General features: G+C 36.4%; 1 protein-coding gene across 1 annotated transcript; it reads left to right on the top strand.

Moving 5' to 3' along the window:
* The first annotated feature begins 21,533 nt into the window (after positions 1 to 21,533).
* Positions 21,534 to 60,677, top strand: LOC127801743 (COP9 signalosome complex subunit 1). Its single transcript, XM_052337117.1, has 6 exons — positions 21,534 to 22,108; positions 55,493 to 55,813; positions 56,740 to 56,856; positions 56,952 to 57,037; positions 59,818 to 60,052; positions 60,307 to 60,677. The coding sequence occupies exons 1-6, from the start codon at positions 21,716 to 21,718 to the stop codon at positions 60,478 to 60,480; spliced, it is 1,326 nt and encodes a 441-aa protein (XP_052193077.1). The 5' UTR covers positions 21,534 to 21,715; the 3' UTR covers positions 60,481 to 60,677.
* Positions 60,678 to 72,089: the final 11,412 nt, after the last annotated feature.

The raw sequence follows: 72,089 nt of genomic DNA, 5'->3' as shown, positions 1-72,089 counted from the left end.
TCATAATCGAAACCGGTTTAAACCGTTAAAAATGAATATAAAATATATAATACAATGTATAATAATTGATATTTTTAAAAATAATTTTGATTAAAATAAAGGGGTTACAAATTCAAATAATAAGTGAATTACATGAGTTTTAATTTTTTAAATTCTAAATTAATACGTAGGCAACTTGATTCATATAAATTAAATCAAAGCCTCTTTTTTTTTTCTTTTTATAGATGATACAATTTTGATTTATCAGAAAGTAAAATGGGAATTGGAACCGTCAATTTTGAAAACGTGGTTAGGCCTAAGTCTCACGCCAGTTGCCTTATTTGTCATTTCCAAATGCCTATTTCATATGCTAAACACAACTCACATAATTGTTCACCGAGGTTACGAAAGACTATTGCCTGGAGTCTATAATGGCAATGTGTCTCTCCCTCTATATATAACATATATACAACTCAACTTAAAGCATTTAATTTGCATTAATTATATTAAATTAAATCAATTTAAATTTTATTTAAATTATTTTAGTAATTAAATTACATTGAAATTATTTAAATAAGTGTCATTTCATTTTTTATTTTCGTTATTGAAACAAATTTATAGGTTTAAATAAATTAAAAAACTTGCAAGGTTTTTGAAAAATATTACATGAATAAATAAAGGATAAATTAATATCATAAAATAACAAAACTCTAATTGTAATACCCCAAGAGCCTAGAGAATGATAGTATATATTAAAGATAAGTAAGGAATGAAACAATACCACCTGAATATATTTTAGGCTAAATGTAGGTAAAGAACTCCCAGGTTAAGCGTGTTTGAGCTGGGGAAGTTCAAGGATGGGTGACCTCCTGGGAAGTTCACGTAGACCCATTAGGACAAGTTGTTTCCTATCGCTCGATGCGGCATGTTACACTAATGTTATTAGTTAATATTCATATCAGTTTTATTTAGATTAATGCTCTTTATTTTTTTTTTGTTAGTAATTTTTTTATTAAATTATATTAAAGCTATTAGATGATAGAAAGAAATTTTATACGTTTGGACAAATATAAAGAAATTTGAAAAGTTTTTTTATAAATTTTAAAACTATTGAAAAGACTTATAAAATGAGTATAGAAAGTAGGATTTGGAAAATAGATTTTAAAATCATTTGAATGATTTTAAAGTGACATTATTAATTAAAAAAAATTATATTAAAGTCGTGTCGCATTTTTATTGAAGGAAATGCTAGATAGAGGAGAAAATAGTACATGTTGCATCTTCCTTAGCCTCCTCCAATGAACAGACGTTATATGACTGATGATACAGTCATCAATCAGGACTCATAATATTATTTTTTATTAAAACAATCAAAGTTAAATTTAATGATTATTATTATTATTATTGTTTTGATAATTTTATCATTTAATAAAATAGTTCACCATATAGGAGGAATAAACCACCATTACAGTAGGAGAACGTTATCGTTTTAATTCAGCATGTGTTGTCTCACGTGCACATCCCTAACTTCCAAAAGCTGGTGGGGAAATGTAACGACCCGTTAGGGGGTCTAGATGTTTTTGAGTATTTTATTTGGGTTCAAAAATTTTTGTTTTAATTAATTGAGGGTTGAAAATATTTTTCTTTGGAATGAAGAGTAAGTGGAAATGAGAATTTGGTAGCCTATCTGAATGGGATCCAAAAATATGGAGAAAATTCAAATAAATTGGGCCATTGAGATGTGTTCAAAATTTTTAATTATATTATGAATGGACTTGGATGATGAAAATTTATTTGGATTAGTTAGTGAGGCATGGGCTAAGCCCAATTGAGAAATGAAATTTGAAACTTTTAAAAGTAAATCATAATAAATTAAATGGGCCAGCAAATGTCAATAATGCCCTTGGTCTCTCTTTTGACCATTGTAAAGGTGAAAGGCAATCAAGTCATTTCGACCAAGTTGCAGGTGCAGACTGTGCATTTCTCTCTTCATGCTTCATCTGCATCGGTGACCTTTCTCCTGTGCGTACTCTTCTTTCCCATCTAAAACTACTTCTTAATCGGCATTCTTCTTCTTCTTTGTTGTTCATTCACTGCTACTACGTTGCTGTTGTTTTTCTCCTTCTTCACATTACTCTAGCGGAGTAACTTAAATGGAAGAGGCTAGTGGTGTTCTTCTTAGATTTCATCTTCATCAGGCAAGTTCTTCTTGCACTCCCTTTTGATTTTCAATGCAAGTTCCTTCATATATCTCCATATATCCTTGTCCAAGCTAGCCTATATCATTTTTTGCTGATACGATTGTTGTGTTCATTATAGCTCACTATAGCTCACTGTGTTCAACCTACGTTTTTGTATCTCTTTGTGGGTCTTCTTGCGGTCTCAAAATGAGATTTGTTTTCACCCCAAGCTTTCTTCGTGAATGACATTTTATATAGTTAGGTGAGGATGAGAACCCCTGCCCGTTCTCCATCCAAAGAAGCAGTGTTAAATGTGTATATATATATATATGTATATATATTTGCGTGTATATCACATCTGAATGAGCTCGCTGTTCCAAATACCTCTTATAGTTGTATGTGCTATGTTGGAATCTAAAATGCTAAGTCATCTGCCACTTATTCGAATGATTTCATTGAGGTATTCGGAGGTCTCGCATCAAACCGCAAAAGCTCAACTAAGAATATATATTGTTCACCTATATATGAGACCCACTTATAAATACACATATACATACATGCGTAACGAGCTGTTACCCTTCACTGATTTGTAAAGCTTATTTGAGCCATGCCTTACCTAGCCAATCCACCATATACTCATGCTTAAACAATCGTTCGAATGCCTATGTTCTATTCTGTAAACCCAGTTATATATATATACACGTTCAAATTCATTGATGTTCCAGCGAGCTCGTTCCGAGCTCTTTCCGCTTGTCTTTTCTGCGAGCTCATTTCTCAAACTCTTGGTCGTGGGCTCTTATCGCACACCTGACCTCAAGCTCTTGGTGCGAGCTCGTCCAGCGAGCTCTTGCCCAACCCCTTGACCACGAGCTCGTTCAGTGAACTCTTGTTCAGCTCATGACCTCGAGTTCGTTCCGAGCTCTTTCCGCTTGTCCTTTTCACGAGCTCCCTCCGTAAGCCGCGAACTCATGACCTCAAGCTCATTCTGAGCTCTTTCCGCTTGTCATTTTCTCGAGCTCCCTCCGTAAGCCATGAACTCATGACCTTGAGCTGGTTCCGAGCTCTTTCCGCTTGTCCCTTTTGAGAGCTCTCTCCGTAAGCCACGAACTCATGACCTCGAGCTCTTCCCATAAGCCTTTGAATGCGAGCTCTCTATTCACTCCCCATCCATTTTCTTAATTTATATTTTACCTTTCATTTACTTTAATACATAAATGTAAATAAAAAAAAATATCCCCCATTTGGATTCAATAAAAATATCAAAAAAATCAAAATCCATAAAAATAAAAAGATAGAATTTTGGTTTTAGTACAAATTCACGAATTTACAATTTCATCATCCTCGAAATACATAGTTTTCGTTTCTTGAAAAATCATTAAAAATCATTCTTACAACAATGAATACTAGTTATCAAAATACCGGGAGTTAGTTTTTCAAAATGAAGACATTTACAAAAATATGTTCTAGTTGGCCCCATTCGCCTTAGAAAAAGTTCAGATTTATTTTGACCAGAAATTTCAAAGCGAATTTTGAAATTCACTTTAGGAGATTATTTTAAATATTTTTAAACTCCTCATATGTATAAGAATGAAGGTAGTTTGGTTTTCATTTGAACAAAACTACATTTGATATGCGTGAACAGCTATCCAGTATTGTGAGATGGGCATAAAATATATATAAATATGGCAACAACTTGTGAGAGGAAATTCTTTTTGGGTTGCCATTCTTTCTTATGATTGAGATATGAGCATAAATGCAAGTAGTTGTATACTTGAACGAGTTAAATGAATTCAAGGAAATTATAAGAAGGGAAAAATAACAATTAAATCTCTAATACCCCTCAAATGTTGAATCAAGCTTTAACCTTAAATAGCATCTCCCAAAATTGCTTCTAGGTTATAATTTACATCTTAAACATGAAAAATGTTATGAAGTAAGATATGATGAATTATCTGATGATGGTAAAATACCCGATATGGGTAAATGGTGTTGAAAGTATGAATATTGAGAAACAAGAATTTAAATACATGTGGTTGGCAAATGCATACATGTACATGTCACACACACACACACACACACACACACACACACACACACACATATATATATATATATATATATGTTTTGCACACCTATTATTTTGCGCAGAGAGAGAAATGGTACCTTAGAGCACCTGGCGCGAGACGAGCTGGCCATAGCTCGGCAAATTGGCTCCATACTTATTGTGAGATTTTATGGAACTTATGCACTTTTGCATGCATCAATTTATGGCTTGTGAGCCTGGAAAATTGATATTGATAATGAAATGATGCACTCTTGCATGTATTGATTGATGGCTTACGAGCCTGTGAGAATTGATAACGATATTGAAATTTTATGCACATTGCATAGTAATACATGGTGACATGATATATTAAGTTGAATTGATAAATTCATGAATTATGAATCTCGTATATAATTATAGAGTCCTTGATTACTCTTTTTGGTGTCATCATGTTCTTAGATCCTATATATTATTCCTTGTTTCTCGAACTTGCTGAGCCTTATGGCTCACTTGATCTTCTTTATCATTCCAAGTGAAAGAAACAATGTTATTGGGGGCGAGTCTAGTAGGACTGCAGCCTAGGGATAATAGTGTACGGAGACATATCCTAACTTCAAATATCATAGTTAGTGATTTGTTGAGGTTTATAGTGATGAGGATTTGTTATGTTTGTTGGCATTTGAGCCTCTTATTATTTTGTATGGCCATCAAGCCTAGAGTCATGAGATTTTGGAAATGTAATTAAATCTTATTTAAATTTTCGATGCTAGAAATGAATTGAGTTGTTATTTGAGTTCAGTTTTATTCTATATCATCTCTGTAATGACCTTCTTTCGAGTATCCTATGCTCAGCGGGAATATTCGAAAGTGGGCCTTATAAGAAATTTGCAAAAATAGGACTTTCACTACTAAACTTTTGAAAAATATGAGACTTTAAAAATCTTTGCAAAACTAGGACTTTTGAATGTGTATTAGACAAAAATACGTCACTTCTTTCCTGTCTTCTTCTTGGGATTCTCGTTATAGGGTTCTTTATACTTTTTCTCCGTACATTCGCACTCGTCGTAATATCTCTCGTGAGTCTTTCTTGCTCTCCATCCAAGTGTTGTTGCTTCTTCATCAATTGTCTTCTTTAAAGCCAGTGTTGTCTCCATACTAGGTATGTATTTATTTTCTTATCTTTGGAAAACTACGCCAAAAAGAATGTTGGTAGCTTGAGTGATTTTACAGTAGTTTATCATCTGTGCTGCTTTTTTTTTAATGAAAATGTAATAGGCTTGTAAATGAACTTGGCTCTTATTCTTCATTCAAAAGCTCGATTGAGTGCAGAGTATGCATTTAACTAGTTTGAACAAATATCGGTTGATATATCTGATAAGTCATGATATATTTCAATCGATATAGGTTAAAACACATGCCCTGCGAAAAATATTTTGATATCGATTTCTATATCTGTCCCAACTGATATATCAATAGCATATTATCGATTAATATCTTATTTAAATCAATATTCATTAACTGACATATCCTTACACAACCAATATATTTTTATACTTACAGAACTGATATGTTTTAATTTAATTTAGAAATTGATTCAATTTATATTATAGGAATGGCATGTTCTAGACCTATCTTTGTAGCATTGGATGCACAGTATTTTGCAACTGATATTGCCAAAAGAGCCAAAGAAGTTGCCAAACATGGAAAAGTTATTACACCAATAAAAGAGATCAAAGACGAGAAGGTGGGGAAGTTATTATGATAAAGAAATATGGAAAAGTTGTTGCGCCACTAGAGATTCAACAGCAGTAGAGAGTCCTCCATCAGAAGTGCAAAACAAAATGCAAATGACCTTGCATTACTGGAGTTGGACTGGGATTGTTACCGTCTAGATTTCGAGATCCCTGTATAAATTCTAATGTAACAGAAACTTAATATTTCCATAATAATATCGTTTCTATTTCATCGGTTTACGCACTTTGTTTTCCTTAACCAATATTTTGTTTATAAATTGCAATGTAAACAAAAATTTTAAATTATGCAAATGATATCGGTTAAGTTGTATCAATTATCAACCGATATGTTTTATCAGATATCATTTGCATCTATTATTATTGGTTACCATACTTCATTTATATAACCGATATCTTTTGCAAGTTATCCTTAATCTTAAATCGGTTTATGTTTATATAACCGATATCTGTATATAAATTGTCTTGTAAACAAAAACTATTATTTTCCAAAATAATATCAGTTATGTTGTATGGGTTACCAACTGATGGGTTTTGACCGATATCATTGGAATCAGTTTTACTTTGTTTATATCAACTGATATTTGTGTTTAAATTGTGAAGTAAAATTTAAACAGATACTTAATATTTCCATAATAATATCGATGATGTTGTATCAGCTTATAACTGATATGTTTGATCAACATAATTTGCATATGTTATTATCGGTGTACATACTTCGCTTATAGAACCGATATGTCTACACCGATATTGAAATATTAAAAAAATTAATATTTTTCCTTTGCAATTCCCAATGTCTGCACTAATAGGACGTCTACTGTAACACCCCGCTTCTCAGACGCGTTATAACTTGGGACAATTTCGGGATAATAAAATTTTTCTTTTCAAACTTTATTTTAAGTCACATCATACCTCGAATCCGTCCCAGAATTCCCATTTATTAATCTCGAAAGAGAATCATTATACACATCAAATGCGGAAGCAAAGATCGAAACCTAATATCTTAACATTAATCATAAATCAATCCTTACATCTTCATTAACCACAAGGATATACATCAACATTCCTCAAAACATTCAAAATTCAAAGTAACAGAACTTAAATATATGGGCTACATAACATACATTTCACTCTTCATGCACTCTGCTAAGTGTCATTTCATGCCTCATTTATTCTTGTATCTGCTACAATCTTCACCTAGAACGTTTGAATATTCCAGGGGCAAATCCCAAGTTAGATGATGAATCATCTAAGTAAGGGTACATAATGTTATATCATGTGTGTATGCAATGTCTTACCTCGTAGGTGTCAACTACACCCCTCATGTTGCCTACCATTTTTGTGGCCACCTCTTTCAAATGTGGGGTGTATGGGTGCACCCTTGCTAAAGCAGTGATGCCAGTTCGTACTCCCTACGGCCTCAATGTGAGTGATCAATGGTATCAACGTGTATTTATGCATTTCATAGTCATGTCATGTATGCAGTCTACATGACGGATACATATCAGGGCATGTCAATATAATGAAAACATTTTCGAGGAACATAAACCACTTACAAATCAAGCATTTTCTATAAAACTAATTTTAATTGGGAAGTACCACTTACCTTCTCAAACTTATCGGGCTACCTCTATATCTGTGTCTTACCTCGTGCATTGCCTCGATTTGCGTGACATCCTCAAAATTTGCACCAATCACTTCAACTTAAATCTTAAAACATCCTAATCATCACAATTATTTAAATAAATATTAAAACCTATTTTTTCATAATTTCTGGAATTTTCTTTATTTTTCTCTCTATTTCTTCCTAATTTTCCTCAATAAATCCAAACTAAATATTTCTAAAATATTTTCTCAAATATTTCTCTACGACAATTCATAAAATAATATTTCTGAATTTCTAGAATTTTCTAAGAAATTTTACTTACCTTAACTTAGCTTCCTTGGCTTCCTCAATATGTGTGTCATATCCTCGAAACGTGTGCCCGGATCATTTTCTCACCCAAAATCTTTGGAATAACTATAAAACTCTATTTGCTATTTTCCAGAATTTTTTCCACATTTCCTCTATTTTTTTTCTTCCATTTTCTTTTTCTTGCCTTTTTTTTTTCTTTTCTTTTTCTCTTCTTCCCCACTTCATCTTTTTCGCGCCTCTGCTTCTTCTCCAGCAACCATGCCACCATTTTTTCTTTTCTTTCTTCTTTATTTCTTTTTCTTTTCTTTTTTTCTTCTTTTCTTCTTCTCCTTCCTTCCTTCCTTCCTTCTTCTTCTTCTTCTTCTTCTTCTTCTTCTTCCTCTGCAACGCCTGCACGCACACCCAGCACCTGCGACCAGCCCCTCCGCGATGCCCAGCCCCCGCCGCCTGCTGCTCCACCCGTTACCTGCCATCGCGGCCTCGCCGACAGCTGCTCGAGCCTTTATCGACCTCCATCGCGATTGTTGCCGGCTGCGCCTACTTGCTGGAAGCTCGTGGCCATGGTTGCAGTGAGCTGTTGCAGCCAACGATTAGCTGCTAGCTTCTCCTTCTCGATATTCTACTCTCTCTCGGCCGATCTCTCTCTCGCGAGCTCTCTCGCTTACTCTCGGCCTTGGCTCAACCCAAGCTTCCTCTCTCAATCTATCTTCCCTCTACTTCCATCGGCCAAGCATTATTTCTCTCAAACTCCCTGCCTCCCTCACTTCTCCTTGCTGCTATTTATAGCCTCCCCGCTGCTCCCTCACTGCCATGCCCCAACCTACTTGCGTGAAAGACTCTCTTAGCCTACAAAATCTCCCATAAATCATGGCTTGCAGGGCATGGGATGGATTTGCAAAGAATGGGAGAAAGTTGCAGAGGGCATGGCTGTTGCGTGCTGCATATATATATGTGTAATTATATATTATGATATAATAATAAAAATTACACATTTAACCTCAAATTCCATCTCTATTTCACTGGAATAATTCTCTTATTGCAACTATGCTCTTAAACCTCAAATTAATTCACATTTCAATACTGAAAATCCAAAATTAATAACTTTAAAATTACTCGATTTGGACGATTTTGCCCCAATGTCCTTCCCGGGTCATCGATTGATCCCGAAACCACTGAAGGGTTGATCCTTACGAAAAATCGGAGCCCCCCTAGGGTTCCATTAATTTTTCAGGAGCCTCCTGCAACGATTCGGTTTTGCAACTAAATGGCAGCTGCATTTTATCTGTACCATAATCTGTTCCCGATTAAATTTCTTTTGATACCATAAATTCTATCTCAGAACGCTCATCGAGACCATATCATTTTTCTTAAATAATTTTACTCCGAGACGCTCCCTGTAGTCGATTCAGTACTTATAACTGTTGTTAAGCCAATTTTTCGGTATTCTAAACTCATCAAAATTATGTGGCAACTTTATATGAACATGGGGTATTACATCTACTTTTTTACTGGACATAAATGCCCTTCTCGCTAAAAAGGCATATGTTTCTTGCTCTTGCTTTCCAGTTCAGTACATTGTTTGTGACTAATCTTTCTTTCTTCTCATTGACAACAAGTCATCTCATGACTCTCGTCATCTCGCTTCTTTTAAATTTTTGCTTTCTAATGGCTCACTCAAGTCATGTGTCGTTTGAGAGGAACATCATCGAGAACAAGGCGAAGACGACAGCCAAGCAGGCAAAGAAAAAGAGTGAGAAGAAGATGGCAAAGAAAGTTAAAACATGTTTTTTTTCCCCATATTTTTTCCTGTTTTGAAAAAATTGGTAGCGATTGATTTGAAATAAAACCAACAGTGATTTACGGGCATCGAGTCCGCCAGGATTATGTTTACCTAGACTGATACATTGTAACCGACATCAGTCTGGGTTAACATATATCAATTATATCATATCGGACTTAATTGATGCTTTGTAATCGACATGTCTTCTTTGCACCGATATATACTGCTAATTTAAGACATCTTATGTATTATATTGTTTGTTTTCTTAATATTGTTTTCTCCTTTTGCTACAGAGTTTTGATGATGATTTGGAGATAAATAAGTTTTTCCACGCTAGGATCACACGACTTGATCATTTCAAATCGACTATTGAACTGATTTAGAAAGCATTAGAGCCTGTCTTAGAGGAGCAGTTTAAGAATTCAGCTTTTAGCCAACTTGTGTATAAAGTCTAGGGGCTGACATGGAGTATATAGTTAGTTCACAATCTGTTGTTAAGGCTAATGAATATAAGAGAAAATGACGAGGAATGATCCATGTAGTTCAAACTGTGTGGAGAGCAATTCAAGTTTGGGAATGAGAAGTTTGCTTTTATCATCAGATTGAAGTTTGGCAACTACGAAGCTAGCAAGCGAAAAATAAATGCGGTCGGGATGCCTACGCTATTTGCCAAGTTATTTCCCAATGAAAACATAAAGAAATGGGTTTCAGGGGCGAAGTTCTACGAGAAAAATTAGTTTTAGTGACAAAAAAATCCGTCACTAAATTTTTTAGTGACGGGTAAGGAATCCGTCACTAAAATAGGCGTCACTAAATTTTAGTGATGAATTTTTTAGATGAATTTTTGAATCCCGTCACAAATCTGTGACAAGACACTTCCCGTCACAAATCTGTGACGGGAATTCCTCGTCATGGATCCTTTTAAAAAAATAAAAATAAATAAAAATTTAATAAATAACAAGAAACGTTTTTAAAAATTTAAATTATATATAATAAATAAAAATTTAAAATTAATTATAGAAATAATTAAAAATTAACATTAAAAATAAAATATTAAAATTTTGAAATTGAAAACTTTTACTGTTTTACATTAAAAAAATAATATTTATTAATATAATTACATAACAAAATAGGATACATTTATACTATGACTACTAAATAACAATCAATAAATTTTACATTTTAATTTCTAAATGTAACAAATAATATAAACAATTAAACTACACAAAATGACTAAAATTAAACTAACACAAAATAACTAACTTTAAACAATTGAACTAAACTAAACTAATAACACAGAATAACACAAAATAACTAAAATTAAACTAACAAAAAATAACTAACTTTAAACAATTAAACTAAACTAAACTAACAATACAGAATAACACAAAATAACTAATCAATACAGAATAATTAAAATTAAACTAACATAAAATAACTATTAACTGAATAATAAAACTAACCTTAAATTAAATTACCTCTAAAAGATTGAAAAAGCGATAGCCAGTCACTAAATCTGTGACGGGGGCTGACAGCCCCGTCACTAAATTTGTGACGGGGTTGACAGCCCGTCACTAAATCTATGACGAGGCTGATAGCCCTGTCACTAAATAATGAATTTAGTGACGAGGATGTCAACCCCTTGCTAAATTTGTGACGGGGCTAACAGCCCCGTCACTAAATCTTAAATTTTATATAATACTAACCTTAATTTTTTTAGTGACGGGGGTCTGTCACTAAATCCGTCACTAATTTGTGACGGGTATGTTCCCGTCACAAAATCCGTCACTAAATTTAAATTTTCTTGTAGTGAGGGATTTATTTAAGAGGGATATTTTTAGCAGTAGGATAGAATGTTCTAATAAATATATTTTCTCTTTGTCATATCTGATGATTATTAATGAAATAAACTCAAAGTCCTCTACCACAAAGGTAGACATCAGATATTTTTATCTTGCCACTCATTGGGAGGAGATGAACAATTTTTCTTGGGCAAATGACTCCTTCATGTCCATAACAGAAAGTGCTCGGAGAGGCATTTTGAATGGTTTCAAGCAAGTGCGTGACAAGAAGACCTACTCCATTAGAGGTTTCTCAATAACTCTACAGGTAAAATTTTAGATAGTTTTGAAACATATCGATAAAGTATTGATGTCAGGAAATCGGTATGTTTAATTGGAAATGATATTGGTTATGTCATATCAGTATTTAACCGAGTCTTAGTAACCGATATGTATTGTTTGTTTTCTTAATTTTAACTCAAATGCAGGTTTTTATGTTTGAGGTGATGTCACACTTAGTACACCTTAGGGTTGTAGAAAGGTTAGAAAAAGGCCCCCCAATGTCCAAGGATCAAGAAATGGAGATTGTTTGACCCCATGATATCCCAAGAATATATTTTTACAGAGGGTATTCTGGATAAGGCTAAGTGTCAAGGTCATTTGATCCATATTGTGCCAACGAAAGATGAGAGGAGTTTGGATTATTTTATAAAGGCACATGGTGTGGAAGAAGAAGAAAAAGAGAAAGAAGAAGAAGGTAAAAGAAAAGGAAGAGGTAAAAATGACCTTGAGTCCATAAACCAAGTTCTCGCAAGGCAAGTTGAGCCAAAGAAAAAAGATCTATCAAAACTTTCTTGATTGTTTATTTAGTGAACTTGGGGATGTGAAGAAGGAAGTTGGAGATGTTAGAAGGGATGTTGGGGTGCTAACAAAGGACCTCGATGACATTAAGAATTTGTTGAATTTAATTTGTTATAATTTGTTTATAAATTCAACGATCATCGAGGAAAAAATGGAGATGGTTGTGTATGATGAGGAGAAGATGAGGATAGAGAAGATAAAGGATGTAGATGGTGATGATGAGGAGGAGAGAATAGTTGTTAAGGGGGAGGGGGAGAAGCAAAAGATGGAGAAGGAGACCAAGGCTAGGGGTGAGAGGGATGGGGAGGATGAAAAGATAGAGGAGAAAAAGGAATGTGACTTAATAGAAGAAATGAAAGCAATCTCTCGTGTTAAAGAGGCATTCAAAATGAGACGTATGCAAAAGGGGTAGAAAAGAAAACAAGTCATTGAATCAATAATGAAACCCCCTGCTGAAAATAAGGAGGTTGAAGGGGTATCAACATTCACCTCTAGTCTCCTGAAACTAAATCCCCTAGCAATAAGTGCTCCAAACGATCATTTTTTGTAGAAGTACCAAAATTTTATGAAAAAGCCAAGTAGGACAACATCGATTAAAGCTTTGTGTTGCTAAATGAATGAAGAATTTTTTGAGATCATCTCCAAACCAGACAAACGGCTCCAATCTGATGTAAGTAATTCTCTAATTGTATAAGTTTTATTATGTATTGGTTTATGTTTATCTGTTTAATAATTTATTTATATGGTCATTTGTTGTATAGATATGTCGGTTAGAAAAAATATCGATTTCATATATCAGCTAAAGACCGATGTAGGTAACTGACATATTGTTGATTCGTATATCGGTTATTACCTGATATAGATAATCGATTTGTGGTTAATTTTCTTGTATCAATTTCATATATCGGTTCCTAACCAATATATTGTTGCAATAGAATTCACTTGTATCGATTAGGAAAAATATTGGTTCTAAGAATCAATATAGGTAACCACCATATTGTTGATTCGTATATCGATTCTTAACCGATATAGATAACTGATTTGTGGTTGATGTTCCTGTATCAGTTTTGTATATTGGTTACGAGCCGATGTTTTTAACCGATGTATTTTATCTGTTCAATTTGAATTTCATATTGCTTATTGACGTTTTGTTTAAATCCTTGTAGCACATGAACAGTTACGTATACATACTGAATAAAAGAATGAAATAATCAAGGACAACCAATGAGAGATTATCATTGGTTGCAAGCACATTTGTTGTAAGTTCCTTAACAATAAATATGTCTAAATTATTATGTGGAATTTACTTTTTCATATAAAATTAATCATTTATTGTTTTGACTGCACACAACAATCATTGAAATGTTCCTGGGAGCTATCTAAGGTAGGCAAGTGGGAAGAGTTCTCAAAAATCGATATATTTCATGCCAAATTTTTTGGGGAGAGACAAAATTTTTCAACAAATTTTTGAACATGAACACCATGCTCTGCCCTGCAAATCTCGATAATAATCATTAGGTTTTGTCAAGTCTTGATATGAACTCTCAACATGTTTATATTTACACCTCTACCACACTCTTAGATTATGAACATAGGTTTCAATATATGGCAAATATGATTCCAAAGCTTTTAATAAGTTGTGGATACAATGCATTAACACCTAGATTTAATTTGATGGATAAGTGGGACTTCAAGATTGAAGAAGCTCCGCAACAAACTGGGTAAGTATAATTTATTTTATTATTTTTAGTTGGAGTTGTTTTGATTGTGATACCTATTAATTTTTGTCATTTGCTTACAATTGGCAGGCCTGGTAATTGTGAGATTTTTGTTCTAAAATGGATGAAATTTATGACCCACAATATCTCAATTCATGAGATTACCTAGGAAAGAGTTGCACTATTCAGAACTCAGATGGCTATAGAGCTTTATACTTTTGCAACTAAAATTGATAAAAGAGAAGTTGTCAAAAATCCCTAAAAGAAAAAGAAAAAATAAAAAAATAATTATGTAATTCTTTTATTGGACTCATTTTTTTTTATATTTACATAGTTGTAATAAACATTTAAATTTACATTATTGTAATAGACATTTTAATTTACAATCTTTTAATAAGTAATATTCTTGTAATAACAATGGAGCAGGTATCAATATAAATGATGACATATCAGTATTGGATGCACGTGATTTCCTTATAGAATTTTAACAATGGAGCAGGTATCAATATAAACGAAGACATGTCGGTATTGGATGCACATGATCTCTTTATAAAATTTTATTCGAAATCAATATCGGGGCAAACATATCAATCATGTAAATTAAGTATGTAAACCAATGAAAATGGATGCAAAAGATATCGGTCGAACATATTGGTTGATGATTGATGCTACAGAACTGATACTATTATGAAAATATTAATTTTCTATTTACATTGCAATTTATACACTTATATCGGTTATATAAACAAAGTATGTAAAACTAATGAAAATGGATTCAAAATGATATTGGTCGATCATATCAATTGGTGACCAATGCAACAGAACCAATATTGCTTTTGTTGTCAAACTTCGACTTGCCAAGAGGTATTGATGACTATGTTCATAGAATAAGGCGAACAGGCCATGCTGACAAAACAAGTCTAGCCATAACATTTTTCCACAAGAAAAACATGACCCTTGCAACGTTTGGCAGTAGTGCATTGGTAATGTATTTGGATTGGGATTGTTACAAACATGGTGAATGCAAAGTGGAAAAAGCTTTGGGTAGTAGTGAACATTGGTTTACATACTTCGTTTATGTAATCGATAAGCATAACCGATATCCTTCTCATCAATTATCATCGCTTTACAAAATTCGATTATATAACCCAAGAAGAGAAAGAAATAGCAAAAAATAATAATGTAATTATTTTATTCATATTTACATTCTTGTAATAAACATTCATTCATTTTATTTTACAATAAGTATTTATATTCGTGTAATTACAATGAAACATTAATTCATTTGTAATATTAATTGTAATTTTTTGAGAATTAATATCAGTTATATAAATGAGGTATGTCAACCGATGATAACAGATGCAAAGGACATTGGTCAAAACGTATAGTTGATAACCGATATATTATGGAAATGCCCTGATAACTTCTATTTACATTGCATTTCATAAATAGATATCAGTTATACAAACGATGTATGTAATTCGAAAGATATCAATCAAAACCTATCTATCGATTTTTAATTGATGTCATAGAATCGATATAGGAAAGGGAAGTTTATTTTTACATTGCAATTAATACACATATTATATAAATGAAGTGTATAAACCGATGAAAACTTAAACACAATGACATCGGTGAAAACCTATCAACCAGCCGATGTGATAGAATCAATATTATTATGGAAACATTAAGTTTTTGTTTACATTGCAATTTATACACAGATCTCAACATCGACTTAAATTTCTGGAACTTCCCCAACCAATGTTCACTGCTACCCAATTCTTAGAATATGAACTAGTAAAGCAGACATATCAATCATTGTGTGAGAATGAAGCCGGAGGAAAGTGATCTATATTGGTGGCCTTGGACTGGGATTGTTATGATTATTGTGAATGTGGTTTGCCTTTTGTTTTGCACTTCTGTTGGAGGACCCTCATCTGCTGCTACTCTCTAAATATGTTGTTTCTTTCTGAATCTCTTGTGACGCAATAACTTCTCGATCTTTCCCATTTTCAGTCTCTTCTCCTGCATGCATTTCTCTTTTTATGGGAATAATCATTGTCGGTTTTGTAAATCTGCTAAAGATATAGAGAGGAATAATGGCCAAGTGAGAGTAAGAAAGATTTAAATCATATATATATGTAGTCGGAGTAATGGGTTCCCAACAGTCAATACGGTATAAATCATCTAGTGACTTCCCAAGAAAGCATACCAAAGGTCAGGCAACCAAACAAATAGTCTTAAGTAATATAGGTTGTGTTTCATATATTATTAACCGATATGTTTAACCGTGATAGAAATGAAGTGTTAGGGCACACACAAAGAGGGGGGCTGAATTGGTTTTTTAACAATAACTTGACTTTTAAAACTTTAAACAAAGTAAAATATTTTTCAATGAAAAATTTATATGAGAAACTAGTGATGAATTGATAGATGCTCAAAAATAAAATATCACAAGCACACAAGAACACAATGATCTATAATGGTTCAGCTTGACTTAACTCTAATCCACTACCTTAGCTTCCCACTAAAGATTTTAAAATCGATCCACTATGAAAAAAACCTCTTATCTTCAATATAGGCCCTCTAGCAATGAATGCTAGGCAATACAATCCTTCTCCACAAAGGGTAAGTCCTCTAGCTAGGATGCTAGCAAATGCAATGAAATTGAAATGAGAGTTTTTGAGGGTTTTTCCCCCTAAATTACAAATTCTCTCAAAGTAAAAAGAGGCTTTAAACAAGGAGTAAACAATAGGAATACAAAGTCTTTACAATGAATGAGAGAATTTGAAAGTTTGAGCACAGTGAATGAGATTAACAGATGGTAGTTTAGTAATTAATCCTCCTAACCCCTTTAAATGCACCACCAGATTGGTATTTATAATTGATGTTGAGAAAAGACAAAAATTGAGCTGTTGGGATTGGTTGGGTTGCATTAAATACACTAAAAAACTAGTCGTTAGAAATTTTTCCCGAAAGAAACTGTCGACAGGTTACCTGAGACTGTCGATAGTTTGGTTTATGATTTGAAACCAAACATTACAAGCTGTCAACAGGTTGTGAATAGATATTGTCGACAGTTTGATCCAGGGAGCATCATTTTAAACTGTCGACAGATTCACACAAACTGTCGACATATTAGACTTTTAATCAAAAGATACTATCGATAGTTTCTAAAGAAATGTTGACAGTTTCTGTCCTTAAAACACAAAATATTTTTCTTTTTGATATGCTTTCAAAACCTGAGATCATTGATCCGAACATGACATCAACAAGCATTTGATTAATCAATCTTTGTTTGTTTGAACGAATAAGATCACTTGACATGAGAAAATCATTTTAAATTGATGTATAACAATTAAGACAAGGGTATGGTTTGAAAAGAAACAAAGTATGTTTGAAAGTTGATTTTAAATCCAAGATATAGACAAAGATGTTGAGGTTTGTCATTTATCAAAATACCAAAACCATTACTAGAATATCATACCGCTATTCTTTGCATCTTTTATCATCGATTTCTGATGCATCGATTATAGACAGAAGATTAATATTTGCATAACAATATTAGTTCTACTTCATCAGTTGTGAATCGATATGTTTTTATCGATGTCCCTTCAATCAATTTGCATAAGTTTACATACATCGTTTATATAATCGATATCCCAACAGCCGGTATGGTTTAAATCACCTAGTGGTTTCCCAAAAAAGCATACCAATGGTCAGGCAACCAAATAGATGGTCTTAAGTAATATCAATTGTGTTTAATCAATTATTAACTAATATGTTTGACTGTTATCCTTTGCATCTTTTATCATCAATTTTTGATGCATCGATTATAAACAAAAGATTAATATTTGCATAACAATATTGATTCTTCTTCATCGGTTGTGAACCAATATATTTTTATTGATGTCCTTTCAATCAATTTGCATCGGTTTCCATACATCGTTTATATAACTGATTTGTCATAACCAACTTTGATCACTAGAAAATTTATATTCATATTGCAATTTATGTTCCATTTATAATACAATAATTTAATTATTAATTACAACAATGTAAATAAAAAAATAGGTTTAATACAATAAGTTGTGTCATCTTTATTCGAATTATGAGGGTGTCAATTCCTCGTCACCCTTTGTGTCATCCTTATTCGAATTTCGATGTGGTTGCTACCAATTCGTCATCACCTTTTGTGTCATCCTACAGTTGCAAAGTAAAGCAAATATCAAAAGTGAGATTTATCCAAAGGTAAATAAAATTGAGATAATGTGACTAACCACTCTTGCACGTTTCCTATCTTTTTTTTCTTCTAGAGAAATTGGATTTGAGTAAGTTTGGCTATCGTGACCAATTCGACCACAATGACCACATTTGATCCTCCTCTTTTCTTCATCGAATGAAGGAATTCAACAAACCTTGTGTCTTCCACATTTGTGTCTAGTAGCCGACGGTATCAATTGAGCATAAGCAATTTCATCAGGCATGGTCTAATCGGCCTGACTGCCCACCGACATTATAGAATCTGCGTAAGCACACAAGAGAGCTTTCAGTTTGGTAGTATGAGGAGCACAAGGTGTATAGGGCAATGTTGCGTGAACACACAACAGTCAAGGCATGTCCACATGGCAATTGGTCAAACTCAAACATTTGACATGTGCAAGTTCTCGCATTCAAGTCGACTATACCACTAGAATTCCCATCTTTAACATTAAATCTATAAATATCTATGGGTTTCGGATGCCAATATTGGGATAATGCCAATTTTTTCGCTATTTCCCCTTCAGCCCAAGCTGTGATATATAAATCTATTTGACTAGCATCACCCCATTTCTCATAAAACCAATGTTGAAGCATATTCCTTATGTACTCCATCAGACATTGAATCGGTAATTTTCGTGTATCCACCAAGGCTGCATTCAGGCATTCTATAATGTTTGTCGTCATGATATCAAACCACTTGCCATCCGAAATTACGTGTGCCCAACAACTAAAACTGGCCTCTCTAAGATAGGCACCAACGGTTGAAGCATAAAACCCCAGTTCATTAAATTCTAATTCCCTATAAGCCTTTGTTGCCTTGTAAAATAGGGCATGCACATTTTCGTACTTGAATTTAGCCTTAACGTTTTACCTAATGTGATATATACATGCAATGTGTGTGGCATTAAGGAACACTATCATTACCGCCTTCTATATGTTCTTATGTCGGTTAGACACAAATACCAAATTAGGTATCTCATCGCCAATTAGAAAGCGCAATTTTGTGAAGAACCATTCCCATGATGCATCATTTTCTGAATCTCTGACTCTCCACGCTATAGGATATATATTGTTGTTAGCATCTTTGCAGGTGGAAACAAACAAACTACTAAGATATGTACCCTTCAAAAAATAAGCGTTGACAACAATAATGAGTTACATTTGGGAACGGAATTCGGCTAGGCATGCACCAATGGCCATGAAAAGTTATTTGAATTTGTTGTTACCTTTAGTCTCCATTTTTGCAATAGTACCGGGGTTTTTCAACTTCAACATGTACAAATAATATGGAAGTAACCTGAACGATTCCTCCACACCTCCCCGGATCATGTCCAAAGCCTTTTCTAGCGATCGCCATGCCTTCTCATAACTGATGTTGACCCCAAAGTCCTTGTGAAAATTATTGATAATGTCCTTGGGCTTATAAATACGCTTCACATCCTCATATTTGGTTTGACATAAAGAGCCAATTACTCTGCTATTCACCTGAAAATGATCACAGTACATTATTGAAGATGAACATGCATGAATATTGACATATTTCCTTATTGTCCAACCAAAAAAAATGCCAAGCATTATTGTCTTCAAGCACTATTTACACTGTTCACGCTTGCATCTCAGGTACAATACATTATTTGTTAACTTTACAACTTTGTATTCATAATTATTCTTCAAAGCCAACAAACTCATCTTTTGATGCAATTCAAATTTTGACATGAAAACTTGGTTTAACTCAACTTCTAACACATTCGACGATGATCCATGGCTAACCTTTGGTAATTTCAAAGACGAGAGCAAACTAGGATGCTCAGCACGATTGGGTTTTGTAGAATCGTGTTGATCACTTTAAACCCCATGTTCAATATCATCCCAATTAACATATTCTGCACCATGCCCACCATCATTACAATTAACAACTTCGAGCCCATTCCCATTCACGGCATCATGACAATCATCATCTTTGAACCATATTGGACTATCGCTACCCAAACGTACCACCAGAGTATTACTCAATCATATATTCTCTGCAACCTCTTCGTTATTTCTAACATTAATATTATGTTGTGTGTTCAGTTGTATTTTATCCACAAAATCAACACATAACGAGCTTCTGAAATCTACACGAGAACATTCAACTAGAAAACACTCAACGTCTATATCATCATGAATCTCCATTAGAAGTGCGAACATATCTAACTTCTTAAACTTGTATTTTAGCTCAACCGACTTCTCAGCCAGACTAACATTGAACTACGTGTATATGGAACTTACCAATTGTTCAAAAATGCAATCTGGCTCCATGCGTATTACTCGACCACTTTTATGGGTCACATACTTATATTCTTTGACATCAAAATCATATTCCCATTGGCCTTCAAACATCATAGGTACAAAGATAAGTGACATTTTTATAATATAAATTGAATTAAAACATATACGTTGTTTAACGTTATATCAATTTTCCACATATTAATGTGTAAGAATATATCGGTTAACACATATTGGTTCACATAAGATCTAAACCGATAATAAGATATCGATATCAATGTGTAAGAAAATATTAGTTAACACATATTGGTTTACATAAGATCTCAACTATTAACATGCTATCGATATATCATTTCAAAACAGATGTCGGTACATACATATATGTTCGACATCGATATATCAACCGATATAAACATGAGAAATATATAAGTTTAACCTACAAGTTGATATATATTATCGGTTACAAATATTAATCGATATATCAATTGATATAACGAATTGCATACTTTTCGCTGAATCAAACTTTTTGATGAAGAAATAGAGTTAGTTTCATTTACAAACTCATTACTTTTTCATTCAAAAAATCATAGAAAATAGAATAAACTACTCTGAAATCAATCAAGCTTCCAACATACATTGACCATCAGTTTTTTAAAAATAAGAAAATGAATAAATACCTGATATGGAGAAAAGCTACAGAATCTGCAGAGTGAATAACAACAATGGCTTTAACGAAGACGGTAAATGTTGAAGCAGAAATACTTAGATGGAGAGAAAGAAAGAAATACGAGCTAGAGATATTGACGACGAGTGTGAATGTGCGGGAAAGAATAAGACATGATCCTATACCTTATACAAGTAGGCATTTTTCTTCAAAAAAAATTCAAAAGTCCTAATTTTGTAAAAGTTTTCAAAATGTCCTATTTTTGCAAAGATGAGTCCGGAAGTCCTATTTTTGCAAATTTCCAAGCTGATGATAGAATTTTAGTCACAGTAGAAAGAAACAACTAACACTCAGAGGAGGCGAAACTCAGAGAGAGAGAGAGAGAGAGAGAGAGAGTCAGGGAGGCCACAAAACCCTAATCCGAGAGAGAGAGAGAGAGAGAGAGAGAGAGAGGGAGAGGGGGCCTAAAAACCCTAATCCTAGGCTCCACCGTAAACAACCGCGCGCCACCATGGAAGGCGAAGACGACGCATCGGCGCAGATGATCGACGAGATCTACGCCAACGGCGGCGACGATGCCCGGCGCCACAGGCCAATCATCAGTGGCGAGCAGCTCGACATCGAAGCGTACGCCGCACTCTACAGCGGCCGGACCAAGATCATGCGGCTTCTTTTCATCGCCGACCACTGCGACAACAACGTTTCGATGCAGCTGGAGGCGCTGCGAATGGCGTACGACGAGATCAAGAAGGGCGAGAACACACAGTTGTTCCGAGAAGTTGTTCAGAAGATCGACGGCCGGTTGGGCCCCAATTACGGTCCCGACCCGGCTTGGACTGACGCTGTTGATCGCAGGGCCGAACAGAGGAAGGATAAGCTCGAGAATGAACTCAATGCTTATCGGGTATGCATTGGTCTCTCATAGTTTTCTGTTAATGCTGTCTAATCAGTTTTTCCCAGTGTATCTGAATATACGTACATCACATGTTTATATTTCTGAGTTCAGTTTTTATAATTCTAAGCTTGTTGAGATTAGTCGAGTTTCTGAAACAGGACAACCAGAAAATGGGTTTTGTAAAGGGGAACTGTTTCCAATGAAAATTTTGAATACAGCAATTATTTTAGGAAGCAAGTCCGTTTTCTGAATTGCCAAACACTGGTTTAACACAAAAGGGTGAAGATACGATGGCGGCTGGGTGTATACAGATGTCTATGCGAGTAGATAATGTAAGTTGATGCGATTTTTAGGGTGCCAGCTGGAATTTTATCATGAATATTTCTGGATGGTGTTTCACCAGCATTTTATTTGGTTGCATTATGCAGCAGTTTTGGAACAAAAAAAGTTGCAGTTTGAATGTGTTAAGCGTAATGTCACTCTGCTAGACGATGTTATTATTGCAATTTCAGTGGCTGATTGACATCGTTTTTGAATTTGATATTGGTGTTTCGGTGAATTCTTGTACCAGTTCTGAAGTTTTTGTTGGGAATTAGGCGGTGAGAATAAGGGGAATGAGGTTTCGCTATGGGTCAGAGATTTCAGATTGACTCATTGTATTTTAAGTTCAAGTGTCCAAAGAGTTTGTTCAGGTTGGGAATTATCACATTTGAGAATGACTTCTACTTGGTAATTACATGAGGGTTCTAATATATATGCTTACTCTTGGGGTGACTGCACTGAGGTGTGATGCTGAACAATTTTGTTCTTACCCATTGGGAGAATACACACCTTTTATTCATTTGTTTAAGAGACTTAAAATAGCATGTATTCCAAATTCCAATCATCCAAGCACAACCTTTTGGTGTGTGAATTTATTTGTTGATCTTTGGGGACTAGTTTAATCCTTTGGCATCTGCCTATACTATAGTCCTTGACTTACTTGGACACATTTGCAATGGGCTCATTTAAAGATTGATGCTGACATTGTTTATTTGAGATTGGTATGAGAATGTCTTATCCTTTCTTAGGTTGTCTAGTTTTAACATCTTTTTTTCACCCGAGCCTCTTGGTTTTGAGTGGCGTGTAAGGATGCTTGATGTTGACCTTTTTTAATTGTCATTTTGACTAGATACTAGCACTAATCTCAAAACTTTGGACCTGATTGGAGTCTGGACATTGGCTTCTCATTAAGATTCTATCGTCTTAACAGATTGATTGCTGGTGGGTTGATTGGAATCATCTTCCTGGGGGGTTGGCTAGCATGAAGTTGAATTATTGGCTCAGAGATGTACTTACTTTTGTGGAGTGTGTTGCTGGTGGGTTGATTGAATCATCTTTTTTTGTTTCTTATTCTTTGTGCTTGTGGTCTTGAGGGTGGAGTTGTTGGCAATTGCTAATAGTAATATTAGGGTCTGTTTGGCCTGGTTTTCATGTTTATTTTTTTTTTTTGGTTTTCTTTTTCATTATTTTAGAAGTAGAAATAGAATGAATTTGTATGTAGAAATAGGTATGCATCATGCCAAATAGGAAGAGGTTTTTACAATATCAAATCCTTTTAAAATTAGGAATATTGGCATATATGAATGCATATCTATATACGAAGACTAAAGCAAAAACAGAGAAATGAGAGACATTAGAAGAGAAAGATTAGAGAGATGATGGATAGATTGGTTAAAGGAGTCGACGTGTCCCATCATCCAACTAGGTTTTCTAGAAGCTCATAATACAAGTTGGTATGAATGTGTAAAGTTGGGCAGATTTGGTAGTGAGTAGACAAATTTATATCAATTGCAAGATTTCATTGTTCATTATTCTCATACATAAATAATTTCTTTTGTATAATTCATATTTTGGAAATTTAGTCCATACGAAAAATTTTACTCTCTTTTTGAACCCTGTATTTGCATAATGTAATTTTCCTATAAATTATTAGAGCTTAAGATATCATGCAAGCTTTTTTTATTAAATTTTTATGATTTATTGATCATGTGCTAAGGTAATGTTGCATGATATATGGGATTTGTTTGCATTTATTTGATTGTCAGTGAAATGGACTGGATACTTGGATTTTGAAGGGGAAATTTTTTGTGAGAACTTTTGTTAGATCGTAAGAGTTGACTGTGTTTGTTTAGGGTGGAACTTGAGAAATTTGGAGGGAGAGTTAGATTGAAGAGGGAGAGCAGCAAGAATGGGGGAAGAACATCAAGGGAGAAGGAGAGAATAGAGAAATAGAGGGAAAGGATTCAATTATTATTCACATAATCGCCATCCTCTTACAAGTAGCCTTTTATAGGCATAGGCTGGCTATCGTAACTAAAGGCATATTCTAGAATAAAAACAATCATCTGCGCCTAACATTACCCATGTATATCTAACAAAATCATAACAATTTGTAGCTCAATTACAATATTATCCCTCTATTGCCCCTAGGGTTGTGACAATTCCCCCCTCCTTAAGAGAGTTCTTGTCCCCAAGAACTTGCAGTGACTGGCTACGGTTCAACCAGTTCCTGTTAAGACCCTAGGATTTTCTAGGGTTTGAATAGGAATTTAGAAGAAGAAGAAGAACAGAATGGGAAGGGAAATAAAACAGAAAGAGGGAGAACGAGAAAGAGAAAAGAATAGAGAGAGATGTATGGAGAATTGGAGAAAGATAGACTAGAGAGAGAGAATATGGAAAACATTCATGTATTATTCAATAATCCCTTCCGCTATTACACAAGCCTTCTTATAGGCTCTCTCCTAACTCCGTAACAATCATTCAGCTAACTCCTAACCCCCTAACAGCTTACAACACAACCCTTTGTTAGTTATAGCCCCATTTGTCCCCTATACCCCTAGGTTCCTAACAATCCCCACCCCTTCAGAGAGTTCTTGTCCTCAAGAACTCACATTGACTTGCCCTATTTGTCATCCAATCCCAGCTTTCACTAGCTGTTTCGTTCTTTTTTCTTTCTTTCTCCTCTTCATCCTTTTCCTCTGACCTTCTTTTTCTTTTGTTTTTTCTGCAAACATAAAATGTATACCTCGAAGATCTCCATGCCAAGTATCTCTTCTCCCCTTGTTTGTTAGTTCCAGCAATCTCCTTAACCTCTGCTAAGACCAGTTCCACTGCCTCAATATCAGTAATTTTCCCCAGATGCAACAATTGAGTAGTATAGACTCGCTTTAATTGTTTCCTTTGCTCCTTCGTAGCTTTTTCCTGCTTGCTCCCATTCACCAATAGTTCTTCTTCAGCAAGCTTTTCCGTCATTGGTGTCGCAGTTACTTTTCCTAAGGAATCAATGTCTTCCAATCCTGTTGCTTCAAGAGAAACAAATTTAAGATCTTCAAAATCTGATTTCGCTACCTCTCCAGCTTCTTGATTTCTGGCGTCAATCGCAGGTTCTTTTGCCATAGTTACCTCTTTCAAGGGTGTCACATTGTTGTCTCCAGTATATGCCATTCCTTCCTTGCCATCCAGACTTGCCTGATTCTCTTTAGCTGATTTATCAACTTTTTGTTGCAAATTAGGGGTATTGAATTCTTCATTGCAACTCTCGATTCCTATCCAATCCTTTGCAAGTAGTTCATCCACTTCTCGCAAGTCAGAGGTTTTGGGTAGGATTCCATTTTTTACTGGAATCATTTCCGTTGTGGATCTTGGAAAAAATTCCTTTGGTAAAGGGATCTGGAATTTCAATGAAATCAACATCATTAATACATCTAATTTTTGACTGAGAATATCACATTTCCCCTTGAATCCTTTCTCCATCTCCCCGATCCCCATCCTTGAAATTTACTTTTGAAATAGCAACCTGTCACTTGCCTTGAACATTTCCCAAGAACCGTATTGAATTTATCGGAACTCCTGCCCTATGTCAGATCTCGAATCTGGCAATGGCTCCTTCCGCAATTCAGAAGGAATTGCGCGCGAATGAGAAACCTGAAGGAAGTGAAATTAGAGGCCGAGAGATAGAGATAGAGAATCGAGAGAGGGATTGGTGAGGAAAAATGTGATTCAATTGTATTTTTAGATGCCCACTTTAGCGGAATGAGCTGGCTCATATACCCTCCTCAAGGAAGCGCCAAAACATTTGAATTACAAGTAGCTAACTACCAGCTTCTACACACTTCTATGCTCCAATCTCTTACTCCCTTTATTACTACATTACCCCTTCGACTAATAGGCGTCCTTGACCTTGTCCGTGACAATTCCCCTCCCCATAGGATTCTTCTTGTCCTCAAGAAGATTTTATAGGAGTTCGACTGCCCTCGAAAATTGCTAGAGTAAGTCTGGTAGATACTCCCAGGTGTTGTTTTCCAGATAGAGGTTGGACCGGCGGACTAGCACCTGAGTGAGGGGGAGGTTTTGTTTGTATATCACTCGTTTATCCACGATAGCGACAGGTTCAGTTGCCTGTTGCGATGCTGGAGCAGCCAGGGGTAGAGTTGCACTCATCAGGTTGGTACCAAGAGATGGTTTGAGGAGAGAGACGTGGAAAACGGGATGAATGGAAGTCTCTGCTGGAAGTTGTAATCGGTAGGCCATTTTGCCCACCCGAGCTAACACTTCATACGGCCCATAGAATTTAGGACTGAGTTTGGACACTGCGGATGGTGAGAGAGTCTTCAATCGTGCGTGCCTCAGTTTCAGATAGACTCGGTCCCCAACTGAGAAGTTTCGTTCACTCTGTTTTTTGTCAGCGTATTGCTTCATTTGGTTTTGGGCGCTTGCCTATTCCCTTTTTAGTGTCTGCATCACTTGTTGCCGTTGAGTGAGATAATCATCCACTGTGGCTACCAAGTTGGGGCCACCACTGACCAGTAGCAGTGGTGGTTTGTAGCCAAATAAGGGCTCAAATGGGGTCATTTTCAAGGATGAGTGGTAGTTGGTGTTGTACCACCATTGTGCCAAAGGCAACCACTTGTGCCACCCTATGGACTGCACCAAGCACACACACCGAAGGTAGATCTCAAGGCATTGATTCACTCGTTCCGTCTGTCCATCCATTTTCGGATGATATGCCGATGACATGTGGAGCTTGGTACCAAGTGATTTCATAAGCTCCCTCCATAGTGTCACAACTCATGGGTAGTGAGAAGGGCATTATTGTAATAAGGTTGTAGTAGTTAGTATGAGGTATTTTGTAAGTTGTTAGGAACACATGGGTGCTATTTTCCATATTTCAGTTACTATTGAATAGCTTATAAATAGGCCCTAAAATGTAGAGAAATGCATGTTGATGAATGAAGTGATTCTTATCTCCCTAATTCTCTCTCTCTCTTGTTTCCTCTCTAATCTCTCCCTCTAACTCTCTCTTTGAATTCTCTCTCCCTCCTTTAATTCTATCATCCAGTTTCTCTCCCAAATTCCAATCACAACCCTAGGTAACCCTAGGTATGTGACAAATGGTATCAGAGTTGGTCCTTTCTCGGTTGTGAATCTTGATAAATTCGTATAAGCTTGGATCAAAATCGAGAAGGCGCAAGCGAATCTTGGCTCGAACTTGTAGGTGGAGTCCATTGTGAGAAGTAGATTCCTCCGATTCCTTTGCTCGTTGATTTCCGAACCTTAGGTGGTAGAAATTGATCAATTGTAAGGCAATCCTTAGCGGCAACGGAATTAATTGGACTTTTAAGAGGCGATTCCAGAAATAGCAGAGAGTTGACGGAGCGAGGATCCGACTTTGTTATTGATCTCCGACGGTGACTGAGATTAGCGATTAGGAGCATTTGTTCCAATCGAAGTTTGAAGGTCTTGAAGGCAGATTGGAACCGAGCAGAGCCAGGCTAACCTCAACCATAATCCTGACGGTGATTATCGGAAGGGCGAACTGAAGCGCGGAGCAAAGAAATTATCGGCTAATACTGAGGCGCATTGGAGTAGCAATTTCGTGAAGTTAATTCAACAAGTTCACAAAAAGAATCGGTTCTCTGGAAACTGCTACAAGTATTGATCGAGGTGAGGAGAGGCGAATCGGAAGCCACCACTTGCGTGGAAGTGGATCGGTAGGGCCAGAGTGTCAGCGACTTCTGGTCATTGATCGAGCAACGATTTAAACGGAAATTAAGGCATCGAAGAGAAGCCGATCGAACTCGACAACAATTGCAACTGCTTTCAGTGACCAACTCAAATCAGGTAGGAAGAAGAGTTAGGCAGCGAAAGTTGCTTCGGAAACCAGACAGTGGACGATGATTGGGTTGCAACACCGCTGGGGGAATTTGATTCGCATCGATCGGGGTAGAAAGCGACTAGTTGCAAGGCGGAACTGAACTCGACTTTGAATGGAGAAGCCGAGCACAGCAAACGTCGATCGGAAGTGAATTGGATTAGAAAGGCGAGGCTGAGGCGCGATTATAGCAGAGCCGTGGGCGATTCAAGAATTCAGGAGAATGAGAATTTCAAGTAGATGTCGGTGATTGGGTGAGACTAGGCGATCCTTGAATCACTTTGATTCCGACAAACTTGCTGCATGTGGTTGAGGCGAGAAGGTAGGCGTGGTCAGGAGCGGAAATTCAGGTCTAGGTCACTGCATGTGACCAAGTCGTGAAAGAAGGTGCGATCAGAAACGGTACAGGGGTGAATTTCGGCGATTTGGAGGAATTACAGCGAGCGGAATGATACTTCTCTGTTATTAATTTCCAGGGGTGATCTTCGTTTGAGATCTGGAGGTGACTTTGAAGGACTGCAATGGAACCGATCATTCCTCAGCTGTGAGTCAGGCAGCTCCAAAAGCAAAATTAGCAGTGATCAGTTGCAGTCAAGGCGAAACAACGGTTGCAGTCGAGGTGCAGCAGTGACCGAGGCAGAATAGGTTGCTGAATTTAGGTTCCAGCGAATTTAGATTGGCTGAACTTGAAGCTGCTAAGGTTGCGGATTTGGAAGCGATCGATTATCGATAGGTCTTGGTGATTTATTGAAGCAATTTCAGTGACTGAATTCCGGTGGGTTTGGAGTATCGAAATAAGTTTCCGGAGTGGTCTTTGGAAGCTGATTAAGAGGCTGTTGCAGGGTGTAATTTCAAGGAATTGAACTGAGGAGATGGCCGAAGGACTAATTGCTGCAACAAAGGAAATTAAGGACCTCCGTAGGCAGCTGGGTGATTTTTTGATCCTGCGTTCATATAAATTTCAGACTGCTAATTGGACTTTGTCTACTTCAATTCTAAGTGCCGATTTGCCCACTCTTGCTCCATTGGCTATTCCAGTGTTTGACAGGGATATGTCAAAATGGTGGATTCGGTAATGTGAACGGGTGTTCTACCAACACCAAGTGGCTGAAAAGGAGAAGGTAAAAATGGCTGCAACTAATCTAAGTGGAATTCCATACGTTTGGTTCCAAAATTGGAGCTGGGGAAGGGTGGAATTGAGCTGGCCGTAGTTTGTAATTGGCTTGTGTAACTGGTTTGGAGAAAGGACCAAAACTTATAGTATCAAGGGAGCTTCTAAGGCTGTTAATTTGGAGATGCAAGAAGCTGATGAGGAAGAAAAAGAAGCAGTAGAAGGGATCGAAGAATTGGGGGATGGCAGTCCAACAATTGGCAGCACCTCAAGCACTCTCATTGGTACTGAAAATCCAGCCGCTAAAATCCTCAATATGACACCGTTGGAGGAGGTAGCTGTTGAGGATAAAGTTGAGATGTTAGCTAACAGTCCGGGAGCCAAAGATCTTGGAATGGAAACGCCCACAACAGCCTTAGATTGTGGAGATTTTAAATCTATTTCCCTTGAAAGAATAGGAATGGAAGGAGTGGCTGAATTACCTACTCTGAATCAGGTAACTCCAACTGAGAAATTAGTCAATTGGAGGGAAATTTGTGCCTTAATCGAAGTGGATAACCAATGGAGGGTAGTTCAAGTATGGTTAGAGGTTAAGGGAGGATGCTTGCATGAAATTGATTACACTAAAACCTTCCAGCAATATGTTTTTGATTTAGAGCAATGGAGGATGCAGAAGGATAAAGTGAAACAAGATGAAAGGAAGAAAAAGAAGGGATTCTTTGTTGAAGGAACCGAGACCCTTGTTGTTTTGCTTACTCATGTTTCCGTTGGTGTGGTAGCAAGACATACTACTGTTGCTGCTGAGGAGAAGGAAAAAAGAAAGCAAAAGAGAAGGGAAAAACAAGATAAAAAGAAGGAAGAGCGAAGAAGAAACCAATGGGTGAGGACGGGCATTGGATGAAGAAACAATAGCTTGGTTATAATAAGTTTCTTAGGGACAAGAAACCTTTCAAGGGGAGGGGAATGTCACAACTCATAGGTAGTGAGAATGGCATTATTGTAATAAGGTTATAGTAGTTAGTAGGAGGTTTTTTGTGAGTTGTTAGGAGCACATGGGTGTTATTTTCCAAATCCAAAACATGAATTCTAGACAAATTATGAAAAATCGTTTGGGCGTGGGCGTAACCCTTCATAGCGACGCGCTACACTGCCCCCGTGTAGTGACAAGTGAGCTAGGGCCGCTGCATCGGCGCCCGGATGTAGTGATAAATGAGCAAGGGTTCCCGCATTTGCTTGGACGGATGTGGGTAAAGAAGCTAGTCCAAAATCAAAATCAAAATCAAAACCAAAATCAAAATCAAAACCAAAACCAAAATCAAAAACAAAATCAAATTCAAAGTCAAGGCCAAAAACAAAATCAGAGATTAAGGATTGGGTCATGGAACATAGGAACATTAACAGGCAAAGCTATGGAAGTGGTGGATGTGATGATTAGGAGAAAAATTAATATTATGTGCCTTCAAGAGACGAGATGGGTAGGGAAAAAAGCAAAAACTTTATCAGAAGCTGGATATAAAATATGGTACACAGGAACTGATCGAGCAAAAAATGGAGTGGGGATTATTATGGAGAAAAGCTTAATAGATGAGGTAGTGGATGTAAAGAGAATAGGGGATATGATTATTATGGTGAAGATTAGTCTAGGAAGAATGACTATGAATATCTTTAGTACATATGCACCACAAGCGGGGTTAGGTGATGAGATAAAAGCAAAATTCTGGGAGGACCTAGAGGGACTCATACAAATGATACCAAGAGGAGAGAAAGTGATTATAGGAGGTGACTTAAATGGGCACGTGGGTAGAGACGGAAACGGATATAGAGAGGTACATGGAGGGTATGGATTTGGGGAAATTAATAATGAGGGTAAATCTATCCTAGATTTTGCTATGGCATATGGGCTCATTATAACCAATACTAGGTTCAAAAAACGGGACGAACACTTAATCACATATAAAAATATCACCTCAAGCACCCAATAGATTATTTCCTCATGAGACAAGAGGATTGGTTATGTTGTAGGAATTGTAAGGTGATACCAGGAGAGTGTTTGACTACTCAACATAGTCTTCTAGTACTTGACGTTCAAGTAAGAAATTGGAAGAGAAAAAATCACATAAAACAAAATCCAAGAATCAGGTGGTGGAATTTAAAAGGGGAGAAACAACTAATCTTCAAAGAAAAATTAAGGGGTAGAAGGGAATGGAATGGAGAAAGACAAACAAACCAAATGTGGAAAGAAATGGCTAATGCTCTGAGAAGCACGGCAAAGGTAGTCCTTGGAGAGACAAATGGTAGAGCCCCTAACCTTAAGGAGTCTTGGTGATGGAATGAAGAGGTACAATTGAAAATTAAAAATAAGAAAACTTGCTATAAGGCGGTATATCAATGCAACAATGAAGAAAATCAAAAAAATTATAAAGAAGCAAAAAAGGCAGCAAAAAGAGCTGTTAGTGAAGCAAGGTCAAAAGCATATGAGAATCTATATAAACGACTTGATACAAAAGATGGAGAAAGGGATATATATAAATTAGCTAAAGCAAGAGAAAGAAAAACACGGGATTTAAATCAAGTGAAATGCATAAAAGATGACAATCAAAATGTTTTAGTAAATGAGGGAGCGATTAAGGAGAGATGGAAGGAGTATTTCACAGAATTATTCAATGATGGTGGTGACACAAGAGTTAGGTTGGGACATCTTAGTAACTCCGAAGGGAATGTGAGCTATACATTCTATCGACGCATAAGTTCAAATGAAATAAGGCAAGCATTAAAAAAGATGAAAAATCATAAGGCAGTGGGACCAGATAATATACCAATAGAAGCATAGAAATGCATGGGAGAAGAGGGCATTTCCTGGCTAACGCAACTATTTAACGCCATCCTTAAATCAAAAAAGATGCCAGATGAGTAGAGGAAGAGTACTTTGGTTCCTATATGCAAGAACAAAGGAGATGTTCAAAACTGTGAAAATTATAGAGGAATTAAGTTAATGAGTCATACCATGAAACTCTGGGAGAGAGTAATAGAGCAGAGGCTCAGAAAGGAAACAAAGGTGTCAGAAAATCAGTTTGGTTTCATGCCTGATAGGTCAACAATAGAAGCTATATATTTATTAAGGCGTCTAATGGAAAGGTATCGAGATCATCAGAAGAACCTACATATGGTGTTTATAGATCTAGAAAAGGCCTATGATAGGGTCCCTAGAGAAGTATTATGGAGGGTTTTAGAGAAGAAAGGAGTCAAAATAGCCTATATACAAGCCCTTAAGGACATGTATCATGGTGTAGAGACAAGGGTCAGAACATGCGAAGGGAATACTGAACCATTTACAACTACAATAGGACTGCATCAAGGTTCTGCACTAAGCCCATACTTATTTGCCCTAGTAATGGATGAACTCACTAAAGATATTCAGACAGATGTGCCATGGTGTATGCTATTTGCAGACGACATAGTGTTGGTGGATGAAACAAAAGACGGAGTGAACACTAAGCTTGAGTTGTGGAGAAACAATTTGGAATCTAAAGGATTTAAATTAAGCAGAAAGAAAACAGAATATATGGAATGCAAATTTAGTAAAAATGCAAGAGTAGATGATGTTATAATAAAATTAGAAGACCAAATCTTACAAAGAAAAGACCATTTTCGATATTTGGGATCAGTGATTCAAAAAGATGGAGAAATCCACGAGGATGTCGCACATAGAATTAAGGCAGGTTGGCTAAAATGGAGAAATGCATCGGGGGTGTTATGTGATGGTAAAATCCCATTAAAATTGAAAGGAAAATTTTATAGGACAGCTATAAGACCAGTCCTGTTGTATGGCTCAGAATGTTGGGCAGTCAAATACCAGCATGAGCAAAAGACGAGTGTAGCGGAGATGAGGATGTTAAGATGGATGTGCGGACATACAAGAAAGGATAAAATTAGAAATGAAGTTATTCGTAATAAGGTAGGAGTAGTGCCAATCGAGGAGAAGATGAGAGAGACTAGACTAAGATGGTTTGGTCATGTGAGAAGGAGACTAAGAGACGCTCCTGTGAGGAGAGTTGATGAAATGGAACAATTAGTCACAAAAAGAGGTAGAGGTAGACCCAATAAGACTTTGGGAGAGACATTAAAATTTGATATGAAATATATGGATCTAAATGAGGATATGACAAAAGACAGAAATACATGAAAGTCTAGAATTCATGTAGCCGACCCCACATAGTGGGATAAAGGCTAGATATGTTGTTGTTGTTGTATTGAATAACTTATAAATAGGCCCTAAAATGTAGAGAAATGCATGTTGATGAATGAAGTGATTCTTATCTCCCTAATTCTCTCTCTCTCTCTTGTTTCCTCTCTAATCTCTCCCTCTAACTCTCTCTTTGAATTCTCTCTCCCTCCTTTAATTCTATCATCCAGTTTCTCTCCCAAATTCCAATCACAACCCTAGGTAACCCTAGGTATGTGACACATAGTAAGCTGGTGAAGACTTTGTCTCGATCAAACACAATGACTTGAGGCAAGCCGTGTAATTTTCCAACTTGATCTAGGAACACTCGCGCCACTTCTTGGGCTGTGAAGGGATGAGTTAGACTTAAGAAATGGTTGTATTTGGTGAGTCTGTCCACGATTACCAATATGCAGTCTTTGCCCTCTAACTTGGGTAATCCTTCCACGAAGTCCATACTGATGCTGGACCATGCTTGCTCCGGTTGAGGCAAGGGTTGCAGCAGCCCTGAAGAGTGAATGTTCTCATGTTTACACCGGCTGCAAATGTCACAATTCTTTATCTAACTCTGCGCTGCCTTCTTCAACCCCGGCCAATAGAACAATTGTTGTACTCGGTTATATGTGCTTTGGACCCCCGAATGGCCTCCTACGGGCGAATTATGCAGAGTTGTTAGGATCTTTCTTCGTAGCAGCTCGTCACCTCCGATTACCAGCTTCTCTTTGTATTCTTAGCAACCCATTCCTTAGCAAGTAACCCGGTTTGCTCGTGGGGTCTAGTGTCAGTTGCTCCATTAGATCCTTGGTCCATTCTGCTTTCTCGTAACTAGCTGCTACCTCTAGGTGCCATTCTGGTATGATAGAAGTCATGGTTGTCGTTGTTCCTTCCTCCATATAGCGGGAAAAGGCATCGGCTGCTTTGTTCTCGTGTCCTTTCTTGTATTGAATGGTGTAATCAAGACCCATGAGTTTAGACATACCTTTCCTTTAGAGGGGTGTGTGTAACTTCTGTTGCAATAGGAATTTCAAGCTTTCATGATCAGTTCAAATAATGATCTTACTCCCTTCCAAATAATGCCTCCACTTGTCTACTGCTATCAAGACCGCCAGAAGTTCTTTCTCGTATACACTGAGATCGAGGTGCTTTGGTACTAAAGCCTGGCTGATGAAGGCTATGGGCCTTCCTCCCTGAGCGAGCTAACACTGTTCCCACTCCATAGTTGCTGGCATCAGTTTCTAAAACAAACGGTTGATTAAAATTAGGGAGGTTCAATGTAGGAACCTCACACATGGCTTTCTTTAGTTGATCAAAGGCAGCTTCAGCTGCTTCATCCCAACGGAATTCGTCTTTTTTGAGCAACTCAGTTAATGGCTTGCTGATGATGCTGTAATTTTTAACAAATCGTCTATAATAACCTATGAGACCCAAGAATCCTCGCAAACTCTTCATGTTAGTCAACCGTGGCCGGTCATTCATTGCTGCAATCTTTTGGAGGTCAGTGCTCACCCCCTTTTCTGATATAACATGGGCTAAATATTCCACCTGAGTTTGTGCAAAGGCACATTTGGACTTCTTGATGAACAACTTATTGAATCTAAGGATTTGCAAGGTCAACCGTAAGTGCTCTATGTGTTTAGGGAAGCTAGGGCTGTAAATTAGGATATCATCAAAGAAAACCAGAATGAATTGGCGAAGATAGGGTTCGAATATTTGGTTCATGAGGGCTTGGAAAGTTGCTGGTGCGTTAGTTAAACCGAAAGGCATTACTAAGAATTCGTAGTGCCTTTGGTGGGTCCTAAAGGCTGTTTTGTGGATATCTTGGGGGCTCATACGAATTTGATGATATCTTGAACGGAGGTCGAGTTTGGAGAAAACTTTGGCTCCATGTAACTCGTCTAGTAGGTCCTCTATGATAGGGATAGAGAACTTATTCTTTATGGTAAGGGAGTTGAGTTGGCTGTAGTCTATGCAAAACTGCCAACTGTCGTCCTTCTTTTTGACTAAGAGAAGAGGAGAGGCATATGGGCTGATGCTGGGTCGAATGACTGATTGCTGAAGCATTTCCTTAATCATGCGTTCAATCTCAGCCTTTTGTTTTGGGGGATACCGGTAAGGTTTATGGTGTGGTCAAACGATTTGGGAGGGGGTAGAGCTTTCGGTTCCTCAAACAAATCCTTAAATTCAACTAAGAGTTCATCAAGTAAGTCCAGTTGAGTTACCTCCTAAGGGATGGAGCCATTCTTCGTTGCTTCCAGTTTGAGTTTCCCACCATAATCCAGTTCTTCCTTCTCCTGCTCAATTGTTTGTATCGAGAACAATTGAGCCACCTGTGTCCACTTGCTTTTGAATAGCTTATGTAGTCTTTTGCTTGAAATAAGTTTGCAAGTACCAGCCTCTGCACCGCCAGTGATAGTCATTCGTTTTCCCCCTTTGTCGAAAGTGACTTCCATTTTCTTAAAGTCAAAGCAAATGGGGCTTACTTCTCTCATCCAATCCACGCCTAAGACCATATCGCAGCCTCCTAACTGGAGAAGTCTTAGGTCAGCTTCGAAGTTTACCCCCTGCATCTGCCAACAGAATCCCATGCAAGCAGACTTACAGATCACCTTCTGTCCATTAGCCATTGTAATAGACAATGGAAGTGTCCCGGTAAGTCAACAATGGAGCCTCTTAGCCACTCTTTCATCCAGGAAGCTATGTGTGCTTCCGTTGTCAATGAGTATAGATAGGTCGTCCTCCTATGCCTTACCATCTACTTTTATGATTTTACTTGTGGATACTCCCCTTAGTGCATGGAGAGAAATCTCCATTTTCTCTTCGTCTCCTTCGTTCTCTTGGGTCTCTGCTTCTTCAACCTCTTCTTCCCCATCCTCTGTTCCTTCTAGCAGCAGCAATTGGCGTTTGCATTGATGGCCTGGCGTGTATTTGTCTCCACACTTGAAACAAAGTCCAGCTAACCTCTGCTGTTCTCTCAAATTGTTCCCAAACGATGGGGAATGGAGCTGGCAAAGCTAACGCCTTACCGTTTGATCCCCTTGTTCCTCCTTCCTTATTCCACCCCCTGTTACTCTATTGAATAGGCACCTGCCAACCTCTACTCACCCTTTTCTGCTTCTTCAATAATGCCTCTATCGCTAGTTCTTGCAGCTTAGCACACTCTGTAGCCTGCTGTACTATTTTTGGTTGGAACATTTTCACTATGGGGCGGATTTCTTCGCTCAAGCCGCTGATGAAACTTGACACGAAGTAACCCTCAGTAAGTGTGGGATTGGAGATCGACATGAGGGCCTTCAATTCCTTAAACTTTTGTTGGTAGACTTGCACAGATTTTCCTTGTTTTAGTTTATTAAATTCTTCTACCATGTCTAACATTCCTTTCTCCCCAAATCTTCCACACATTCCTTCCACAAATTCTTCCCAAGAGCACTCGTCTTTCACTCCCATCCACCCCTGGTACCATGCATCCCCCACATCGTTAAGGTAGGTCGCAACAATTGTTACCTTCTATTGTTCGGCCACGTTATAGAGACGAAACACTCTCTCACTATGCCTCACCCACCATCGCGGATTCTGGCCATCAAATGAAGGAATCTCCATATGCGGCATCAACATCCCGCTCTGGTTCGATCCTTGTGCTACGCTTGATCTCTTGACGCCCACGTTTTCTTCCATCATTGGTTGCTCTGTTTCCAGTTCCGCAGATCCCTTTGATTTGCTATTACCCCCTAGATCATTTAGGATCGGTTTCGAATGCTCCATCGGAGGGAACTCCGGAGAGATTCGTACCTGAGTTTGGCGTGAAAGCATCAGCATAAACTGATGCATGTGATCCTGGAGAGTTTGGTTCTGTTCTCTCATTTGCTCCTCTAACCGAGCAGTCTGTGATCAACTCTCCTCCCGCCACAAGTTCACCGCTCCATCGATCCTTCTTTCCACCGAATTTTCAAACGTCTCCATCCGATTCTGCATCTCCGATACTGACGCAATCACCTGCTAGAGTTGCGCTTCCATATGCTTCATCCGAGTTCCGTCTGCCATGGCCCTCCCGATCGCCCATGAACGTGCTCTCATACCAAATTGTCAAATCTCGAATCTGGCAATGGCTCCTTCCGCAATTCATAAGGAATTGCGCGCGAATGAGAAACCCGAAGGAAGTGAAATTAGAGGGAGAGAGATAGAGAAAGAGAGAGAATCGAGAGAGAGATTGGTGAGGAAAAATGTGATTCAATTGTATTTTCAAATGCTCGTTTTAGCGGAATGAGCTGGCTTATATACCCTCCTCAAGGAGGCGCCAAAACATTTGAATTACAAGCAGCTAACTAGCAACTTCTACACACTTCTATGCTCCAACCGCCTACTCCCTTTATTACTACATTACCCCTTCGACTAATAGGCGCCCTTGCCCTTGTCCGTGACACCCTAATTGCAACTGCCCTGGTCTACTTGCACCACCTTGGACTGAGTCCACTTCTCGCCGTCGGAATCTTCTTCCAATTGCAATTGCTCGGTATCTACTCGCAACCACTACCAATTCAAGATCGCCCAGGCTTGCTTTTTGTTCACCTTCAACTTTCGAACATAAGTGCCACAATTCACAGGCGACAATCACCTCACAATAGTCGCCCAAGAGATTCGCTCGCCTTGTGTCGGAAGTCGCCTGAAGCTACTTCTTCTTTCAATTCCGACTCTCAAGAATTGATTGGAGAGACTCGCCTAGTCAACTTCAACTTCCAAGCCGCGCCTACCTTCACGCCTAGGTCACATGCAGTGAAGGCGATTGGTCACGACTTCAATTCCGATTCAATCTTGTCGGAATGTATTTGGATGTTAAATGCAATTGACTCCCAAGAAGCGCTAGAATTCTATAGCACCAAGAACCTACCTAAGTACTTGACAATTGGCCCCAAGAATCACCCAATCACCGTCCAATTTCCGGAATCATCGAATCTTGCCGCTTCTTGAATTATCTTCCTGTGACTTATTCAATTCCACCTCAAACTTAGTTTGCTTCACCAACTTCATGTCCATTCGTAAGCTTTAATCAAGACCTCCTCTTGCACCTGCACTAACTGTACTGCCTCGTCTTGGGCTGTGCCTTGCTCGCGTTTGTCAACTCAGATCATCTGCTTTCATCCGTCCATTCTGCTTCCTGTAATCGGCCCGAACTTACTCGCTAGTAAATTTTGATGTCGCCCCCCAATTGAACCCAATGGAATCTGGGTCCGCTACTGGATTCTTTGTCGTCAGAATCACTACTATAATTAGTTGGATCCACAGCCAAGAACGTTGACTCTGATACCATTTGTTAAGACCCTAGGATTTTTGTAGGGTTTGAATAGGAATTTAGAAGAAGAAGAAGAACAGAATGGGGAGGGAAACAGAACAGAAAGAGGGAGAATGAGAGAGAGAAAGGAATAGAGAGAGATGTATGGAGAATTGGAGAAAGATAGACTAGAGAGAGAATATGGAAAACATTCATGTATTATTCAATAATCCCTTCAGCTATTACACAAGCCTTCTTATAGGCTCGCTCCTAACTCCGTAACAATCATTCAGCTAACTCGTAACCCCCTAACAGCTTACAACACAACCCTTTGTTAATTATAGCCCCATTTGTCCCTTATACCCCTAGGTTCCTAGCACTTATGAAGTTGGTATTGCATGAAGTTCACTATAGGTCAGTGATCACCTCTGAATAAGAGAGCGAAAAGGGGGGAGAAGAAAAGGGAATTGAGAGCAAGAGACTCTTCCACAATTTTCATATATCTGTCTCCTTCAATAGAACTCCCTTTTAATTACCTTGTTCCTAACAGAATGGATACCTACAACCAAACAAATTGGACACCTCAGCTTAGCAACCTAACAACCTCTACCATTACATCATGAACATGCTAACAACATAACCATATTATCATCAAAATAATCCTTTGTATCACACCTTTATATTCCTTAGCTGGACTTCAGCCAGTCTTAGCCATTTTAATCCAATAGCTTTGCTAGCTCCTTCCTTTTTCTCTTGCCACCTTATGCCAGGTGGCGGCTGCATCTCTTCCATGAAGTTTTTAACATGTTGGTGTATTTCTCTCTAATTTGGGTAGGGAACATTGGAATGCAGCGAACTAGATCTTGAGATATCTTAAAAGTGTTGGTAAATCATGTCTTTTCTTTGAGAGTGATAAACTTGAGTTGGAAGTCTCTACATCTAGGTATTTGATAAATTCCAACATTAGTAGTAAAAATTATAAAAATGTCTTGTATTATCCATCAGGTAAATTGCTTCCAAACTCCCTATGGTTTGGGCTGTTTGGACGGAGATCCCATGTGGTTTATTTTTTGTTGGAGGTACCTGTGTGTTTTTTTCTTTTTGCCTAGACATTTCATCCTTCAGTTTTTTGGCACAAACAGTGTTAATTTAGCCCAAGTTGGGTTAGATTAACCAATCTCTGAAAACACAGAACTATTGAAGATTTTGAAAAACAGTCCCTGAAACATGTAGGTTTGCTCTTTGTTTTGATAGATTTTGATGGTCTTTCAAATTTTCAATTGTTTGCCAACAGTGAAATTGCTACTGGGAAGTTTGCAGTGCCTGTCACAGAATGGTTCACCACTGTTTATAGTGAGGTCCAGAATAGTCGGCTAAACCATGCTCTTCCTCTTTCCTCCCTTAAAAAATCCTTCAAGGTTACCTACAACCCCACTATCTTTGTTGCCAATAATCTATGTCATTTTTGTCTTAGCATTATATGTACATATATAATCTCTGTATGATGTTGGAAAGCATAATTTTTTTGGAACTATATGGAAATTCAAAAATTGATTTCTTTTGGTGACTTAACTACTTTGGTTAGTTAGGTTAAGCTTGAAATATAGTTGGGCATGAATAAGAGTATTGTTAGTATCTGAAACCATTGTGCTTTTAAGTTTGATGACTTAGCTCTAGCTCACAGATTTGATCAAAGAGAGGATTAGGGTCTGGATTTTTGAGGTGGTGTAGCAAAGCTTTTACCTTGCCTGTTTGGACAACCTTAAGTTGCTTTGGTGTTGGTTGTCTTGGGCGGACAATGTGATTTCTGGAATTTTTTTGATTAGTGCTTGATTCTTGGATGGGCTATGCATACTTGGATTATAGTTGATTTGATTTTTGGGTTTAGGTGTTTGTGTTCATGGAGTTGCAGGTCCATTGCGGGGAAGACGAGCTGGTTTACTCTCTTTTAGATAGTCACAACTCTTTTATCTTCAAACTTGGTTAAATCTAACCCAATTTGGATTAAACTGATGCTATCTGTGCCAAAAATTAATGGAGGGAGTGTTCTAGAAAAAAATGAAAACCACAGGGTCCTCCAAGGACAAGAATAAATCACAAATCTCCATTGCAAATCCAAGGGGGTATGGGCAATTTCCCATTATCAATCACTAAGCCAAAGTTCATTAAAACTACTTAAGCTTACGAAGAGTTGTTGTGGATGAAGAAATTCTTAGAGGAGCTTGGTTTGAAGCAAGAGAAATTTGTGTTGTCTTGTGACAGTCAAAGTGCCATTCTTCTTAGCAAGAGTCTCACTTTTCAGTCCAAGTAAAAGCACATTGATGTTAGGTATCATTGGATTCATGATGTTTTGAATTCTAAATTGTTGTAGCTTGAAAAGGTTCATACAAATGAGAATGGTGTAGATAGGATGACTTAAGTCCTTGCCAAAAGAGAAGTTTGAAAGTTGCAAAAGGAGGATCAGCATATGGCTTGGAAAGGTGATATTTGTTGGGTTCCCTCCATGTACTCTCATCTTATTTATTAACCCCATAGTTGTTTCTGGCTATTAGGGTAATTTGTATCACATTACAAACAAAAGGGGTCCTGTTGCAAATTTTCAATTCTCTTTTATGGATATTTATGAGAGGTGTTTGGGAAGAGTTACCTTTTTCTACTTGGCAGGTGTGAGATTCGTTTTTGAGGTACTTTGGCAATTCATTGGCTCTAATCAAATGGTTGATTCTTCTTTGATATGGTTGAAAATTTAGAAGCCTTTTCCATCATCGTGGGCAAGATTTTGTATAGTGGTGGATTTGTTCATTGGAGTTTTCTACACATTATTTCTTGGTATATCAGTAGTCTTGGCCATTCTTGGTGAGATTAATCATGTATTATCATGAGGTAGCTGGAAGGTGTTGGTTTTCTTATTCCTACTGGGACTCTACTACATTGATTCTTATTCCTATGTATCTCTTCAATAATGAAAACTTTTTCTTGATATAACATCTAGTTTGGAGCTCATAAGTTTTGCATGCATCAAACTCTTTTCCTTGCATTTTTCATTGTACCTGTTCCTCTTTCACCATAGAATAACCTTCTAATCATCATGTCTTTATGACCACGCCTAGACATTTCCTACTTTCAGAATTTGGATAGAATAACCTTCTAATCATCATGTCTTTATGACCACGCCTAGACATTTCCTACTTTCAGAATTTGGATAGAATAACCTTCTAATCATCAACGAATTGCCGATTCATTGAGGGTATGCCACATGATTCTATTTTTGTTGATTCTTCTATTTTTAGATGATATGCTCCTGGATTTGCAATTAAGACTAGACCACTATCTTCCTTTTTTTGAATTTCAATTTACCATGGTTGTTGGGATGATTCATGTGTATGATGTCCCTAGACATGAGATTGTATTGTTTAGATGGTTTCTCATAGGTTCATATACGTGAGGTATTTTTAATCTATTTTCTTGTTAGATGTAATGTATAGGTCATGTTTACAAGTCCTTAGTGGGACCTTCACCCTCCTATTGATTTGTGCTGATGACTTTTGAAGGAGGGTTTTGACAAATCCCATCTCAAAAGTCTTCTTAATGGTGAATATTGACAGAAACTCAGTGTTGAGTTTTCTTCAACATAGGTAGATTGATGAAGCCATGTTGATTTGGAATTTTTTATTTTATATAAATTTATTTTAGTTTTGTTAGGAGTTTTAGTAGTGTGTCTGATAGGATTTAAAAGGTATTAGCTTACCATATTAAGAGTGGTTTTAAAAGAGTTTTAATAAGGGGAAGGCTGCATATGAATTCAACTCTCGCTAGTCAAAAAATGGAGTGTCCCATGCATTAGTGACCGTCACAACCCCAAGGGCATTAGGAGTAATTTGTTCTTTTATGTGTAATTTGCTTTGTTGTACCTTAGGTTGTTAGGATTGTACTTCCAGTTTGTTACAGGATGCAACTGCTTGTAAATAGACTAAAGAGTAGAGACTAGGGCTTATGAGTGAATGAATGAATTTGAATTCTGTTCTCTCTCGATTCTTCTAACTTTTCCCTCAATTCTCCCTCTTTCCTCCTGTCTTTCCCTCCAATTCTGCTCTCTTTTTCTCTCCCCCGTATTCTTCTCAAATCCCTTTCTAAACCCCTGGCCTTAGGAACGTGACAATTGGTATCAGAACAGTCAATCCTTGGTTGTGATTTCAATCGATTTTAGGCTGTGAACTTTGGCAATTCTTATCCATAACTTGAAGGCGAAGTAAGCCAAGAGATTTTTGACCGTCGATTCTGTTGTGATCACAATGAGAGCAGTTCCTTAGCTTTTGATTTCTTCTGCTTGTGCAAATTCCGATTATTCTAGTGATGGTCCTCAGCTATTGTGTTGTAATTTCCAACGCTAATCCACGGTTGCTGTAGGGTGAATTAGTTAAGTAGATCTTGAGCGATTGCTAAACTAGCAAGTGCGATCATTGACGATCAATTACAGTTGATCGGAGGTGATATTTACAATGATTTTGATTATGAATCCTGACAACTCCTAGAGCAATCTTAGAGGTGATTCTAATCCAGCGATCTCGACAACAAGCAGAGCTAGGCAAATTCCGACTGCGATCTAGACTGGCGGCTTCTGGCGGAATTTTGTCGACTCATAGAAGCAAGTTCCAAAGTGATTCTGCTTGTTCCGTGACCATCGACATCGCCTGCTCCTGATTCAGGTTCGGTTGTTGAAAGGTGATGGAAAAGAAATTTGAGGATGTGATCAGCCGAATGCGCGAGGAAATAGGTAGTGTGATATGCGAGGAGATGCAGAATTTTATGGTGATGTCTCAGATATATCAAGTCAGTATTGCAGCTGAATTTTGTGTGAACCTTGGGAATATTTTGGCAAACAGAAAGAAAAATACGCTGATGAATTAGCATCAGATCAGGCAATTCCGGATGCCAAGGCAGTTACTGGAAAAATCAACATGACACCATCAGAGGAGATAACTGTTGAAGATGAAACTGAGATATACGCCAACAATCCGGAAGCCAAAGATGTTGGAATGGAAACGATCACAACAGTCTTAAATTTTGAAGATCTTAAATCTTCCGTTTTTGAAGGAAAAGACAATCCATCATCAGGACTGAAAGATGTTGCGGAATTACCTACACGGGATCAGGTCACTCTGACTGGAAAATCAGTCAATTGTGAAGAAAATTGTGCCTTAATTGTAGTGAATAACCAATGGAGAATTAAAGTTTGGTTAGAGGTTGATGGAGGATGGTCGCATTTGGACAAGTTTGATCACATTGAAATTCTCCAGTAGTACATTAATGATTTGGAACAGAGGAGGATGCAGAAGGAAAAATTGAAACAAGATGAGCAGAGGATGGTGGAAGAGTTTTTTGCTGTCGGGAACAAGGCTCTTACTGTTTCTATTTTTCATATTTCTGTTGGTGAGCTGCCGCATCAAATCCAGTCTTGGCTTGATAATACAGTTGAAGAAAAAGAAAAGGAAAAACAAAGGAAAAGGAAAGTAAGAGAAAAAAACAAGAAAAGGAATTGGATAAACCAAATAGCAAAAACGGGAATTGGATAAAGAAACGGTGGCTCAATGGCAATAAGTTTATTGGGGACAAGAAACCTCTCAAGGGGAGAAATTGTCGTGACCCCAAGGGCATTAGTCCTTTTACGTGTAATTTTCTTTGTTGTACCTTAGGCTGTTAGTATTGTACTTCCAGTTTGTTATAGGATGCAACAACCTGTAAATAGGCTAAAGAGTAGAGACTAGAGCTTATGATTGAATGAATGAATTTGAATTATGTTCTCTCTCAATTCTTTTGACTTATCCGTCAATTCTCCCTGTTTCCGCTTTGCCTTTCCCTCCAATTCTGCTCTCATGCTTATTAGAGAGCCTCTAGATACCCTTAGGACTCCACCATCTCCTCTATAGGAGTAGCTGTTTCTATCTAATTCTCCAAGGGAAATTAGGTTTCTTCTTAAATCAGGAACATATCTTACAAAATTCAATGTTTTAATGGACCCATCATACAGTTTGATCTTTATATCTCTTATGCCTTTAATCCTGCATTCATGATTATTTCCTAACAACACCTTACCTCCTTCTATTCCTTTAAAATTCAAGAACCATTACCTATGGGGTGACATGTGGAAAGAGCACTTGTTATAATAAATGCACAGCTCCCTCTATGACACTCGCACTTACAAAAGACCCACTCACAGACTCTCTCAAATCCTAACAGCAACAAGAATTAATGAAACACAGAAATAACGAACATGACATCGAAACAAGAACACCACCAAATTTATCCTGGTTCAATCTTCTAAAGAAGACCTACATCCAGACTGCCCGAGACACCTATCTCCACTATCTTGAATGAAAAACACAAGGATTACATGCACTACAATTCTTAACAGCCTTATTCCCAGAAGTGCAAAGAGTTTCCCAACCTGAGATTACAAAGATATCCCCTCTTTACTCTTAAGTTAACCTTGTGCATACTCCTCTCTCTTCCTTACCACAAGACAGAAAAATAGAATGCCAAAATGCCTCTCACCCGACCTCTATTTATACACCATAGAGGCGGTAAACAGAAAACGGACTAAATCGGTAGTTATAACCAACTAATCGGTCTATACCACTAACTAATCCTTATAGAAACAAACTTTCAAGAATAACACAGGTGATACTCAAATGCAACACACTGATTTACAACAGACCCCTCCCGAAACAATCTAAAGCTAATCTAATATAAGTGATCACAACAAATTTTCCACCCACTTGATTTGATTTGCTTCCTCAGGATATTCTTTTCTGCTACCTACACCTTCATATACTGCCCCGATTCTGCTTCAGATTTGACTTGGAATCATTTGCAATATCTTCAAGCAATGCTTTAGCTTGGAAACTGGTACCACCTTTGTAAAAATATCTGTTGCATTTTACTCACCTGAAACTTTGGTTAGAATAACAGTTTTCTTTTCAATAACTTGTCTAATAAAATGATATCTTATGTTTATATGCTTTGTTCTTTCATGATGAGCTTGGTTTTTAGACAAATGGATTGCACTTTGACTATCACACATCAAAGTGGTCTTAATCTCTACTCTTAGAATCTCACTTACTAATCCCTTTAGCCACATAGCCTCTTTAAAAGCATCCGAAAGAGCTATGTACTCTGCTTTGGTAGTTGATAATGCTACCACATGTTGGAGACTCGATTTCCAACTAATAGTGGAGTTCCATAACCTAAAAACATAATTGGTTGAGGACCTCCATTTATCAATATCGACAGCATAATCAGCATCCACATATCCTAGGATTATAGTTGAGGACCTCCATTTATCAATATCGACAGCATAATCAGCATCCACATATCCTAGGATTATAGGCTGATCTTCTAGACTTTCACCACTATAAGACAAAGCATAATCAATGGATCCTTTTAAATATCTGCACATCCACTTAATAGCTAACCAGTGAGACTTACCTGGATTAGCCATGAACCAACTTATGACACTCATTCCATGTGCCAAGTCGGGTCTTGTGCAGATCAGACCATACATTAAGTTGCCTACTGCACTTGAGTATGGTATATTGGCCATCTCTTTTCTTCCTTTCTCATCCTTTGGAGACTGATCCCAGGACAATTTAAAATGAGATGCAAAAGGCACACTCACAGCCTTTGCATTTGTCATTCCAAATTTGGACAACAATTTTGCTAAGTATGATTTTTGAGATAAATAGATTTTCCTATGTTGCTTATCCCTAGAAATCTCCATTCCTAGAATTTTCTTTGCCTCACATAATTCCTTCATCTCAAACTCAGCTTTCAACCTTTGCTTAAGAAGCTGGATTTCACTTGTGAATTGACTTGCAATAAGCATGTTGTCCACAAATAATAACAAATAGATAGAAATACTAGGTGTGACATATTTAAAATATATACAACAATCATAGGAACTCCTTATGTATCCTTGGTTTATCATAACCGAATCAAATTTTCGGTACCACTATCTTGGGGACTGTTTAAGTCCATACAATAACTTTCTAAGGAGGCACACTTTCTCCACCTCTCCCTTAGCTTCAAACCCCTTTGGTTGGTCCATATAAATCCTCTCTTCAAGGTCCCCATGAAGGATAGCAGTTGTGACATCCATCTGCTCCAATTGAAGATTCAATTTGGCTATGATGGCCAACAAAACACTTATAGAAGTGTGCCTTACAACAGGAGAAAATACTTCATTAAAATCTATTCCTGGGATTTGAGTAAAGCCTCTAGCAACTAGTCTAGCTTTGAACCTAGGCTTAGAATTTTCTCCGGCCCCTTCCTTGATTTTAAACTGCTATTTGCAGCCAACTACCTGCTGCCCTTTAGGTCTCTCCACCAGTTTCCAAGTTTGGTTTTTCTTAAGGGAAGCAATCTTGGACTGCATGGCTTCTACCCACTTTATAGAATCCTTAGATGAAATTGCTTGTTCATATGTAAGTGGTTCTTCACCTATTACTTCAGAAGCACTACTTAGGGCATAGGCTACTAAATCTGAGTAGCCAAATCTTTGAGGTGGCCTGCAGACTCTTGGGTGTCGGTCCCTAGCCACACTATACCTATTTGGGTTTGGTTGGTCTACTATGCTAGAGTCCACATCACTATTATCCTCCCTCCCCTTCAAATTGGGATGATTCATGGTCATGGTCATCTGCTGGTTCAGGATCAGGTTCAGGTTCGTCAAGCTCAGTTTCAGGAATATTTTGGGGTAAGCTAGGGTGATTTCCGAGATATCTACCTAGACTGACTCTCTACTTTGATTCTCATCTTGCTGAGATTCATCCTTTTCTACTTTCATGGTAGAATCCTCATCAAATGTCACATCCCTTGAAACTATAATTCTCAGTCCTTCTAGTTCTAAATTCCATAGTTTATATCCTTTGACACCAGATGGGTAACCTATAAACAAGCATTTCTTTGCTCTAGGTTCTAATTTTCCTTGCTTTACATGGGCATAGGCAAGACATCCAAACACTCTAAGGTGGTCTAGGTTTGGTTCATGCCCTGTCCACCTTTCATATGGGGTTAGAAAGTTTATTGTTGTGGATGGAGATTGGTTTATTACATGGGTTGCTGTCGTGACAACTTCCCCCCAAAATGATTTAGACAATTTTGCATAGGACAACATGCATCTAACCCTCTCTAAGAGGGTTCTATTCATCCTTTCTACAACACCATTTTGCCTAGGATTTCCGGGTGTAGTTAGGTGTCTAATAATCTCCCCATCTTTACACATTTGGTTGAAATCCTTATTACAAAATTCTAACCCGTTATCTATTCTAATAGCCATGATTTTCTTGCCTTTTTGGTTTTCTATCATAGCCTTCCATGCCCTAAAAGTCTCAAATGTGTTATCTTTTGGCTTTAGGACATAAACCCATAGCATTCTAGAGAAGTCATCTATTATTGATAGAAAGTATCTAGAGCCACCACGAGATTCAGTTTGAGCTGGACCCCATAAGTCTGAGTGAATGTAATCTAGGGGTTCTTTTGATGAGTGTATTGTTGTTTTGCTGAATTTTGCCTTTGCTGCCTTACCATATATACAAGATTCACACTTGCCTAAACTTATGGTTTGACCTAAATCCAATATACCCTGCTTTGAGAGCTCTCTAAGGCCCTGTTCACTGATATGAGACATTCGTAAATGCCATAGAGTTTCTTTAGATTTAGGGTTAGGACTTATTGAAGCAGCTTCACCACATAATGTGGTGGCCTGCAAAAGGTAAATTCCATTTCTTAATAAAGCCTTCATGCATACTAAAGACCCTTTAGATATTTTAACTCCTCCTCCTTCACCTTTAAAGTATAAGCCATTTCTATCCAACTCCCCAAGGGAAATCGAATTTCTCTTTAATTTTGGAATATACCTAAGGCAGTGAGGGTTCTATGGGAGCCATCATGCAATTTTAGCCTAATGTCTCCTATTCCTTTTACCTCACATTCATGGTCATTACCTAGTAAGACCTTACCTCCATTAATATTCTTAAAGTTTTGCAGCCAATGTCGTTTTAGGGTCATGTGAAAGGAGCAGCCCGAGTCTAAAACCCACTCATTGCTTTCTGCACTTTCACTTACAACTAAAACTTCAGAATTGTTATAACCACTATCACAAAAGTTTACCCCTCCTCCTGAACTCTCCTTCTCAGCTAGATCCTTCTTTCTCTTTGGACACAGCCTCTTAATATGGCCTTCTTGCTGACAATAATAGCATTTTATTGGCCTTTTTCCATTCCTTGATTTGGACCTTGATTTACCCCTATTTTTCTGATCTCTTTTAGTGCTTCTTGATCTTGTTGTTAAAGCATCACCGGGGTTGGATTTACTATCCATCTTAATCCTTAATTCTTTAGAATTTAATGCCCCTATTATATCTTCTAGAGAAAGTTTGTCTCTATCGTGCTGGAGAATATCCACAAAGTTTTCATAGGACTTAGGTAATGAATATAGAATAACCAAGGCCTTATCTTCGTCATCATATTTTACATCTATGTTTTCTAAATTTAAACATACTTTGTTAAAGTCATCTAAATGCTCCTGAAGCTTTTGATTATCATGCATTTTAAGATTAAAAAACTTGGCCTTGAGGAATAATCGACTTGAGAGTCTTCTTGAGATACAAATCTTCCGGTCTTTTCTAGATTTCAGCCGCTGACTTTAACTTTGACATCTCCCTTAGAACTTTGTCTCCGAGGCTTTGAATCAGGAGGTTGCAAGCCTTCTTCTTGATCTCCGCCTAAGTCTCCTTCTGCGCAGCAGTTAGAGCCGGTGTCTCGTTCTTGGTTGATGTCCCAATTGCCTCTGGTTCTAGCTCGCCTTCTAGGCCTTGACTGCAGAGGAATGCTTCCATCTTGATCCTCCATAGGACGAAGTCGTTAAACCCATCGAATTTATCGATGTTGTACCTTGATGCAGTTGGCGCCATATCGATTTGAGCCTTTGATTCTATCTCCTTAGGTTTCTTGAAGAATCTTGAAATGCCACAGAGATTAAAGGCTCTGATATCATGTTGTTATAATAAATGCACAGCTCTCTCTATGACACTTGCACTTACAAAAGACCCACTCACACTCTCTCAAATCCTAACAACAAGAAGAATTAATGAAACACAGAAATAACGAACATGAAATCGAAACAAGAACACCACCAAATTTATCCTGGTTCAGTCTTCTAAAGAAGACCTACATCCAGACTGACCGAGGCACCTATCTCCACTATCTTGAATGAAAAACACAAGGATTACATGCGCTGCAACTCTCAACGGCCTTATACCCAAAACTACAAAGAGTTTACTCTCAAGTTAACCTTGCGCATACTCCTTTCTCTTCCTTACCACAAGACAGAAAAATAGAATGCCAAAATGCCTCTCACCCGACCTCTATTTATACACCATAGAGGCGGTAAACAGAAAACGGACTAAACCGGTAGTTACAACCAACTAACCGGTCTATACCACTAACTAATCCTTATAGAAACAAACTTTCAAGAATAACACAAGTGATACTCAAATGCAACACACTGATTTACAGTAGAAAACTCCCCTCCTGAAACAATCTAAAGCTAATTTAATACAAGTGATCACAACAACCCCCAAAATCTAATATCCATACAGTTTTATCTGTATTTTCCGATATTACAAGTGCATCAGCACTATCATAGTCACATTCACAAATGGATGTCTATCTAGAAAATCCTTCTTTTTCTTAGGAGTTAGGACAATTTCTCTTAATATGGCCTTCCTCATGGAAGTTATAACATTTTATAGTTCTCCTACCATTCTTGGATTTAGACCTAGATCTTCCCTTTTGCTTAGGGTCCTTTTTGTCAGGTCTAGACCTAGCTGTTAACACATCCCCAACTGTGCTCTTCCTATCTACCCTATGCTGCAATTCTTTTGAATTTAATGCCCCCATTACATCATCTAGGGTTGGGGTGTGCCATGCTTTAATATATTTACAAAAGCCTCATATGATTTTGGGAGAGAATGCAACAAGACTAATGTCTTATCCTCATCATCATATTTAACCTCTATATTTTCCAAATCTAGGCACAACTTATTAAAACTGTCAATATGGTTTTGTAACTTTTGACCTTCATTCATTTTAAAAGTAAATAACTTAGCCTTTAAATACAATTGACTTGAGTCTTGGTCATGTAAATGCTTTCTAATTTAAGCCAAATTTTTGCTGCGGTTTTCATTTTTGATACCTCTCACAACACCTTATCCCCTAGACTCAATATCAAGGTATTATAGGCTTTCTTGATAATCTCTTTTTTCTGTTCATTTGAGTATGACTTGGGAATTTTTGATTCACTGTCTAAAGCTTCTTCCAATCCTAAGTTCCCTAGTAAAGCTCTCATTTTCATTTTCCAGAAGCCATCAAACTTTTCAATATCATATCTAGTGGCAGACATTCTTGACACTATTTCTATGATAGAAACTTTGAACAATGAAAATCTTGGGCTTTCTTGATCCTAAAGACCGGCTCTAATACTAAGTTGTTATCTTGGGAGCTCTTAGAATTAGATTATTTATACTGAATTCACTGCCTCACAAGCGTACACACTCACAGTTTGAACAACTACAGAGATCAAATTGAAATGAATGAAAAACAGAATATAAATTAACAGAAATTAAATCAAACCACAGAAGAACACAGAGTCTTTATCCTGGTTTAGATTGACCCTTAGGACAATCCTACATCCAGCCTCTAAAGCCTCCCAAGAGCAGCCTTCCTTTGATTATCAGAATTCAATCAGTACAATCCCTCATGATTACAAGCCTTCAAGATTACAAAGGACTATTCTATTACATAGTCTTTTCTCTTCCACTTTCTAGTGAGAATGATACATCGCCTATGCCTAGACCTTTGTCCTATTTATAGAAAAATAGGGCATTAACTTCTAGGAACCTTATAACCGGTATAGACATTACTGGTTTTGACCCTCAATTTAATTATATTTATAAGTTGGTAATCGCCTATCTATACCCTCTAAATTCCGATGTATTTTTACTGCTAATCATCAGATTACTCGAGACAACATTCTAACACTCTGAATTGGGTGATGCAATTCCAACCCTAGGTGTGCCTGGAAGATGTTTTTCTCTCTGTCTAATCTTTCAATTTCAAATTCTTATTTTCGTAACTCTACATCTAGCTCTGTTTTCAGGCCCCAAATTTCATCTTTTTAGCCATATTTTCCTTCTAAGTTGCCTACCACCATCCCATTACATATCAAAACCCTAGCCTTTTTCACAATTTTTCCTAGCCTTTTAACCTTAATTAAGCCTCCAATCAGTCAGTATTCTAACAATACCACCCATCCTTCTTACTGTTCTGCTTCATGTTCCTTGCGTGATCTCTTAGAATACTAAAATTTATATCTGGACTCTGGCAACATTTTATTCTTCTGTCCAAGTCCAACCCATCTTGTCTTTGAAGGTATACAATACCAAATTTTATCTTAATCATCACATTTATCATTTTCATAGATTTATTTTTTTTAATCAAAATGTCTACAATCCATGATTGAATCCTCTATATATAATCCTGGACTAACTTGTTTACTCACATTTTCCAATATGGTGAGTTTAGTGATTGGAAATTTTGGATGCAATCCTAGAAAAGCCCCTCAATATTTATTCCCTTAAGACTTTACCCAAGAAGAAAGAAGAAATCAAATATAATTAACTTAATCGTAGTTAAAATGTTCTCTCTCTCTGCCGGAACAAAAAAGGATTATTTATTATGATTAGAAAAAATATTTTCTTCATTGCAATTTTTAGAAAAAAAAGGTAATTGTTCAAGCCTAAAGACGTTCTCTCATATATGCTTTTATTAGTTTCTAGAAAATTTGACTAGGTGTTGTCAATGCACTAGCCTCTTCATTTTGTGAGGTTTGTTTTTGTGTGCAACCTTACCATCTCCTTGCGTAGATGTATTTCCACAATTTGAGTCCACAACTTTATGTATCAATGTGTTGGATTATTTTGTTGGGTGTCTAATTGGTTGGAGAAATTGGTCTAGAAGTAACTTGGGTTTTGATCAATTTTAGGGTAAATCCCATTTTCAACCCCTGTGGTTTTGGCCATTTTCACAGACTCCAATAAGTATTTCAGGTTCCTATGGTTTTTGGTTTCAACACAACCCTTTTTTCTTAAGTCAAAAATGTGTTTATCTTTCAAAACATGTTTGAAAAATAACCATAGGGGCCCAAAATACTATTAATAAATGACATAGGGTGTTGTGAAGGTGATCCAAAACAAAGGAGGTCTGGGTGGAATTTACCCATTATTTTACTTGTTTACACATTATTGCATTGCAGACATGGCATACCTTATTCTCATACCCTTTCTACTTGTTCTACTAAAGTTAATTTTCCAGATGACCTAGGTTGCACTTTGTGATGTTCTTGAGAAATTTGTGACCGTAATCTGCTTCTAGCCCAAAAAATGATGGATTTAAACCCTGAAGAATTAGCTCATTGCTATTATGTGTGAAGTCACTGAAGTGCAGCATGTGCAATTTTTGTTTGTTGATTGTGTCCATAGTATTATTAATTTTATTGAATGACTGCTGGACTGCTGTTGATTTTTGTTTTTGGTCACATTTATTTATCAAAAATAAAAACTGTTAATTTATTTCTTGTCGAATCCTCTGGATTCGGCTAGGTGTTCTCTCGTTTTGTAGAGAGAATTAAGCGGGAAGTATGTTGGAGGGAAGAGAAATTAGAGAAATTGAGGGAGAAGGATTGAGAATGAAATGAGAGGGAGAGAGAATTTGAGAGGGAAATTGAGAATGAATTAGTTCAAAATGTTATTTGATGCCTTCAAAAATGAAACAAGGCGAGCTTATATACTCGGCCCTAGCAGGAAGTTGGCGCCAAAAATGGTTGCCACTTCCCGCATTCAAATCTCTACACTTTTCACAATTACAATTATCCTACCAGCATTTATACTTATTACAATAATTCCCCCTTTAGGTTCACAACATTTCTCTCTCTCTTTCTGTTTCTGGATGGGGTGGTAAGGCACATCCTGATGGCATATCTATGTAAAAAAGACAGCCAAACTTAATATTTTGATTTCATTCCTTGTGTTTTGAATAGTGCTAAGCGCACTTATGCATACAAGGCCTATGGAGCTTAAGCACAATGGGCTAAGCGAAGCACATGCTTTTGAAAAGTGAAACACGTATAAATAAACTAAAGGTATAAACTTTTATAAACATCAAAAATATAAATTAATTGAAAAAGAAATCATTAAAAAAAGCTAAATGATAAGGGCTGCAAAGTTAACGTAAAACGAGATACCATTTTTTATTTATATTTTATACCATTTTACAAATTCATGCAACTATAGCGAAAACACATAGGGGACATAAAAAATGATACAATCTGGTCAATTGTTAGTCCTGATGAAACTTGGAGGACAAACTAGTTTAAACTCTCGGTTGAAAGGTGTCACGACCCTAGGAGCATTAATGTAATTGAGCTGCAAGTATATTGTTATAATTTTGTTAGATACACATGGGTGCTGTTAGGCACACATTGTTGCTGTTATTCTAGAATGTGCTTTTAGTTATGATAGCCAGCCCAAGCCTATAAAAAGGCTACTTGTAAGAGGATGGAAAATATGTCAGTGATTATTGAGTTTTTTTCCCTCTAATATTCTGTTCTCTCCCTCTCTCTCTCACCCTTAGTTCTTCCCTAACTCTTGTTATTCTCCCTCATTAATCTAACTCTCCCTCCCATTCTTTCTCAGTTCTAGAATTCTACCCTAAATAGCGTTTGTCAGATCCAAGATCTGACGAAAGGATCTGAATATGCTAAGGCTTCTTTTATAATTTTTTTATTTTGGTGAGTCTTCTTTTGTTTTTTGTAAAAGTTTGGCAAAAGAAGCCATTCTATTTTGTTAACACAATTTATATAGAGGATCAGATAGAAGAATAAGGAAATAAAATTCATCCCTAATTTACAATATTCCCCAATTAATCAACTGCTAATTTATAGCAATCCCCAATTAATCAATCCCTAATTTGCAATCAATTAACAATCCCTAATTTACAGCAATTAAAAATAAATTAGTAACCCCTAATTTGCACCTAATTACATGTTTCATTCAATATTTTTTGCTTGGTAAATACAGCTGTCTTCTTTTTTTTTTTTAAAACAAATTTATATATGATTTTATTTAGATCTTTCTAAGATCTAATAATAGCTTTTTTTGGGTAAGGATTCCATACATGCAGCCACACTATCACAAAAATTTAAATAAATCCAACCATTCATATTGTTTGATTTAAAAAAACAGTGTATTTCTGAAGTGCGCTTTTTTTCTCTTCAAAGCTCAGATAAAAGCTCAACTTAAGTGCACTTTAACCGTGCCCAGCTAAAGTTGAAAGTTGTTAAGTTAAAGTGCACTTTTTTAAACTGTTTGTGCCAAACTGCATGTTATAGTTAATACTGTATACCTACCCACCTCCTGTTATTTATCAAAATTTGAGACTTCTCTCCTTTTTTTGTTTGGTCTTACCTTTATTTCCTCTTTTTTTTGGCAGACAAATTTGATAAAGGAAAGCATTAGAATGGGATACAATGATTTTGGTGATTTTTACTATGCTCGTGGTGCACTTGGAGATGCATTTAAAAATTATGTTCGCACTCGTGACTATTGTACAACATCAAAACACATTATTCATATGTGCCTGAATGCTATTTTGGTCAGCATAGAGATGGGTCAGTTCACACATGTTTCAAGCTATGTTGGAAAAGCTGAGCAAAATCCTGATGCACTGCTTCCTATTACGGTTGCAAAGTTACGAGCTGCTGCTGGATTGGCTTTATTGGAAGCTAAAAAATACAAGCTAGCTGCTCGAAAGGTTTATCACTAGCCAGCTCTTCTTCATTCAGTGTTTCTGTTGGCTTGTTTTGTTTGTGGGTTTATGTTTAATCTTAAACAAAGGGCTACTATTCTGAAACCACAATTGAGATAGTACAAGGCATGTGGCTTGCATCTTTGGAACTTCTGAAATGTAGTGTAGAATCAGAATACAATTTTGTCTGGGTAATAATAAATGTCCAAAATACATATTAAAACGGTAAAAAATTGGAGCTTTGTTTCACTAGTATGTTTGTGAGATGGAGTTGATAATTTGATGTTGCAGGAGGTTCAAGTTGATCATATTGTGACTTTGACAAATCCTTGAGATCCCAAGTCCAAAGTTTTGAACTCATTAACAAATAGCATTCTTTGGATTTCCTTCTAGTATTTCCCAAAATATCCATTTGATCTGCCTGAATTTTCCTTTAAGAACACTAAACCTTGTGTACTACCAAAGATATATAGTGTTTCATGAGATTCTGGCCATTTATTTGTTTTGGACAAACAATATATAGCTTTCAGCATAAAACAGCTCTATAAAGTTGATGAGCTCTAGTGTTTAACTAGCTTGAACTTGAACTCGAGTCACTCTCAAGGCAGGTTTATACTAACCTATCACTTCTTGCATAGCCGAAATTATGTAATACAGCTGGGAGTGCCCAAATTCTTGCTTGTCTCACAGTCTAGGTGGTCTTGGTTTATAACACTGCCTTCTGTTTTTTTGAGTCAATGGGTCCTTAGCTGTCATTTTAATTCCAAATGTGAATAGTATTCAGCTCTTAATGTTTAAATAATGAAATTGTCCTACTCGGAGTCTTTTTTCATAAATTTCTTACTAGGGAAAAAATTGCTGGGAAAACTTTTTTGTTGAGCTTGTTTTTTGACTGTAAATTCATGACATATGGTAATCTGATGTAATTGCAGTTCCTGGAAACTGGTCATGAATTGGGGAACAACTACACAGAGGTTATTGCACCACAAGAGATTGCAACATATGGTGGACTTTGTGCACTTTCAAGTTTTGACAGAACAGAGCTGAAGGCATATTTACTTCTTATTTTCTTAAAAAAAATGGTTATCTCCATAAAAATAGAAGGCATGGTATCACTTCCTAATACAATGCTTTTATTTGGCAGAATAAAGTTATAGACAATCTCAACTTCCGGAATTTTTTAGAGTTGGTACCTGAAGTGAGGGAGCTTATTCATAACTTCTATTCTAGGTAACTTGATGTGGTATTACATTTTAGGTTGCACTTGTTCATACTTCTCACTTGGTGGCACTCTGATACATATTGTATAGATGTAATTTTTTTTTTGCTAAGTTAGATTTCAATGAATAGAGCCCTGTAGGACGTATTTGAAGGATATACTTCTCATGCTAAGTTAAATTTGGAGCAAAAACAGGAGTAATTTTTTCCTTCCCCACATATGGGTTATTGAATGGAAGAAATTATGGGTCAGAATTTTGCTAAAGTTGATAACTGGTGAGGGATTAGTTTTTATGCATTAGAATTGTCTCCTTGTATTGTGGTAACAGGTTTCCTGTTTCTAATCAATCTCTTCTCAATGTGAAGTACGCCAATGATTTTCAAGATTAATTTGGCTTCTTTCTTGAGTGAAAATTATTGATAGATCTCGTACTGTCTTTTTTACCTTATCTTCTTTTTTTTTTTTTTGGGGGGGGGGGGGGGGGGGGCGCAGGAAGTGGATAGGTACTATTGAGAGTTTGGATGATATTTACTGCCAAATTCAGTTTAGGCTTGGTCCACGCCATAGAGCAAGGTTTCATTGGATGGCTAGTCTAGCAAAAGGTCTTTTTGTTTGGTTGTTCTTGACTCCCGATGATTGCAACGATAAGGAAGGATGTGGCAGTGGTTGATTGTAACTTCTCAAACTAGGAAGGAATTTTCTGGCCCTATCTAACTTTTATGGACTTGTAAATTGTCCTAGAACTGTGCTCTTGGGCTGCATCATCATCCTTTTTAGGTTGTGGGAATGACTAGTGGGTTTGTGTCTGTAAATTCTTCAGTATTCTTTGCAACTGGGAATCCTATTCCTTGGAAGGCAATTTGGAGATCTAAGTGTTTTTTCAGGGTATTCTTTTTGTTTTTTTTTATTTATTTGGTATAGACTATTCCCATAATTTCCTTGCTATGTTATAGAACACGACCATGTCGATTATTTTCATTCATTGCCATCACATGAAACTTTTCCGTTTGAACTTTATTTTATCATTCCCTCGCCAGAGGGCTGTGACAAGGAGGGCATTAGTCACAATTTTTCCATGTTTTGCATGGATTTGTATTGTCAATGTGACTAAAAGTCAGTTGACATCAGACCTTAATTTGGTTTAGATAAGGTGCAATTGACGATGATGACAACAGTGATATTATTCTCATGTTTCTGGTCTAGTGATTACTTGCAGAGGATTAGTACGAATCTATTGACTAGGATAATTTGTATAAGCAGAATGGTGAGTTTGTTGACCATATGTTCCTGGGTTAGGCAGACGTGGGTTCGTCTTTGGACCATCCATGGTGTCCAGTTGGCAATGCCGGCCTTTAGTCTTTTTGTGTATGAGCTTCTGGTATGGTTGCTGCTTTGGTAGGAGTTGAAACAGGCATGGTTGCTTCTTCTTCTTGTTCCTTTTTTTTTTTTTTTTGGTGCTTATTACTTGCAGAGTCATTACAGAGTTTTTGAGGGTATTGAGCATGCTATTTGTTATCTTGCCAAAACATGCTTGCTCCCATTCTTTTTGTGGTGAGATGGTTTCCAACCATATTGTTTCTTCTTTTGATCATCTTTTGGATGAGCTCTTTGGTAGGTTTGTGTGTCTGTGTGTATTAGGTTTACTGTAGTTTTGTGTTTGTTTTTACAAGAATTTTAAAAATGAAAACGTAAAACTGAAAACAAAATTGCTTTCAAACAAGCCATTAGTTTTGCTTAGCTAAAAGGAAACTATTGTTGGTGAAAAAGCTGAGGACTTTGACTGGCTACTATGTTCCAGCTGTTTTGTATTTTTAATCTATGTTACCTTTGTGCATCTCTCCCCTTTTCCTGCTTCAAACAAATGTAGAAAAGAAATATTGTGAACACAAATAAACTGCCAGTTGTTTACTTGCCATGATGTAAGCTCCTGCACGAACTGTGTCAACAGTTTGTGTTGTCCGGTAGAGGCATTTATGGGGTTGGTTTTATATTAATCTGGACTCGAACTAATCATGATCAGGGTCTACAAATTTAGATCCAAAACCAATCCAATCACAAAGTAAATCAAACCAACTCAATTAAATTTGGCATGGATGAGGTGGGTCCCGATTGCAAAATTCAAAATATATACATTTCTATCAAGATTATATCACACAAGCTGGAACAAATTGGCTCCTACTCTTGTTTTAGTGTTTTAATACAATAATATATTATTGCTGATAATAATTGAGTGGGTTTGAGATCTTAGAACTGATGGTCTGGCTCAGACCCAACTTGATGTCAATCGAGTATAGAAAATTTAGATGCAAAATCAAACCAATTTGGCGTAAGTACTTGAGACAAACTGATTCAATTATATTGTTTTGGAGGAGTTCCCGTGTCTATCCGGACCCGTTGAAGCTCCCTTATTGGGAATCCCAAAGCATCATGGCAGGACCCCAGAACTTGACAGAATCATAGATACCTATCCTCTCAGGAGAATTTAGATATTCTCTGTTGTCAAATACAATTTCACGTCAAGTTTTTGGGAATTTAGTTGAATAATAGGGGTCAGATCTGGTTGACTCTCTCATTCAACGGGAACCTAATGTTGATCTGAATCTCTAATTCCCAGCATAATAGTAGAATTGTTCAAATGTGAACCTGAGCTGCTTAAAACTTAATATCCCTTTTAGTTATAGCATGGCATTATCCGTCTTCTTTTTGATATTTCTGATTGTATTGGTTTCAATTACTTTCTTTTATAAATACTACACATTTACAATGCGAAACTTTTCATGCCATATTGCAGCCATTATGCCTCGTGTCTGGATTACCTTGGGAATCTCAAAGCAAATCTTATGCTTGATATCCATTTGCACGACCATGTTGAGACATTATATAATGAAATCCGTCACAAAGCTCTCATCCAGTATACTCATCCCTTTGTGTCAGTTGATCTCCGGATGATGGCTAATGCTTTTAAAACAAGTGTTGCAGGGCTTGAGAAAGAACTCGAAGCCCTAATTACTGACAACCAAATACAGGTATTATTTTTACGGATGACTTTCTCGTTTTCATGGTTTTGAGGTACTTTGATTGTTTAAGAAAGAAGATAAGTGGACAATTAAGGGGAAAGAATACCAGATTATTCTTTGATAAGGTTCCAATGATCAGATATGCTTGTGAAAATGGATGATCTCATCGTCGGCGGCAGAATTGAACTAGAAGTTTGGATAAGATGAAAAATCAAATGAGGTGTAGTAATGCTGCTGTTAATCACTATCTTGTGCCTTTTCAGGCTCGTATTGACTCCCACAACAAAATTCTCTATGCACGACATGCGGATCAGAGGAATGCCACCTTCCAGCGTGTTCTACAGACTGGCAGTGAATTTGATCGGGACGTGAGGGCGATGCTGTTGAGATCAAGCCTTATTAAGCATGAATATAACCTTAGGGCGAGGAAACTTTAGACTTGTGAATGATGAAAATTAAAAACCCTAGGTGTGGTCAAATTGTGTTGGGCTGGGTGAAGTTCTGTTGTCAATTAGATCATTGAAATTTTCTGGGAAGAAAACGAAGAAATGCTGGTGGGGAATACAGGATATATGTTGCTACAATCATCACCCCATGATTTAAGAGAGTTTCGGTTGTTTATGTACTCACAAAAGTAGCGTCCTCTGTGTGTGTGTGTGTGTGTGTGTCCTTTCGTTTCTTTCATGTTCCTTCATTTGCTGATTGATACCATAGAAAATATTATGGAGCCGTAGCAGGTGATGTTTTCAATCTGGAATCTGCTAATTGAAGAGCTAACGGCGCCGCCAATGGCTGATGGATGAAGTTTTTGCCATTATCCAGCATATTTCTGTGGCTGAGGCTCAGTCTCTCGGGTGCTAATTTCTTTAGTTTAGTATTGAGAGTAAATGAATAATCCGGTAAATTTGAAAATAAGAGAAAAGTTGTGTTTATGTATTAAATGAAAACATTTGTAACATTTAGATAAAATTTTCATAATTTATATCATGATGAAACCAATATAAGTAGGGAAATTTGGAAAAATAGGACTTTTGGTACTAATCTTCGAAAAAATAGGAAACTTTTAAAATCTTTGCAAAATTAGCACTTTTGAAAATTGATTTGGCAAAAATGTCTCTATTTTAAATTAAATATAGGATTGTCTTTTTTGTTTTCACGCACATTCTCACTCGCTTGCTGTCAATCTTTCTTGCTCGTCTTTCTTTCTCTTCATCTAAGTGTTGTTGTTTCTTCATCAATTGTCTTCATCGAAGCTATTGTTGTTCTTTCATTTGCAAATTCGATAGCTTGTCTCCATACCATATATTCATTTTCTTATCTTTGAAAAAATTTGGCCAATGAATCTTAGTAGCTTGAGTGATTTTAGAGTATTTTATCTTCATTGCAATTTTTTGAATGAAAACATAATGGGTTTGTAAATGAATTTAGCTCTGATTCTTCATTCAAAATCTCGATTGAGTGAAGAGTATATATTTCGTTAGTCCGAACATATATCGATTGATATATCAATTAAGTCATGATATATCTCAACCGATATAAGTTAAAACACAATAGTATCATGAAAAATGTTTATATCGGTCATGAAACCGTCATTCTTTCTCAATTGATATATTGATAGCAATAATGATAGCATGTTATTGGTTGAGATCTTATGTAAATTGATATATATTAACTAACATATCCTTACACGATCGATATTAGGAAATCAATGTAACTTTAAATAACTAATATATTTTTATACTTACAAAATCGATATATTTTAATTTAATTTAGAAATTGATTCAATTTATATTATAGACATTTCTCGTCTTTGATCTATTTTGCTCCTACAACTACTTCTTTGTCTTTCTAGTCTTCGATCTCTTCTCCTGCAGCTATTTTTCCCACAACTATTATAATTTATATCTTTTTCCATCTCTTTTGCCACAATCATGTATTTCTTACCCTTCTTATGAATATGCAACACTTTCTTACTAAAGGTTCCAACCTGACACAACTCACACCAAAAAAGAAACTTCTGTTTAGTTTCTAGTGTGAGTTGTGTCAGGTTGGAACCTTCAGAAGAAAGTGTTGAATGTTCATAAAAAGGGTAAGAAACATGTGGTTGTAGCAAAAGAGGTGAAAGAAGATGAAATTATAGTAGTTGTGGGAAAAGAGGTGAAAAAAGATGAAATTGAAGTAATGGGAAAAGAGGTGAAAGACAAGGAAGGTAGAGAAATGGTTGTAGGAGAAAAGATCGAAGACAAGAAAGATAAAGAAGTTGTTGTAGCAACAAAAGAGATCAAAGACGAGAAAGGTCTAGAAATTATTGTGATAGAGAAAGATGGAGAAGTTGTGTCACAAAAGATTCAAAAAGAAATAATAGACAATGTTGCTTGATGAGACAGCAAAGGATGTGGTTGTTGGCTTTATAAATTGATTGATAATGTAACGCCTTATTTTTCGAGCACATTAAAACTCGGGACAATTCTAAGATAATAATTTTTTTTTTAATACTACTAAAACTAAACCATATCATTGTTCTTATCTATCCCAAAATTTTCATTCATTTATCTCCAAGGAGAATCATCATAAATATCAAATGCGAAAGTTAGAATCGAACCTAACATCATAACATTAATCATAAATCGGTTCTTAGATCACGGGAACAAAAATTCCTCAACATGACTTAATAAATAACATAAGTTCTCAACTAACATTAACCCTAAATAGGGTTCTACATCATCATTCCTCAAAACGATCAGAATTCGAAATAGTAGAACTTAAATACATGAGTTACATAACATACATTCAACTCATCATGCACTTTACTAAGTGTCATTTCATGCCTCATTCATTCTCGTTTCTGCTACAATCTCCATCTGGAAAGTTTGAATATTTCAGGGGCAAAGCCCAAGTTATATGATAAATCATCTAATTAAGGGAACAAAATATTTAATGCTCATATATGTATGCAATGCACATAAATAACATCATAACTCTCATGTTTGGGTCGACTGCACCTTAAGATTACCCGTCATTTTTTCAGTTTCCCTGCCAGACCGGGGTGTATGAGTGCACCCTTGGCAAAGCAACAAAGCCAGTACCTAATCCCCAACCTATGCAACGTATGACCGTGAATCTCATCATGCTCATATGCATATTTCATAAATCAAAACATGTAAATACAATCTACATGACATACTCACATTCAGGTATAACAACATGATAAGATCATTTACATAAAATCAGATTTTAGAATTGAACCACTTACAAACCAAGCATTTTCATAAAACTAAATCTAGTTGGGAAATACCACTTACCTTGCAAAAAGATAATTTTGCCTAAAATTTGCGTCGAACTTCCAATCGTACTCAATTATGAACCTTGACGTACCCTGGGCAACATAATTACTTAAAAATAAATAAATTTCTAATTTTCTCTAATTTTTCTAATTTCTCCCATTTCCTCCTATTATTTCTTCAAGATTATGAAATAAATACTTCCTCATAAATTTTTCTCAATTTATCTTTACAATAATTCCTAAAACAATATTTCTAAATCCCAAAAATTTCTTCATAATTTTCAGAATCCATGTTCTATTTATTTCTCATTTTCTCTTTGATTTTCAAGCATTTATTACCTCAAAAATCCATAATAAATACCAATCATGCATTTCTCTTCCAATTTCATCATCAACAATTCTAAAATATCATTCTCATATTTCTAAAATTTTGAAGAAATTTTCGAAGATAACTCACCTTCCTGCGGAACGATTCAATATTCTTCTATAATGCGACGAAGCCTCAGTTTGCGTATCCAACGACGTCTTCTGCCACAAATTTTGACAAGAACTACTGAACCTAACCTATAAGATTTTTTTTAGGAAATTTTTTTATTTTTATTTATATTTTATTTTTCCTATTTTCTTTCTTTCTCTTTTTTAAATCTCTCTCTCACTCTCAAATCTTTTTTTCTTACAACCTTTCTCCCTAATTTAAGTGCTCAAACCTTTCAAGTTTTCTCTATTTATAGAATGTTGAATTAAGCTTAGCATAATTATAGTGACTCACTATCTTTAATTATTTTGTCACATTTCTTAATTATTTTTCACTAAATCTCACTCATAATTTTTAATTATTTGTTCACACCCTACTTTGTCTCCCACATTTCTTAATTATTTCACCCATTATCTTTGATTATTTGTCCACACCCTACTTTGTCTTCCACATTTCTCAATTATTTCACTCATTATCTTTAATTATTTTGTCACATTTCTTAATTATTTTCCACTAAATCTCACCCATAATCTTTAATTATTTGTTAACACCTTACTTTATCTCCCACATTTCTTAATTATTTCAACCATTATTTTTTATTATTTGTCCACACTCTACTTTGTCTCCCTCATTTCTCAATTATTTCACCCATTATCTTTAATTATTTTGTCACATTTCTTAATTATTTTGTCTCACCCGTAATCGTTAATTACTTCTCCACACCCTACTTTGTCTCCCACATTTCTCAATTATGTCACCAGTTATCTTTAATTATTTTGTCACCTTAATTATTTTTCACTAAATTTTCTTTTAAATAGATTATTCTTTCATTTAGTTCATTAATTTTAATCTTATTTTCTTAGCCTACTAACTCTAAGCCCATTTACTTAGTATTTCCTTTTTTTTCAACTTAACCCACTAGCTCTAAGCCCATTTACCTAGCCTTTCCTTTTTCAACTTAGCTCATTAACTCTAAGCCCATTAGTTTTCTCAATTATAATCTCTAATGGATGTTAAAAAATATTTTAAATATAAAATTTTAATTATTTTTATTCTCAAAATACTAGGATATTACATATAAAATAAGGCTAATGCTTAGGTTCGTTTATATAACCGATATCTCTGTATAAATTGCAATGTAAACAAAAAATTAATATTTCCAAACATAATACCAGTTATGTTCTATCGATTATCAACCGATGGGCTTTGACCGATATCCTTTGTATCTGCTATCATGTTAAATACTTCGTTTATATAACTTGTATCTCTGTATATATTACAATGTAAACAGAAACTTAATAGAAATATCAGTTCTATTGCATCGATTATTAATCGATAGGTTTTGACCAATATCCTTTGCATCTACTATCGTGGTAAATACTTCGTTTATATAATCGATATCTCTATATAAATTGCAATGTAAATAGAAACTTAATAGAAATATCAGTTCTATTGTATTGATTATCAACCGATAGGTTTTGATTAGTATCCTTTGAATCAGTTTTCATCGGTATACATACTTCATTTATATAACTGATATGTCTACACCAATATTGTTTCCCAAATAATTTTCATTAATGCTGCAATGATACCTGGTTTTTTTTTTTTTGTTTTTTTTTCCTTTGCAGTTCCCAAATATCTACATGGATAGGATTTTGCATTTTCTATTGGACAAAAATGCCATTCCTGGTCGTTACTTGTACATTCGTACCTTTTCATTTGCCTTGCTCTAGCTTCTTTACATTCTTTCTGTCCCTAGCTATTCTTTCTTCTAATTGTGTAGAACTTGTCTCATTGTTCTCGTTATCTCGTTTCTTTCAAATTTTTACTTTCTAATCCTATCATTTCTTTGTTCCATATTACTGAAAATGGCTCGTTCAAGTCATGTGTATTTTGAGAAGAACACAAGGGAGAAGAATGCGGAAAACAAGAGCGAGAAGAAGATGACAAGTAGGGTTAGGACAAACTTTTCATTATTTTGTCATGTTTTAACAAAGTTAGCAGCGATTGATTTGAAATAAAACCAAAAACTGAGTTAGGATTTGCGACAAGATAAACTAATAAAAGGGAAAACATGAAGACGATGAAGAAGTGATATCAGTTTATGGGCATCTGTTCTTTCAAGATATGTTATAAATCAATGTAGATATTAAAGGTTGATAGGTTAACACACCAATATAGGGTAACCGATGCTTAGGGTTTAGGGTTTACTCTATATGGATATGGGGTAACCGATATCGGTGATATGATATGGGTATTTGACCGATGTTTTATAGCTGACATATCTTCTTTGCACCGATATATACTACCAATATAGCTAAGTTAAAACATTATAAGACATCTTATGTATTGTTTTCTCTATTTGCTACAGAGCTTAGAAGATAACTTGGAGATCAAGAAATTTTTCCACACCATAATCACTAGACTTGATCATTTTAAAGACACTGTTAAAGGCATTTGGAAGACACTGAAGTAGAAGTCTGCCCTAGAGGACATGTTTAAGGAATCTTCTTTTGACTAGCTTGTCTATGGAGTAGAGGGACTAACATGGAGCATTCAGTTAGTTCACAATCTACTGTTAAATCCGTTGAAGAGAGCAACCAACGATGATGAAGGCTTATTATGCTTCAAACTTAGTGGAAAATAGATAAATTTTGAGAGGGAAAAGTTTGCTCTAATAACGATGTTGAAGTTTGGCAACAGCGAAGCAACAAAGAGAAAAATCAATGTGAAGAGGACTCCTACACTGTTTGCCAAGTTTTTCCCTCACTGTAACATAAAGACAAAGTTTTCTCTCACTTGGTTTCCATACTTCGTTTATATAACCAATATTTGTGTAGTGGCCAAGTGAGAGAAAGCTTTGGGTAACAGTCAATATTGGATTGGGGTATCTTTGGGTAGAGGGGAAGAATGGCCAAGTGAGAGAAAGAGTTTTAAACACATAAGGAGAATGAGTGACTATATATATATATAATTGGAGTAGTGGCTTCCCAATAGCCGGTACAGTGTAAATCAGCTAGTGGTTTCCCAATAAAGCATACCAAAAGTCGAGCAACCAAATAGACGGTTGCAAATCATGAAGAGATTATTGGTTTTTACTGATATCGGTTATCAATTATATATCAATATATATATAGTTGGAATAATATCAATTCTGATGCATCGATTACCAACTAATGGTTTGACCGGTATCCTTCTTATTGGTTATCATTGGTTTACAAATTTCAATTATATAGTCGATATCTATGTATAAATTACAAGGTAAACAGAAACTGAATATGTCTATAATAATATCGGTTATGTTGCATCAGTTATCAACCGATAGGTTTTAACCGATGTCTTTTGCATTTGTTATCATCAGTTTACATATATCGTTTATATAATCGATATCTCTGCACCGATATTAATCCCCCAAAAATTTCTATTAATACTGCAATGATACATGTTTCATTGTTGTTACAAGAATATAAATGCTTATTAAAGATTATAAATTTAAATGTTTAGTACAATAATGTAAATTTAAATATTTATTACAACAATGTAAATATACAAAAAAAAAATGGGTTTAATACAAGAATTCGTGTCATCCGCATGCAAACTTCATCATAGTTGCCAACTGTCAATCATCCTTTGTGTCATCCTGTAGTTGCCAATTGAAGTAAATATAAAAAAATAAATTAATTCAAAAATAACTAAAATTGAGATAATGTGATTAACTATTCTTGCACGTTTCCTATCTTCTTTTTCATCCAAAGTTATTGAAGTTGAGCAACTTTGACGATTATGACCAATTTGACCACAACGACCACATTTTACTCTCATCTTCCTTTCATCGGCTGAATGAATTCGGCAAATTCTACGTCTTCTACATTTGCGTCTAGTTGCCGACTGTAGCAATTTAATAGATGCACTTTCCTCTGACACGATCCAATCGACTTGACTTTCCACCGACATTATCAGATTTGCATAGGCACACAACAAAGCTTTTGCTTGGTAGTATATGGAGCACAAAGTGTATAGATCAATATTGCATGAACGTGCAACAGCCAATGTCCACATGGAAATTTGTCGAAAACAAACACTCGATATGTACAAGTTTTCACCTTCAACTCGACTATGCCACCAAAGTTACCATCTTTAACATTGAATCTATATATTTCAATTGGTTCTGGATGCCAATATTGGGATAATGCCAATCTTTTGGCTATTTCTCCTTCAACTCAAGATGTGATATATCCACCCATCTTACTAGTATCACATTGTCTCTCATGAAATCATTGTTGAAGCATATTCCTGATATACTCTATCAAACATTGAATCGGCAATTTACGTGTATCTGCCAAAGCTGCATTGAGACATTATGCAATGTTTGTCATCATTATATCAAATCGCTTGCCATTTAAATATGCACTTGCCCAACGACTAAAGCCGGCTTCTCTAAGATAGGTACCAATGATTGGAGCATATTGCTCGAGCTCATTAAAGTATTCATGAAATTCTAATTTTTGATAAGCCTTTGTTGCGTTGTAGAAAAGAGCATGCACATTTTCATGCTTGAATTTAGCCTTAACGTTCTATCCAATATGATATATACATGCAACGTGTAATGCAATAAAGAACACCGTCATTACCGCCTTATGTATGCTCTTATGTCTGTCAGACACAAATATCAAATCAGGAATCTCATCACCAATTGTAGATCGCAATTTAGTGAAGAATCATTCCCATGAGGTATCATTCTCAGAATCTCCGATTACCCATGTTATAAGATATACATTGTTGTTACTGTCTTTGTAGGTGACAACAAACAAACTATCAAGATTTTTACCCTTAAGAAAGCAAGCGTCAACTATAATAACGGGCTGCATTTGGCTACGAAATCGGCAAGGTATGCACCAATGGCCATAAAAAGGTACTTGAATCTGTCGTTACTGTCACTCAAATTTTGCAATCGTCCCAAGGTTTTTCAACTTCAACATGTACAGATAATATGGAAGTAATAGGAATGATTCCCCCGCACCCCCTCTCCCGAATCATGTCCAAAGTATTTTCCCACGATTGCCATGCCTTATCATAACTTATGTTGACCCCAAAGTCCTTGCGAAAATAATCGATAATGTTCTTAGGCTTATAAATACACTTCATATCCTCAAATTTAGGTTTTGCATAAGAACCAATTAATTTTCTTTTTGCCTGACAATGATCATGATGCATTATTGAAGATGAACATAAATGAATATTTACATATTTCCTGACTATCCAACCAAAAGAAGTGACAAGTGTTGTTGCCCTTAACTGCCATTGACATTGATCGTGCTTACATTTCATGTACACTACCTTCTTAGTTGACTTGACCACTTTGTATTCATAATTCTTCTTCAAAGCCAACAAACTCATCATTTGATGCAATTTAGATTTTGACGCGAAAATTTGGTTCAACTCAACTTTTGACACCTTCGATGATGTTCCCAAACTAACTCTTGATAATTTTGAAGATGGGAGGAAACTAGGCTGCTCAGCACGATCACCAACTTTTACATTGATATTGACTAAATTTTCAGCATCATCACCATTGAAAACTTCTTCAGACCCATGTTTTGCATCATCACAATTAAAAACATCTTTAACCCCATGTCTATCATCATCCCAATTAGCATCTTCAACACCATATCCAACATCATCACAATTAACATATTCAAGCCCATTCCCATCCACAACATCATCACAATTAACATCTTCAAGCCCATTTCCATCCATAGCATCATCACAATTAACATTGTCGTGCAAACCAGTCGTAGTCATGTTCCTTGTAACCTCGTCTTTCGACCATATTGGACTATCGTTGCCCAAGCGTATCATCAGAGAATTACTACATACTTTATTCTCTACAATCTCTTCCTTATTTTTAACACCAAAATTAGACTATGTTTTTTGATGTAATTTGTCCACAAAATCAACACACAATGAGTTTCTGGAATCTATCCGAGAGCATTCGACTAGAAAGTACTCAACATCTATATCATCATGAATCTCCATTGGAAGTGCAGATAGATCTAAGTTCTTAAACTTGTACTTCAGCGTAACCGACTTCTCAACCGGACTAACATTAAACCTCCTATATAGGGAAAACCTCCTATATAGGGAACTTACCAATTGGTCGAATGTACAATTTGGTTCCACACGTATTACCCAATCACATTTATCGATCACGTATTTATAATCTTTCGCATCAACATCATATTCCCACTGACCTCCATACATCACAGGTACAAAGATAGGTATAGAACTGTCTTTCCTATAATATAAATTGAATCAATTTATAAATTAAATTAAAACATATCGATTCTATAAGTATAAAAATATATTAGTTGTTTAAGGTTATATCGACCGTGTAAGGATATGTCGGTTAATAGCTATCGATTTACATAAAATCTCAACCGATAACATGCTATCGATATATTAGTTGAGAAAGAATATTGATTGTTACGAACAAACAGAGATAGCAAATCTCCACACACACACACTATCAAAATCGACTCTGATGAAATAAAGACATAAACGAAACAAGAGACAGAAGATTTATAGTGGTTCACCCCAAAACAGGGGCTACGTCCACTTGAGCTCCGGTGAGAAGAGCTCACTCAACTAATATATTCAATCCGATTACAATGAAATCGAAACCCAAAAACAACCCTTGTTTTCTATACAAAATGCTCAGAATCACTAACATATTAAGAGTTTACATTCAAACAAGACAAAAAAACCAGAGAACACGAAAGGGAAGACGAACTGTACAACATTTACAGAGAGAGAACAGAGGGAGAGAGAAACTGAAGAAACCCTAAATGACGACCACCACGAATCCCTCTGTTCTTTCATCTTTTCCCTTTGCTGAATCAACAATCTCGAGGTGTGATAAATAGGGCGATTTAATGGCTGGGATTGCTCTCAATAAAGCAGCACAGACGGCCTGGATAAAATCGTGCAAAAGGAACGACTGCAAGCAACACGACAAAAGGCCAGAAAACCAAGGGTTTGAGCTGGCCCAAAGGTGGCTGCACATTGGCCCTCCAGTGGGCGCCCAAAGGGCAACCCATGGTTGCCTAATGGCCCCCCAAACCTATGGGCCACATTTGATGATTCACAGAAAAATATAACAAACTCCACCTTGAACCATCAAATGACTAAGTAATCAGACAGAAAAATATAAGAATAGCATGCTACAATTCTCACCTTCATAGCTCTAGATGACTAAAATAATTTAGCCATCATTAATATGCAACAAATTCAAGCAATGTTTGAATTTAGTTGCAGTTAATACCTTGGTACCCATGTCGGCAGGATTGTTGGCTGTAGAAACTTTCTGGATGCTCACAGTTCCGTTGGCTATCATTTCCCTTACATAATGATACTTCACGTCCACATGTTTGGTCCGATCATGATACACTGAATTTTTGGACAAGTGGATGGCACTTTGGCTATCCGAGAAAACCACCACTTTGCTTTGAAGCAAGTGTATTTCCTTGAGAATACCTTGGAGCCATATGGCTTCCTTGAAGGCATCTGTTACAGCCACATACTCTGCCTCAGTAGAGGACAGAGCTACAAATGACTGCAACTGAGACTTCCAGCTGATGCAGTTTCCACCCAAGGTAAAGTAGTAGGCAGTGGTGGATTTTCTAGAGTCTCTATCTCCTGCAAAATCAGAGTCAACATACCCAACAAGATCAAGAGTATCAAATCTTTTCTTAAAATTTAAACCAATGCAAATAGTACCATTTATATACCTAAGAAAATGTTTTAAGGCATCCCAATGAATTTTTCCAGGGTTAGACATGTATCGACTAAGTAATAAAATTGAATATGCAAGGTCTGGCCTAGTACTTATCATTGAATACATAATTGTTCCAATTACATTTGCATAAGGGACATTTTCCATTTCTATTATTTCATAATTGGATATGGGACACTGCAATTTAGATAGAATAAAGTGTCCAGCCAATGGAACTATAACAGTTTTACAGTTTTGCATTCCAAATTTATGAACAGCTTTTACCAAATAATCATGCTGATGTATCTTAAGGCTATTGTTGCTTCTATTTCTCTCAATTTTCATTCCTAATATTTTCTTAGCATGGCCTAAGTCCTTCATATCAAAGGCTGTGTTTAACATAGATTTTAACTCCTTAATCTTTGACTTAGACTTGCTAATAAGTAGGGTATCATCTACATACAACAGTAGATAAACAGGAATATCAATGAGCATGAAATAGAAGCAGTTGTCATAT

This window comes from Diospyros lotus, chromosome 5 (genome assembly GCF_014633365.1).
Source record: "Diospyros lotus cultivar Yz01 chromosome 5, ASM1463336v1, whole genome shotgun sequence".
Lineage (NCBI taxonomy): Eukaryota > Viridiplantae > Streptophyta > Magnoliopsida > Ericales > Ebenaceae > Diospyros > Diospyros lotus.
This window is presented reverse-complemented; position numbering and strand designations above follow the sequence as displayed.

Excerpts from the sequence above, each read along its gene's own strand:
- LOC127801743 (XM_052337117.1), top strand. The coding sequence starts at position 21,716 with ATGGAAGGCGAAGACGACGCATCGGCGCAGATGATCGACGAGATCTAC. Across the intron at positions 22,109-55,492 it reads ATGAACTCAATGCTTATCGG|ACAAATTTGATAAAGGAAAG; the intron begins GTATGCATTGGT and ends TTTTTTTGGCAG. Across the intron at positions 56,857-56,951 it reads TTGACAGAACAGAGCTGAAG|AATAAAGTTATAGACAATCT; the intron begins GCATATTTACTT and ends TTTATTTGGCAG.